Consider the following 72089-nt stretch of genomic DNA (forward strand, 5'->3'; position numbering starts at 1 on the left):
TCTGCGGGAACTACACATTCCCGCAGGCAGTCCTCACCCGGCTGCACCGCATGTAACAATGCCAGGTGTCTGGCCTGCCCCTTTATCCAAACCACCACTCTTTTTATTCCAACATTACCAAATTACAGTAGCAGATAAAAAACAATCTTACATGCACCACCAAATATGTGATTTACGTAATCTCTTGCTCTTGCCATCTCCAGTACGTGGGACGCACCACTCAACCAGCACGAAGTAGAATAGGACAGCACAAGAGGAGTATACTAAAAAAAATTCCTCTACATAGTGTGTCTAGAAACTTTGGTACTCACTATAATAGCTACCCCACTAACTTTCACATCACCCTAATAGAAACCATCAACCAACACCAACCGGATGCTTTTGAAAAATTAAAATCGAGAGAAATGTTCTGGATCCAAATGTTGAGTACCCTGGTACCTGAGGGCCTCAACAAACAGTTTGAAAAAATGTACTGACTGTAACGATCGGTGTAGCAACACAGATGTCTGATTATGTGATCTGCAGAATCACCAATAATACAGACACTATACCTGATTATATGGTAATCTGCAGAATCACCAATAATGCAATGCAATGCAATGCAATGCAATAATGCAAAGTATAGCTAACAGGATAATGCAATAGTGTATAGTGCTTGGTGCAACAGTAACAGAGTAGAATAACTAGACCTCACCAGAGGAGCTGGTGGGCACTATTAGAACACAGTATCGGATAGATAGATAGACCCTCACCAGAGGAGCTGGTGGGAACTATTAGAATACAGAAACTGGCTAGTTTGGCAGAACCTCACCAGAGGAGCTGGTGGGTACTATTAGAACACAGTTACTTGACTAGTTTGGCAGAACCTCACCAGAGGAGCTGGTGGGCACTGTTAGAACACAGTAACTGACTAGTTTGGCAGAACCTCACCAGAGGAGCCGGTGGGTACTATTAGAACACAGTTACTGACTAGTTTGGCAGAACCTCACCAGAGGAGCTGGTGGGTACTATTAGAACACAGTTACTGACTAGTTTGGCAGAACCTCACCAGAGGAGCTGGTGGGTACTGTTAGAACACAGTAACTGACTAGTTTGGCAGAACCTCACCAGAGGAGCTGGTGGGTACTATTAGAACACAGTTACTGACTAGTTTGGCAGTACCTCACCAGAGGAGCTGGTGGGAACTGTTGAAACACCTCACCAGTGGCAAGGGCCACTGGTGAGTAGAGAGGTCAGACAGGCTGGGTTCGGCAACTGAGAGACAGATACAGTACAGAATAAGTAAGCAAGCGAGTAGTAAGTATTCAGACAGTGTTTCAGCAACTAGATCAGATGGGCAGAGGTACAGAATCAATAAGCAAGAGCAGAGTCAGAGATAGCCAGAGTCATACACAGAGTATCAAATATACAGTAATAATAATGATAATCCTAGTCTTGTGTGAAATCCCTGGTTTCCTCCCAGATCAAAGCACACCGGATATTAGTCTAAGGTCTAAACGCTAACACATATGTATTCGCAACCGCAGACAAGCTGCGAGTGAAGACCAGCTGCCTAAGAATCCGCAGTGACCCAGTGGCACGCCCCCCGGAGCCCAGCCAATCCCGAGCGGCGGTCGCGTCCTATGAAGAGACCCGACCCCTGGGTCAGGTGACGCGCCTCCTCGCCGCATAAAGGCCGCTCCGCTGAGTGCGCGCACGCGCTAGGGTGACATGACGAAAAACAGAAAGACCCGTCCTCAGCGTGCTAGACGCCCGAGGCACGGGAGTGTGACTGGACCGAGAGGCAGAAGCAGCTGTGGCGGCGGCACCGTTCGCCGCAGCTGCCCTAGTGATATTTATTACACTGACCAAACATATATTGAAATATTTATTTTTACCCAGTCGCCTCTTTTATTATTCCTCGTTATTTATTGTTATATGTATCCTACTTTTGTATGTATTTTTACTGATTTTATCTATGTCCATTTCTTCACATATGTATTTTTACCAATTTTTATTATGCCTTTTTCCTATTATTATCTTACCATAATCGCATGTTCCATTTTAATTTCCGTAACCAGGAATGTTGTTATGTGAGATATGAGGAATGTCAGGGTTACTTGAACGATATGCACTTCATTTTCTGACTAATTAATTGATTGATATGAGCTTGGTATATCTCTTTCTATATCTCTTTGGGCATCATTCTTTGTAGCCGTTGTTTGATAACTTGTACTCATACCATGAGCTACATGATTCGGTAGATAATAGTGAACTATTGTGATGAACACGTTTAACAAACCGTTATGAAATTGCTGTTTCCATAAATCACTATATTGGTTTGATGACTGTTACATGTATTCACATAGAATGTTCTCTTTCCTGACATCACCAATCTTCTATTTGATCAGCAGACATACTCTAGCCATTATAATATACATACGTAACCCTTTTTATTATAGTTAACAAGTACACAAGCACAGTGCATTGCGCTCAGGGATCGCTAATAAGAAAAATGTACTCCTTTTAAATTTTAGTGTGGTATTTCTTTCTCCCCAGGCCACAATGTATAACTACGATCTCTTCACTTCCCATTGCCCATAACAAAGATGGCCGACAGACCCTCGGTGCAGGCGCACTGGATTCACATGACGCCAGAGGAAATCCCCCAGCCCGCGACCCGGAAGCTGCGCTCTCGGCCCACAGTGCGACGTAATGGGATCACTCATATGCCCACACAAGGTAAGACGTGCGACCGAAAGGTCGCACATGACGCATAATGATGAGGCACCGTTAAGATCGCATTCCCACTTAGCGGGGAAATGCCTGTCCGCCCCGCTCTCTGATTGGCGAGGGGGCGTGTCCAATCGGCTATTTAAACTGCAATAAGGGATCACTTCGGCACTGAGGCGCCAGGTGTGTCCCTGACCAATTGCTGGTAAGTGTTCCTATTATACTTGTCCACTATTTTACTATCTATGCACTGCTGTTAATATACTCTGATAAGCACCTTTTACCTAACAACTCTTTAAATACCTGCCTATAGTTCAGTAAGTTTCTCACTTGCTGTCCACATGCTAATGTCCTTTCACCCGCTGCCCACATGCTAAAAAATGTTTGGCATATACTTTTTCCAAATAAGCCCCCCCCCCTTCCGGAATAATTACATTTTTTCCATAATTAACCCCCCCCCCCTTGTTTACACCCATTTACACCCTGTAACCACGTCCCTAAAAAATCCTTTTGGCCTATGCACTAATAACCTTATGGACCACCTTAATTGTCATTCACCCCCACAATTGCTTGATATGTATATTTAAATATTTAAATAATGCCTTCCCCCATTATACACTGTGCACCAACCACAGGTTATATATCACTTTATTACCCTTTTAAAATGTATTACACTTTATTACCTTATACATCTTTATACATCTACGCAATTGGTTCTAATACACATCAATCTGTGCCTTCATCTCCACTTGTGTGCTCCTATTGTCTATTGCCTGAGGAAGTGGGTATAAACCCGTGAAACGCATTGCAATCCCCTGGATTATACCAAATAAACACTGTATGTTTTTGAATAACACAGTCTCTTGAGTCTGCTTGCAGGAGGTAAGTCCACCACTGCCTCCTAAGCCCTTTTTAAAGTTTTACAACTGTTTTTATACTTTTGGCGCCTCTGTTCGATTTTTGTCATATATATATCCACCCCTGGTGGAGGGGGATACCCCTTTCTTTCTACTATCTACAGAGAGCGGCTTCTTAATCCTAAGTAAGGACAGGACAATCTCCTCACCTACCTATACAGTGGTTGCCTGGAGGTAACCCTGGTTTGTGAGTATAAAATTGTACTCTTTCAATATAACCTATTTTAATACCAACTACACTATTTTGGGCTCTCGGTTTCTCTTTTACATAGTATGTCAATATATGTGGTGTCCAAAACTGTATCCTATACACCAGATGTGGACTCACAAGTAATACAGAAGGAGCAGCAGGGTATACTAGCATCTTGTAATTTTATTTCCCATTTTATACATTCCAACATGTTATTTGCTTTAGGCGATGCTGCTTGGCATTGAATATGGTTATTTATAGTAAACCCAAGGAGAAACCTGCAAGAAAAACTGATACTTACCTTGGTGGATCCTAGGATCCTCCTGAGGCTTCCATGTCCTTCTCACCCCTACCGCCATGGCTGCCCAGGACCTCTGCAAGTGGGCCCGTTTTTCTATTTTATGGGTGAGTGGAGGGCTAGTTAAAGTGGAATCATCACTTCACGTCATCAAATCAGAGCATGGGAGGAGCTGTGGCCACCATTTTCTCCTATAAGGCTCAATGAGCGGGATAGCACAGCCAGCGGGTGAAGAGCACAGCTCTGTAGCAAAAAGATCCTGTTGCTGTCTCCTGCTAAATAAATGTTTTTTACCTCAATTTTGATCTGTTAAAAATTATCTCACGTGAGTAGCGGGCGGGGGAAGAAGGAACTAACTTAATTTAAAAAAAGATGTACTAGGACTAACAGCAATTAACCACTTAAGGACCAGGGGCGGTTTGTCTGATCTGTGCTGCGTGGACTCTCCAGCCCGCAGCACAGATCAGGATTATGCCACGGCGATCAGACTTACCCCCTTTTTTCCCCACTAGGGGGATGTCCTGCTGGGGGGGTATGATCACCGCCGGCTTGCTGCGCTTTGCGGGGGGGCTCTTCAAAGCCCCCCTCCGCAGTGTTTTCGGCGCTCCGTCCCTCCCCCTCCCTTCCCCTCTGAGCGGAACAGGACGGATATCCGTTCTGCGCATTGTAGGATAAGCTTCAGCCTATCATATGCTGGCGATCCCCGGACAATCAGAGGCCGGGGATCGCCAATCTGCCTTACGGCGCTGCTGCGCAGCAGCGCCGTATGATGTAAACAGCGGGGATTTCTTCCCCGCGTGTTTACATTTTGTCGGCGAGCCGCGATTGGCGGCTCTCCGGCTGTTCACGGAGACACCCTCCGTGAACTGACATGGAAAGGCCGCTCGATCGATCGGCCGTTTCCATGGTAAACCACTTAAGACCTGCCGACGCCTATGGGCATTAGCTGGTCGTTAAGTGGGTTAAATCAATATCTGATAATAGGTTATGTATACCACTGATACAATTCTGAGGAATCCTTATTAGATATTCAAGAAGGGAGTTGCAGGTTGGCACTGCAGTACAATCACGAGCAGGATGAGCTGTGCACTGGTGGCATTTCAGTGTGGACTCCTCCTTTTCAGCTTTATTAGCGTGCTATAGCAACCAGCAGAATGCATGAAGTGGATAGAAGAAATGTAAATCTGCAACTGTTGTAAATGCTGATTTATTGCTACAAAAGTGTAAAATGCACAAGAGCAAACTTGCAGTTTTCAAAAGAGGAGGCACAGTGTTGGGTGCTTCGCGCAGACAGGCGTTTCGCACAGTAGCCTCCGTAGAAGCACAGCAAAGCGGCAGTCGGGCATCCTGTACCCAGCACCCAGCACTACCACCACTGTGCCTCCTCTCACGACTAGTATGTGTACCACCATTTTTTTAAAACTGCAAGTTTGCTTTTGTGCATTTTACACTTTTGTACCAATAAATCAGCATTTACAGCAGTGCCAGCTTTACATCTCTTCTAGCCACTTTATGAATCCTTATTAGTACTGAACTGAAATAAACCAGATGTGCTGCTCCCAAAATGAATGCAAACTGTACTTCTAAATGTCTTCATCCAGGAAAATAACATGCTTGTTGTTCCACGGTATCATAGCACACAGCCAAAACTTTTCCCCTGCAGCCAGAAGTAGAGGGGATGGCTGCTGGCCAGCGCTGGGCGTTTTCTATGCCTCCATGAAGTCATTAGAGTAACATGGAATGGCAAAAAAAAAAAAAAAGCATAACCTGGGCAGAGTGCTGCTGTCATGAAGAGTGTATGGATCTAACACACCCTGGATATAAAAAGTTAGCTTGCTTTCTCGTAGTGTGGGCAAACTTTCACCTCCCACTGGGTGGAGCAGAGGCTTACAAGAGAGGCTGGAATGTAGTTGCTGGCAGTGTTTTGCTACAGACTGGTGTGATACCTATTGTCCCAGCAAATAGAGAGATCGTCAGCTGCCTCTTCTATAACTGACATCCTATATACACAGGCAAGCAAGTCAAGTGAAATACTACTGCAAGTATGGAAGCCGATGCAATTCAGGTTGAGATGAACAGTGAAGAATTTCAGAAGAGTGGGGAACATGAGAGTCAGGAGTTGGTGGTGCCCAGCCACAGCCCTGCAGAATCATCCAGCTCCAGTCCTACGCCACAGCAGCATTTAGCAGACTCCATCAAAGATAGCAATCAAGTCAATGCCATCACCGTTCTGACTCTGCTGGATAAACTGGTGAATATGCTGGATTCGGTGCAAGAAAACCAGAATAAAATGGAAAAGAGACAGATTGACATAGAGAACTCAGTGAAGATTATCCAGAATGACATCACCAGGTTATCAAAGAGCCACAATTCTACCAGCAACACTGTCAGTAAACTTCTGGAAAAGTCTCGCAAAGTCAGCGCTAATATGAGGGATGTGAAGGATCGGATGGACAAGCAGACAGTGCAGGTGAAAAAGCTGGAGAGCAACCATAGCCAGTTACTGAGGAGGAACAACTTCAAAGTCCTTATCTTCCAGGTCAGTTATGTGATGGTAGCAAGGACAAGTTATGTGTTGCTACTATAGGGATATATATATATTGAACAACACTGACGTGCAGTTTTGTTTTGTTTTTTTAATCAAAAACCTGCAACTGTCACCATTAACTATTAGTGTGATATATACGGTAGATTTTATATATATATATATATATATATATATATATATATATATATATATATATATATATATATTTATATACAAAATCAGTTTTATAGATAGTTTCTGAATCAGTTTTATAGACAGTTCCTGTACAGACATTCTGTTCTATGGTGAGTGGGAGGTGTCATTTTTGAATGGGGGGTATTGTCAATGAGTAGGAGGTACAGTACAATGGCGTTTGTTTGTGTTGCTTGTTGGTCTGACATGGCAAATCGCTAAACAACTCTGTGGGAGACCTGTACTGATGCTAGACTTTCACTAGTGATGATCACTCACAAAATGTAGTGGCTGTAGGCAACTTCAGCCACCGTATATATCTACCGTATATATCACACTAATAGAAATATAAATGCAATGCAATTATATTTCAATGGTGCTTTCACACTAGCATGTTTAAGGTGCGGTACAAACATTCCACTGGGATAATGCACTGCTTGCACACACGGTTCTGGGTGCTGTGCAAGCAAAAGTCTATGGACCATATACTGCACTGTATGTGTCACATCGCATTGAAAATGTGGGACTTTACATGATTGTTGTCTTGCAATCCTATTTTTCTGGATCCGCAAAGCAACATATATTATGTGAATGTAGCCTAAAGGTGCGTACACACGCCGGACTGGAGGCAACGACGGGTCCGTCGTTACCTCCCGCTGGGTGGGCGTGCCAACGACAGTTCGGCGTGTGTACGCACTGTCGGCGGACTGATACGGCTGTTTCTGAGCGATCCGCCCGGCGGATTCTCTGCTGAGGACAGCGGCGTGGTAGCGATCTGTGTGGATGGGGCCGGAGGAAGCCCCAGGTATGTATAAGACTTTGACTTATTAGTCTCTGGTTTCCTTTAAGGTGGCCATACACTGTGGCTAACACATCAATCCCTCTCTTCTGGAGCTAATCATAGAGGGATCAATATTACCCACAGTGTTCTCCCCAGATAGTTTTGGTGAGCACCCGGCTGTCATCGGCTCACCTCCTCCTCTGGCCAGTCTGAGCATGCGCAATGCGCTCTCTTTGTCTCTCTCCGGCAGAGAATTAGTACTGCACCTGTGCAGTACTATTCTCTGCTGAGGACAGCGGCGTGGTAGCGATCTGTGTGGATGGGGCCGGAGGAAGCCCCAGGTATGTATAAGACTTTGACTTATTAGTCTCTGGTTTCCTTTAAGGTGGCCATACACTGTGGCTAACACATCAATCCCTCTCTTCTGGAGCTAATCATAGAGGGATCAATATTACCCACAGTGTTCTCCCCAGATAGTTTTGGTGAGCACCCGGCTGTCATCGGCTCACCTCCTCCTATGCTGTAAGCAGACTTGTGTAGAGAAGCGCTGGCCCTGCATTCTTTCATCTCTCCCCACCTGGCCACTTTTTAATGCCACCCGGCTACTTTTTCATGCCACCCTGCTGGAAAACATTTCTGGAGATAAGAACACTGCCCCATACACTGCACACAGATTTTCTATAGATTTCACCATGAAATCTATTGAAAATCGATTAAACTGCATGGTTGCTTTCTATTATACATTGCAATGCTATAGGCTGTCAATCTACCCCCCCCCCCCCCCAATCCAATTAAAATTTACTGACTTACCGTCCAGTCATAATTTTGATCGATTTTTGCTGAAATTAATCCAAATGATGATCACAGCAGCTCATTGCGTTGCAGACTACTGGGAGATCAGTGTGATTGAATCTGCTGGTTAAAATCGTTAACATCTTTATGCAAAGATCACTATGTTACTTCACATGTATCCCCCACATCTAGTATAATATCACTGTAAACCCTGCATGAACATTTACTGCTGTCATTGAATCTGTATGTAATACGTTGTTTGCCTTGAAAAGGATAACTTTCAAAGAATTATACTGGTCACACCCTGGTACATTTTTGTGAAATAAGACAGTCTGCGTTACGGAAAAAATTGTGTAGTGAGGCTTCAGTGTACTGTATTAGTTAAAAACATTTATCAAGTGCTAAGAGAAAATACAGAATGGTTTGTGCACTTTACAGCCTGTTTACAGATGTCGTAGTAAATTTCATTGGTTTTCACTGCACTTCAATAATCACCTGCATCATAAATTTATACACATACAAATGATACATATTGCCCAAAACCAACTTTCCTGGCTGCTGCAGGATAGATTTTTTTCCATGGGTTTTGTACAGATGAGCTACTTGGATTTTTGCCCAAAAACAGTCTGCCCCATGGAAAACTTGGGGAGGAGAAGCAGGAGATGTTCCCTGCAGCTCCCAGTGGAAATAATACTAGTTGTTTGCAGAGTGTAATCCAACCTGACAGATCACTGGATTGGAGGCTGCCAATGTCAATGGATATCTGTGCTATCACTAGATTTTCACCTGAAACCAGGGGCGTTGCTAGCCCCAAAGATCAGTGGCACATGCTCCGGATCTGTTCTGGGGTCCCCCGGATGTCTCCCAGGCAGAGTTAGCTGTGCTGTCTCAATGGTGGGCATGCTGGGAGCTGTGGTGCATCAATATGGGTATGCTGGGTGCTGTGGTGCCTCTATAGGGGCATGCAGGGAGCTGTGGCTCTTTTATAGGGGCACGCTGGGAGTTGTGGTGTCTCAATGGTAGGCCCGTGGAAGCATGGGAGGGGGATCCACTAGAAGGTCAGGGAAAGCTATGGGGGGACTGCCAGACAACCTGGCAGCAGGGTAGCTCGCCCAGCAGAAAGCCAGACCTGCCAGCACGGAAGCCAGGTAACTCTGCCTAGTTATATTTAAGTGACACTGCCTATTTATGTGATATGCTGCAATTTTTTATGTTTATTAATGGAGAGGGGGCTTTATCCAACATTTTGCTGGGCAGGCCTACTTAGACCACTGTTAAATTTATGTAAATTTGGCTCCAGCTACAGCAGCACGCATATTCTGTTGCGTGGCCACACCTTTTTTTTGGGGGGGGGGGGCTGGAGTGCCCAAAAATGCCCCGGATCTCCTAGGATCCTAGCAACGCCCCTGCCTGAAACCATTATAATACAATACAATGGAACAATAACATTTGTAAAGCTCTTTTCTCCCATAGGGTTTAAAGCACATACGGCAGATATGTCTCAGGACAATATAAAGTTGCAGGGTGGTCTGTGTTACAGAGGAAATAGTCAGGTGTTCATAATTGCCAGATTAAACAGGTTAGCTTTTCAGTTTGGGTTTAAATGCTTCCAGGATTGGAGATTGGGTGCTGCAAGGAGTTCCATAGTGTAGGGGCAGCATGACAGAAGGCTCTCTCTCCAAAGGTTTTGAGATCAACACTGGGTGTGGCCAAGTTATCAGATCCTTTTGATCTAAGATTGTGGCAGGTGTGATCCAATTGCAAAAAAAATCCATTAAAAACAAGTGTTTTGGTCGATAAAAATCTAGTGCATGCACGCAGCAATAGTAATCGATTACGTCATTATCACGTGAAGGAGTAGATTTTAACTTTATTTCGATTTTCCTAAAAATTCTAGCAGGAATCAAAATATAATGGTGTAATGTAGTAAAAATTCTGGTGAATACCTGAAATTAGCTGCAGATGACAGTGGTCTTAATTTCCACACAGCCGGTCGACTGAGTCAAACAATGAGTCGGCTAAGAACTGTGAAAAAAAGTGCCCCAAGAACGGTAACCGGCTGATTATAGTCCATATAGACTGATCCATTCTAGCATATCAATTTGGATGATGATCTGTTTTGAATGATAACAAACGATCATTTAAACTACTCACATGTGGCGAATTTCTCACTTCCGAGTCCTCATTTTTGTACTTCCACTAACGAGCTGATCGGCGGCTCATCATTGAATTCAACTGCACTCAGATGTTTCAATATATGTGAACAGACCAAGCGCAAAGGTGGACCAAAGTGCAGTAGATAACCACTGCTCAGCTGCGTGTTATAAAAGGGACTCCCTCAACCCCTCCAAATCAAAAAACACAGTTTAAACACAAATAACACGCGCTAGAGAATCTCCAAAGAACGTTTATTGATAATAGTCTGAAACACACCATTCAGGCGCAAATCTTCAGCAGCAACACTCTATAGACCAATCATTCCTGCACTCCTCATACACTTAGAAGGGCCCTTCTTAAAATTAATAAAAAGCAAAAACAAAAATATAAAAATATAAAAAAATATATAGAAACTATAAAAAAAGTATCAGGCTATACAGGAGATAATGAGTTGTTAATCTCTCTATAGAATCATATATGTCCTTTCAACTTTTCTGATAGCGCTAATACAAGTTTCCTTGTCAAAAAATAGGTGTTAGTCCGGCAAATTGTACCAGCAATATGTGATCCAATGTACAAACAGTGGTGCACAAACAGTTCCTTGTCAGAAAATTAATACACACACCTCGTGTGCTAGAATACTGGTGCTGGAGCGGACTGTATAGAACTCACGTGTTCCCCCATGTGTGTCCTCACAGATCTGAGGTTTGGATGATACTCCTCCGTTTTTCTCACACAGAATGATAGCGGTGACGGTGGCTCCAAGTTCCGGCTTCTTGCCTCACATCAGCCTCGCACCCGCAGGCTCATCCAGAGCGCGTCACTTCCGCCAGAAGATACAGCGGGCTGCTCTCTCAGTACTTCCGCCAGGTTAGGCTTCGCTGGGCTTTGCTTACAAGCGGTGACGTCACCTCGAGGTCTCTGAACTTTAGCTCTCAGGCAGCAGCTGCGTGCAAGCTGCCAACCTAGTTCAGACCTTATGCCCACAATAGATCAGCAGTAAATTGTGTTGCCCACAAACAGCAACAGTAGCTCTCCACCTCTACGCGTTTCAACCACTAAAACGGTGGCCTTCTTCAGGAGGGTTTTTTAGCTTATGAAGCCATCCGCCATCTTCATTCATATATATACCTTATATAATGCAAAAAGCTCCATTTCACTATTTAATCCCTTTGGGATCAAGGTATCTAATTGAAAAATCCACTTGGATTCATTTCTGGACATTTTATGAATATAGTTGCCCCCTCTCTGATCAGGTTCCACTACTTCTACCCCAAAGAATATAGTTCCCCTTAAACTCCCATTATGTTGTTCCTTATAATGTTTGGATAGTGGGTGCCCCTCATTCTTCTTTTCAATATTATTAAAATGTTCCCCCACCCGTCTCTGAAGTGATCTCTTGGTTCTCCCAATGTACCTCTTGCGGCATTTTTTTAAAATAAAGCACCAGTGAATATATGGGAATGTTGCTCTGTGTAGAAAGTGGGGGATGATTTGTAATTTGGACTGGATATTATCAGTACTTGATATGAGGGAGGTGCTAATGGATCATGTATGCACTTGAAATGGATCATGTATGCATCTGAAATGTGTGTAGGAGGAGGAATGATGTATTTGTATTCAGGCACAGGATGATAATGGATTATTATTAAGAAATTTATATTATAACACACTTTTAAAAATATTTGGGGACTCTCCATGTGTACCTCATGTTTTAAATAAATGAAACTGATTAGGATGAACTTTGCCCTTAATGACAAATGGAGGGGCGGACTTATATAAGGTATATATATGAATGAAGATGGCGGATGGCTTCATAAGCTAAAAACCCTCCTGAAGAAGGCCACCGTTTTAGTGGTTGAAACGCGTAGAGGTGGAGAGCTACTGTTGCTGTTTGTGGGCAACACAATTTACTGCTGATCTATTGTGGGCATAAGGTCTGAACTAGGTTGGCAGCTTGCGCGCAGCTGCTGCCTGAGAGCTAAAGTTCAGAGACCTCGAGGTGACGTCACCGCTTGTAAGCAAAGCCCAGCGAAGCCTAACCTGGCGGAAGTACTGAGAGAGCAGCCCGCTGTATCTTCTGGCGGAAGTGACGCGCTCTGGATGAGCCTGCGGGTGCGAGGCTGATGTGAGGCAAGAAGCCGGAACTTGGAGCCACCGTCACCGCTATCATTCTGTGTGAGAAAAACGGAGGAGTATCATCCAAACCTCAGATCTGTGAGGACACACATGGGGGAACACGTGAGTTCTATACAGTCCGCTCCAGCACCAGTATTCTAGCACACGAGGTGTGTGTATTAATTTTCTGACAAGGAACTGTTTGTGCACCACTGTGTGTACATTGGATCACATATTGCTGGTACAATTTCCCGGACTAACACCTATTTTTTGACAAGGAAACTTGTATTAGCGCTATCAGAAAAGTTGAAAGGACATATATGATTCTATAGAGAGATTAACAACTCATTATCTCCTGTATAGCCTGATACTTTTTTTATATTTTCTATATATTTTTTTATATTTTTGTTTTTGCTTTTTATTAATTTTAAGAAGGGCCCTTCTAAGTGTATGAGGAGTGCAGGAATGATTGGTCTATAGAGTGTTGCTGCTGAAGATTTGTGCCTGAATGGTGTGTTTCAGACTATTATCAATAAACGTTCTTTGGAGATTCTCTAGCGCGTGTTATTTGTGTTTAAATTGCACTCAGATGTTGTTCATTCGCCGCAAACCGCCAAGGATCGCTCTTTTTTAAGCTACTGTGAAGCATGAAGCTTCACAGTAGCTGCTGAACTCTAGGACTTGGAAATATTCAAGTCCTCTGGACCACATAGCCTTCTGGGAGGTCATCCCATCCCAATCAGGATGTGGGATGAGGGGTTTGGTTGAGCTGTCAATTTAACCTTCAAAGGAAGGCAGCCAGTTATGGGAGTGGCATTTGGGTGGGGTAGCATTCCCAAGCTACCAAGGGGAGCTACTTAATCATTTGTAAATTCTACTAACTTTAGGTATTTATCATTGTTTTTACATTTCACTTTTGTTCTAGTGTACAGAGAGGGAGAGAAGACCATAAAATGAATTATAAATCTTTCTTTTTAAGGAGTTTCTATGCTTGATCTGCACTGTCATACATAAATATTTGTGAGAGATTCAAGTACTTCTGTAAGTGCCGGGTAATCTGTATCTGAACTTATCATGTATTTACATAGTGCATCATCATAGCACCTAGTCAAGTCATGTCCTTCAAAGGAGCTCACAATTTAATCTCTACCACAGAGTCATAATATAATGTCAATTCTGCGGTATACCAATCTACTGACAAGTATGTTTTTGGAAGGAACCTAGAACTCTAGGAGAAACCTCACACAAAACAGGGAGAACTTTTATAGCAACCAGGCAGAAATTTAACCCAGGACTCTAGTGCTGGTAAGCGAGTGTGCTGTACAATATGTCATGTTTTTTCCCAAAGTCAAAGAATTGCAGTAGGTCACATTGAGTAAAACCATGTTTGTTGATTTTCCTAGTGAGCCTAAAACTCACAATGGATCTGTTTTAACGTCGTGGGGTTGGATGTGTTGCACCATAGATGGCTATGGGCAATGTATCCGCTTGTCCGAAAAATGCTTCTGGACGGAACTCTGTATTGCATAAAATGGATCAGTTTCTCTTTTCTTTTCTTCTTTTTTTAAATAAGTCTGAAGCAAAGTAATAATTAAAAAAAAAATGCTCACCTACTACTGACCTAAGGAGAGGGTGAGGGTATATAGGGTTATAGAGCCTTCCCATTCCTCCGATGGGTCAGGGACTGCTCTCTTCTGCTGCGGGAGGCTTCGAATCTTTAGGAGCCTGAGTGCTTCCGAAGATGGGCCAGCAACTCCTTGTTTAGCGCAGTTAGCCAAGGCGGATGAATCAGGGGGGGGGGCACACTCTAGCAACATTGACACTGAAACATGACTGCTATGTTGGCGTTGCTTGTTTCTGTATCAGGTAGTCTCGGCTCTTGACTGTTTTCATTAGGTGAGTATTTTGGCTTCTGTTTGAGGAGGGTGGTTTAAAGTTAGGTGCGGGTGTTGGTATTGATAGATGACGGAGCAGGGGTGGGGGGGGGGTATAGTTTTCGACATAGGAAGGATTTGTTTGTACCATAAGTAAGTGGGTGTGGTGAGTTTGTTGCAAGGGCATAGATGGCATCGTTGACTGTTAACTGAAAATTATGGTTCTGAGCTGTCAGAGACAAATGTACAAATGCTGGTGTTTTCATTATGTGGTACTGTCCAGAGATGCCAGGGCATATCAGGTGGATCCTGTGCTCAGAGATGATATGCAGGCCTTTGCTAAATGCTGCCTAGCACTCCAATCATTACAGCGGGCTATGACATCCAATCTGCTAATCACACTGCTGCATATATGTAAATATTTGTTCAGTGTTATTATACTGTGTCTATTTGGGCTTTGTTATCCTAAAGCAGTGCTCAGGCTGAATGCTGCAAGTACATTTCACTGATCTATCGCTGCTCTGTTTCAACACTGCTAAAGATTATGATGCGAAGAGCAGACCAAAAATGGCAAAGCTGTTCCATTTTCAATGTTGCCTTGTGTATATTTCTAGTCTTGCACAGAGTAACTATGAGCATTACAGAGAATCACATGATTTTAGTTACTGGGCAACATTACACCAGATTTCATGGAAGTATAGCACTGTCTTCATAAAGTGAAATACCTCTCGGTGCTGAAAAGGCATTCCACCCAGCAAAGATACTGTATATAATTCACAAGGGATTTTTCATACATTATTTAAAATTTAGTAGAAGCAGTAGAGTATTGTACCGTGTTAGCCATAAGAAAAAGCAAGACGTTTTGAATCAAGATGATACCATTTATTAAGTTAGCCAATAAATGGAATCATCCTGATTCAATACTTTTGTTATTTCAAATTTGTTACATATCGCTGTCTCTGCTAAGAATCGAGTGTGTGTACAGCTGCCCCTGACGCCTCAGGCAGAGATATGCTAGGCAAATTGAGTTGGCTGATCGCTGGCCAAGAGTATTGTTTTCTCTATTCCCCGTCTCCACATGATGTTACATTCTCGCTCCACCGCCCTCCCTTCTCACATAGCAACAGAACATGTCTCTAGCCTGCAGGCTAGTGACTCACCTGTACAGTGTCGGCCCGTACTTTCATTCGCGGGATCGGGTAGCTAATTCTTGCTAGCGACACAGGGCTTTAGATGAAGTATTTCTGACTGAAGTATTGTATAAAAGAAAAACAGTATGGCAGCCTTTATATCCCTCTCACTTCAGGTGTGCTTTAATGCTGAAAATATAGTAGCAATGTCCTTATTACACTTATACGGTAAACTTGGTAGCTGTTTTAAATATAAATGGTACGTAGATCCCTTTCAAACTAAATCTGAAGTGAAAATAAAAATAAATGGTATGTAGATGCCTTTCAAACGAAATCGGAAATTGAAAATAGCCTGATGAGACGCACATTGGTATCTATAGAAATAATCCTAAATAAGACTTTCGTAGAAAATCTAGGTTTGAAGATTAAAAAGCCTCACTGTCATCTTCTGTTGCTCTGTATGTTTATTCTGCTCTATTCCTGTGAAGGTTCTCAGTTTCTAGGTTATGGTACATCCAAATAAAAGATAAGGTAGCTTGATTTGGGCTTTTTTTGTTTTTCTTTACCGTAGTTGTTCTCGATGATACGGTAATTTATCCCCTTACAGAGTAAAGGGATAAGTTATACCGGAGACTAAGGGAATAGGTTGAGGCTTATACATACTTCCAACATGCACACAGCCACATGACCAACACGACGACCACACAACCTGACGAACCACATGACCTGTACATGCACACGCCTAGACGGCTGAACAACTAACATACTGCGCACGCAAGAGGACTGACTAACTACACATTCAAAGCAAGTACAAGTCTTTCAAACAACTTGTACACACGCACCAACTTCGTGATATCAGACCAACATAGATCCAACAGTTGGATTTATCAAACCGCCTGTTATCATTTGCTCGTCAAGTTGTTTGCACAAGTACACATGCCTAATATCATCCAACAGACTACAGTCAGATGTTAATTAGGCTGCAGGTTGGTCCTTGTGTACTTAGCTTTAGCTTACAGCTGGGAAACTTGATGGTAGAATCAAAGTACTGAGACAGACCAAGGTCGAACAGCAATAATTTTATGGCCACTCATGATACTGATACTGCCACTGTCTGATTTCATACAGTTGCACCAACTCTTAAGGTCGATTACTCTTAAGATCGAATACACTGGGCGATTTGCCATCAGATTCGACCAACAGATAGATCCCTCTCTGATCGAATCTGATCAGAGAGGGATCGTATGGCTACCTTTACTGCAAACAGATTGTGAACTGATTTCAGCCTAAAACCCTTCACAATCTGTTGTGGTGGTGGTGCTGCCGCCGCTTCCCCCCCCCCCCCCCGCATACATTACCTGCTCCTCTGGCGCGACTGCCCCCGGTCACCGCTGCTCCGTCTCCGCTCTGGTCTCCAGGTCCGGCATGCTTTACTTCTTCCTGCCCGGCAGGAAGTTTAAACAGTAGAGCGCCCTCTACTGTTTAAACTTCCTGTCGGGCAGGAGGAAGTGAAGCATGCCGGACCCGGAGACCACACAAGAGCGGAGACGGTGCAGCGGTGACCGAGGGCAGTCGCGCCGGCGGAGCAGGTAATGTATTGCCGCTCTATTGCGTCGGTCGTTGGGCACTCGAACGCCGCTAGCGACGCGCTCCCTGCCGCGGGCGATCGACGGTAATTTTCCGCACGGAGCGATCGACGGGATCGGACGAAATGGATCGAAATTCGGCGTGTAGCGGGAATGATGTGACAGCAGATTCGATCCCAGTGGCGCAAGATTAAAGAATGAAGGCTCTGGACTCTCAGAGTAACCCCACAGCCTCAAAGATTGATATAAATCCACCCCCCCCCCCCATAGAGAGACGTATTAAAAGTCGTGAAAGGCATAAAAACACATGAAAGGCATTAGCAGTAGGAGAACAGAGGCGCCAGCAGGATAAAAGTGGATAAAAACTTTAAAATTTGCTGGGAGGAAGTGGTGGACTTACCTCCATAAAGCAGACACGAAAGACTGTCTGAATAGTAGTCACATTTATTAATTAGTACCCCAAAACAGTGCAACGCGTTTCGCAGGCCCAGCCCGCTTCATCAGGCAATAAAAATGGGGACAAGACTGTAGACAAGAGACAGTACATTATGCTATAGTAAATTCTGCAAATTTGCATATTAATATATTGCATATCATAAAGCATACCATATGAAATAAATAGCTTTGTGGAGATGGCATAAAAGAGTTGGGTGTGCAAGTAGACAATAGGGGGTAGAGGCTATGGTGCTCGTGATAGTAATGGGCTATGGGGTGTTTTTTTACACAGATTTGCAATGAGTGGTATTGGTAATGGAAAAGGGTATATGTCAGCAAGAGTAATGGGTAATAGAGCATTGAGAAGAGAACAGGGGGCCAGAAATACAGGGTAAAGTGTGCAAATAAAATAACATAAAGAACTCACCAGAATTTCAGCAATAGCAGGTGTAACGCCTCAGTGAAGTGGTGAGGACGCTCAGCTCCTTATATATACAGGTTCTTGCTAAAAGGGCCAATTAGATGTATGGGAGGTATTTGGTGGGCGGGGTTAGGGTGAGTGTGCGAGCAGCCAATGGGCTCTCGCCACCTGTGTTCAGTGAATTGGGTTTTTGGGAAGGGTGGGTGGGGTTAGGGCGGGCTTGTGAGTAGCCAATGGGCTCTCGCCACCTGTGTTCGGTGTATTGGGTAGTTGGGGGGCGGATACAGGTATCATGGTTACCAAATGTGCAGCTGAATAGTGTACTAGCTGAATAGAGTACTGGTTAAGGGCACTGCCTTTGACATGGGAGACCAGGGTTCAAATCCCGGCCGGGGCATTATCTACTCATTGGTGTTTGGATGCTGTAAATGGGCAAAAGAATAAATTAAGTAAAAAAGAATATGCAAAGGTCTTTTTCAAGATTTAAATAAATATAATGATTCGATCCAGTGGGAATAAAATTAGTATATTTGACAGAGGGATTGATGTGTAAAAGTATTTAGCTGCCATCTAGTGGACCAAAAAGTTATGGCCCGGTCCTAAGACACAAGCATCAATAGACATGTAAGAGCAACATAAAAATTAATAGAATAAATAGACATGTAAAAGCACCATAAAAATTAATAGAAACATAAATATAATATAAAAAATAACCAAATATGGATCAACTTAGTAGTCCTGGACAATTGTAGCAACTGGTAAAAAAGCACATAACAATCAAACCAAATTACACTTTTTGACATAAAAATATGTAGAATAATAATCAAGCCAGAGGTGTAGTTGTAAAAATGGACGGTTACACTAAAACTTATTGGGACAAATAAAATAAAATACAATAAATAAAAAGTCATGAAACAAGACAAAAAAAGGGTAAAAGAGAGCGGCCAAGATAAAAGAAAAACGGTACAGGAGGTATTTTAGTAAATTTTTTCCAGAACTTCATTTAGACCCTCAGGGCTGAGGGTTCTTATAGTTTGTATCCAGAACATTTCAAATTTTTTTAGTTTTTCGAATGCGTTTGACGAACTTGCATCAATTGAGTCAATTAGTGTAATGTTGAAGAATTGTGGGTTATTGGCGTGGTGAGTGCAGAAGTGCCGTGATACGCTGTGAAGGGGGAATTTTTTAGTGATGTTTCTTTTGTGTTGTCCGATTCTGCTGCGGGCCAACTGTGTAGTCCTCCCCACGTACTGGAGTCGACAGGGACATGAAATGAGGTAGATGACAAATTTAGATTCGCAGGTGAGGTGTTTTTTTATGGGATATTGAATACCGGTACTGGAGGACACAAAGAATGTGCAGGTGTTGATGAATTGACAGGCTGTGCAACGGTTTTTGTTGCAAGGGAAACAACCAGGCTCCTGTGTTTGAAGGGTGGTGGGTTGGTTTGGTATACGTAATTTGCTTGGCGCTAAGAGATTGCGGAGATTTGGTGCTCTCCTATATGTAATTGATGGTGTTGTGGGTAGTATAGGTCGTAGATAGGGGTCTTGCATAAGGATGTCCCATCGTTTTTTTAGGATATTGCGGATGGACAGATGTTGGGCATTGTAACGAGTGATGAATCTGGGGGGGCATGTTTTATCCTGCTGGCGCCTCTGTTCTCCTACTGCTATACCGTGTCCACCCCTGGTGGAGGGGTGATCTACCCCCTTTCGCATCTACAGAGAGCGACTTCTTATCCCTGAGTGAGGACAGGTCTAATCTCCTCACCTGCCTATACAGTGGTTGCCTGTGTGGTAACCCATGTTTGTGAGTATAATTTTCTCACGATAACCTTTACTTCATTTATGCTTAACATACTACACTATATTGGGCTCTCGGTTTCTCTACTCTTTATACATGAAAGGCATTGGTGATCATATGATAAGCAACATATGGGATTAAGGCCGGCCGGAGTAACAGTCCCAGAAATCCAGGGGTATGCGGAGCAATTGTCATGAGGTGATAGCATGCGGACACTGGAGGAGGTGTTCCTGTCTGTGCATATTCCTCAATGCTCAGTTCTAAATATTTAAAAAAAAAAAAAAAAAAGTACCTTATTTGACACATGTGATGGGGAAAAAATATTTTCTTTTCCTCCCTTCATGTAAATAAATTCCAGAAAGCCCTGTCACCTAAACACTATGCCTGAATAGAGATGTCCCGAACGGTTCGCTCGCGAACTTCGGTGAACCGCAAACTATATGCAAGTTTGACCTGCCCCCTATACTACATCACTAGGGTCAACTTTTAACCTTTACATCACAGTCAGCAGACACAGGGTAGCCAATCAGGCTACACTCCCTCCTGGAGCCCCCCCCCCCTTATAAAACGCAGGCAGCGTCAGCCTTTTCACTCACTCATGTGGCTGCAGTAATTAGAGAAGGGAGAGAACCTGCTGACATAGGGAAAGCTTAGTTAGGATCTTGTGTTAGGCTTGTTAGGTTGCTCCCTCTTGCTGATACTTGTTGCTAAAAAGCACTCCTCATTCTCAACAGCTCTTTTGAGAGCTATTGTTGTTCTTGTGATCTATATTTTGTGTGTGTGTGTGTGTGTGTGTGTCCTACAGACACTTGTGTTGCATATACAGCCCTGTCAGTCAGTCGCAGCTGCTGGACCTTGGCCCCTTGGTAGTTCCTACTGTGCCACTGCCAGGCCCAGCACATTTAGTGACTACCTGTGTGTGTGACAGCTGCACATTTGTAATACCAATCACTGCATACCCACCTGTTCAGTGCACCTAGCTACCTAGGTGAGAGCACGCATTGTTATATACAGGGATGCTCGGGTAGTACTTTTTAAAACCCGAATGTATTCGGATCCGGGTACCCAGATACCCGGATCCAATTCGGGTATCCGGATCCGACCTTGCGGATATCCGCAAGAACTCGGATATCCGACCAAATTACCCGCGAGTACCCGGCCTATTCGGGTATCCGGATAGAAAAACCTGAAGTGCCCTTTAAATAGCTTTAAAAAAGGTTTTTAGGGTAAATGATGCATGTTGCATCATGTTTTTTTTTTAAAGTGAAACACTAATTTATTATTTGGTTAACATAAATTGAAAAAAAAAAAAAGGCCTGTAAATTATTAACATCAGGATAGGTTCCAGACAGCGGTCGACGGTCGTGCAGCCCACATTGTGTCCAAAGTCCAACCGCACAACTGGGACATGACAGTTTTCAGCCCAGACACCTCCAAAAAATAACACTGCAATTGTGTTTTGGGTTGTTTATAGGTGGTGGTATAAGCAGAAGTGGCCAGTGGCACCGTGGCGGTGGGAGCCAGCGCCAGCTTGCTTCAGTCTCTTGAACTCCTCATGCTCAACAACATGTTTTTTGGCCAGATGGGTGATGAAGCTGGAGGTGCCATACTTGTAGGGGTCACAACCTCTGCTCATCTGTAGTTTGCACACATTGCATATGGCAAACTTGCTGTCCAATGAGGGCAGAGTGAAAAACCGCCAGATTGGGAAGGTGAAGATTCCCCTGCGGCCTGAATGGGATGCTGATGACCCCCCCCCCCTCCCCTCAAAACCCAGAACATCCTCCTCAAACTCCTTGTGGCTAACAGCCCTGAGTTCATTTGTGGCGCCTGGATTGAAAAGCTCGCTGACTGATGGTAGGCTCCCGCTGGGGTCGACACTGACATGGCAGACCTTCTGAGGGTGGCCGTAATGTTGCTCTCTGTCCTCTTGCCCTTGCTGCCCCTCCCCCGGCTGCCGGTGCCAGTAGACATAGTACAACTTATACGTGATGATGTCACCAGATGATGTGGGGTACTTTTACTTTAATAAAATCGGGGTTGGACTTTAAATCAAATCAGCACGGAGTGACAGACCGCAGAGTAGAGGACAGACAGTGCACACTATCTGTCTAACTGTCACACTGACAATGCTCAGCACAGCAGCACTGCAGTAATCTGTAGTAAGATAACACAGTACTACTCTCTAACAAATAACTGCAGTACTAACTACTATACATCAACACAGTAATCCTATTCCCTACCTATACTGTCCTGCTGGCCTGCACAGCACACACAGACACAGACAGGACCTAACTGAGTGAATGAAATCAAACAATTACAACAATAGAACAGTAGTGTAGTGAAGGTGTTTAGCACGCAAAGCTTTAGGTTTATCACTGTATACAGCACTTGCTAAGCCAACAGCACTGGAGCAAGTCTGTCAGTGAGCAGCCAGCCACACAAGCAAGGACTATCTGTCTCATCATGCTAGCCCTCCTTACTATACCGGGGGGCTGGCCAGGGTTCCCCTCTGTGATTGGTTGCTAGGGCTTCTGCTGGGAGCCCTCTGATTGGCTCAATTACATCATCTCCTTACTTTCAGTTGCCGGATCCGGATATCCGCGGGTACCCGGGTGATGCGGCCAGATACCCGCAGATAGCTATCCAGATCTGGGCCCAGGTATCCGGAATCCGGATTCAACCCGGATAGCGGAAAAATGGTCGGATATCCGGGTTCCCGGGTACCCGGGATCCGGATGAGCATCCCTGGTTATATACCACCAGTCACTGCACCTGTTCACGGTACCTGTGTGTGTAACAGCTGCATATTTGTAATACCAATCACTGCATACCCACCTGTTCAGTGCACCTACCTACCTACGTGAGCACACGCATTGTTATATACCACCAGTCACGGGCACCTGTTCACGGTACTTGTGTGTGTGACAGCTGCACATTTGTAATACCAATCACTGCATACCCACCTGTTCAGTGCACCTACCTACCTATGTGAAGGCATGCAGTGTTATATACCAGTCAGTCGCTGTACCTGTTCACCGTACCTGTGTGTGTGACAGCTGCACATTGTATTGATACCAGTTACTGCATACCTGTTCACTGCACCTGTGTGACTGCACATTGTATTAGTCAAGTCAGTGCATACCTTTCACTTCATCCCCCCCAATATGGGCAAAACAGGCAGAGGCAGGCCACCTGGCAGGTCTGTTCGAGGTCGTGCTGTCGTGATTTTGTGCGGCCCTGGACCAAAGTACGGTGTTCAGAAGGCACGTGCCATCAACCCCCAAGATTGTTAGGACGTAGTTGACTATTTAACACAGAACAGCTCATCTTCTTCAGCTTCCGCACAGAAGCGTGACACTCAGTCGCCTGCCACCACCAAAGTGCTATCACCCCATGGCTCAGCGGTGTGGAAATTTTTTTGTGTGTCTGCCTCAGATGAGAGCAATGCCATCTCTCTGCCACCAAACATTGAGCCGTGGAAAGTCCAAGACCCACGTAGGGACAACTTCCCCACAAACTGCAATGGGATTACCACCTGAGGAAAAGCAGCACACAAAAACAAAGCCACACACCGCAGTGGAAGATACCAGGCCGCAATTATTTCTCAAAGAAGGTGATACCCAAACTGTACTGTGATGTTGAAAGGCAAGTGGTGTCATCTCTGGCACACAGTTTTGGGTCAAGGGTCCATCTGACCACGTGGTCTGCAAAGCACGGTTAGGCCTGCCCGAAGACTAAGTCAGTCCTCACACACAGCATCTCTGCCTGCACGCCGTGTGACTGCCTGCCCCAAGACTAAGTCGCTCCCCGCACAGCATCTCAGCCTGCGGGCCGCTTGACTGCCTTCTCTGCCAACACCAACAGGGTCCAGGACTCCAGGCAGTTTCCTGAATTTTTAAGGCTGCTGCTAGCAGCGGCCGCTATAATATTTTTTCTGGTGCGTGTACATGCCTGCCTAATTTTTCTGGCTGCAACAACAAAACAAAAGGCATGTGCATGTGTCAATTCCCCTTTGTGATTGTTACCTTCCCGCGGTGAAGGGGCTTGCGTATCACAATGAAGCAATGACCGACAGCTATATGAGTGTGTCGGGGGGGGGCACACCCAAGATAGTAAGGTCATTGCTTCATTGTGGACAGACCAAATTCGATCAGCTGGACAGTCACTGTTCTGTCATTGAGCTACCTCAGCTTGGCGACCATATGGGCTGGAAAGCCGCCATCACCTGCATCGTCATGATGCGCACCAGTCCAGCACGGTCGTCACTACACAAACTGCTGTGTGCAGTGCGTTACACAGTGAGTTTGGTCTGTCAGTGTGAAGCAGTACACTAATTACACTCCCTGATTGATGTATACACATGCAAGATGTTTTAAAGCACTTTAGGCCTCCAATTTAGCATGCAATGTGATTTCTGCCCTCAAAACACTTCTGTGCGTCAAATCCAGATTTTTCCCTGGGACTTTTGGCGTCTATCCCACTCATCCATGCAAAAACTCAGATGTTAGACCCCTTGAAACATCTTTTCCATCACTTTTGTGGCCAGCATAAATGTCTCTAATTTTCGAAGTTCGCCTCCCCATTGAAGTCTATTGCGGTTCGAAAAGTTCACACAAACCAAACTTTTTGTGGAGGTTCGAGGTTCGCGAACCGAAAATTGGAGGTTCGAGCCATCTCTATACAATGCATTAACAGGTAGGGAGGTGGGGGGAAGAATGAAATAATGTTAGAAGAAGAACTGCAACACTAGAAGCACACAGGGGAAAGGCACGCAGCTAAAATTTGTGGACTGTGAAATACAAAATGTGTTTCTCTCTTCATGGCCTGTGTCATGTACCCTGTAAACACACACAGGTTGTGCTCTGGATTTTGGTATCAATTGACAATAAACTCATGGCTAAACCCATGTTTAAAAAATATTTACTGGTATGCTGTAAATTAATAAGTTTCATAATTACATATTATCTGGGTAGGCCTGAAAATAAATTGTTAGTTTGTTCTAAAAAATGAATGAAATAAATGAGAAGATAAACTGTGACAGGATTGAAATGTAAAAAACATTTAGTACTGAAGTGGTTAAATGGAAGTTGTCTTCGTTGCGTGTTATACTGCTTCCCTGAAGCATGGAAAGATGGAGAGAAAGATAAAACAAATATGCTATAGCTGTGTTGAATGTGTGGAGCAGATATGGAAAACTTTGGGAAACTGAGAAGTCTGCACTATAGTATTTGCCAAGCATTTTTCCCCAGGAAGTCCTTAATATAACAGACTTCTAAAATACTCTCCTACCTTGTTGAATTCTTGAGGTTCCAGATGAGATTACAGAGCTGTCTATGTACCGAGAATTAACGTAAAATCCCATCTCCAGGAGTAAAATGGAGGATAACGTGGAGAGGGTATAGAAACCTTTTTGGTTTCTGTCTGCTGTCTTTATCCCTATTGTGGAGATTTTCCCTCACTTCCTGACACTTGAATCTCTTTTGATCACCATATAAATCCTGGTGTTTTTTTCTGCACAGGGAATAAGGGAGATTGCATGAGTCCTGCTTCTCCCCACAGTCTTGCTCTTGCTACTTCTGTCCCCATTTAAACAATTTGTCATATTTCAGACAGTACATAGCATGATCTCTAATGAGGCTATAGATATAAAAATCCAAAAAGAGGGTCAAATGCATCATGAAATTACCGGCATTCAAATCTAAATATGAAACTGACAAGTTTGGGATTAGTTAGATTCCCATAACACTCCCCTTGTCTCTCTGCCAGATGCTAGGCAAAGCTTGCATTAGGACATTGGGCAGTGCTGTCAGCATTGATGCATGTATCCAACTTGCATACAGCTGTGCATCCCCCATCACACTCGCATGCTTCTGTGCATCCCATCACATCAGCATAACCACTGCTGCAACCTGTCACACTTGTATATCACTGTGCATTTTCTCACCACTCTCACATGCTACTGTGCTGTCTTCACCATGCTCACATGCCACTCTGAAATTTGCCCCGCTTCACACTCCCATGCTCACACTTAAATACCACTGTGTGTATACCCCATTACTTTCACATGCTGTTCTGCAGTTCCCATCAAACTGAGCAATACAAAGCTTGCGACTGTAATGGTGTGAATGATATTAAATCAGATCTCTGGTGATGTCTGATTCAGTATTGAGGCAAACAAGGTGACAAGCAAGCAGATGATCGATGTCTGGTAGATACTGTTTCTGCTGTAATGTAACGTGTAACCATACTGTTTCATTTTTCATAACTGCACTTGAGTTCCACTTTAGGCAGCCTGTAGTAGACTAGTAAGCAGCCATTTTGGCATCATAGGATGTGTAAATGTAATATTGATTAATTATTTGTGTGCTCTTCTTAACCACAGTAGGAAAAACTTGAGCTTGTGTCACATTTCAGCATGTGGTGTAAACTCAGCTGTAAATATTTTACATTCCGTTTGTGCACACAGACCCAGCCTCAGATAAGACTGAGCCTTGTTGTTGTGGCACTGTGAGCCGGTAACCAGTGTTCAGGCCGTTTTCCATGGAAGCAATGCTCTTTACACCAGTATTTATTTGTAATATTTGCATACTTAATGTGTTCGCTTTAAAGGTGTTTAGGTGTCTTTTTAATTTTGTACAAGATTAACATAAAGAGAACCCAAGGCAGAGTAGAATAAGCAAATAAGATACTTACAGAAGAGTTAAGCCTCTGGATCTACCGCCCCTGTCTGGAACCTGAAAATAAAATACATACAGAAGAGGGAAGGCTCTGGATCTACTGTCCCTGCCTGGAGTTCACATCTGCACTGTCGGTGAGTAGTGGCTCCGGCCTACTGCACAGGCACAGCCATTCTCATGCAGGCACGGCCATGCTCAGGCATAAAGAGGTATCACTTAGGTAAGTATCACTTTTTTTTTTTTTTTTTTACTTTGCCTCGGACTGCTACGGCTGTTTTTGAGTGATCCACCTGACGAATCGCTCAGAAACAGCCGTATCAGTCCGCCGACAAACTATACACACGCCGGACTGTCTGCTGAAAACCCGCCCAAAGGGAGATGACGACGAACCCGTCGTTGCCTGCAGTCAGGTGTGTGTACGGGCCTATATTGTGGAAAAAAAAGCTATATAACTGAAAATTAAAAGATGTCATTCAACTGGAGAAGCGCACGCATAGGCGCGCGCAACCTCCTGCCGAACCCTGACCCAGGACTTGACGCTGGCATTAGGTGGTCCTGGAGCTGCTACCCTCTCAACGCCGATCGGCGTTAGGCGGTCGGGAGGGGTTAAAGGAGCATTATGGTGAAAATGTAAAATGTATATTTACTCATACAAATGTTTGTTACAGAGTGAATACGTGATAAAAGGTTTCCTATATAGCTGTCACTTGCAGTAGATATTATTAAATTGACCGACAGGTGTTGGACTAGTCCATCTACTGCTCAAGGTTTTCTTTAGTCTTTCAAAAACACTCCCTGGCAAGTACAAAGTTAACGGCTGGCATTCTACTTGCGTGACTCTATTTTGGCAGGTGGACTTGGAAACTGCTGTTCAGGAAATGCTTTTGAAAATAAAGGAAACTTTTAGCATCCCCATGAGGAGATGGAGTTGTGCAAAATATTAAAGGTGCCATTAAATGGAACAATTTTAGGTGAACGGTTGTATTTACAATTAAGTCATTCAGATCAGAAGGAAAGATTGTATTTAGTCAATTCACAGCATTAAATTATCCACACTATTTCCATTATTGAAACCTGTTGCAATCTCATATGTTTGAAAAAAAATCCATCTGTCCGAATATACATGTATACTGAGTAATCAAGGTTTTTAAAAATTGTAAAATATAACTAGCAAATCTGATTTTAAACCCATAAATTTACAGCTCAAAAGTAAACTAACGTGCACAAAAATGAATAAATGCACACATCACTTAAAACTTATCTTTAAATCTCACTTCAGAGCAAGCAAATAAGACCTGTTATAACCTGAAACTTGAAAGTGATCTAGATGAGAAGTGCTGGAAGGAGCTATGGTGTATGATGTAGATAAGCAGGGAATAGGTTTGTTTTCAGTCAATGCATTTTTTGCTTTTGCTTTTTTCTTGTTTTCTCACAGGAACTTGTTTTGACGGAATGAGGTATTTATTTCAGCCTCTCTCTCTTGTGTTGTTGATTGTAAAGGGGGTTGGGTTTAATGAGGGGATTGTCTGGATGATGAGCTTTTGGCTTCGCTGGTTCTGTCTTTATAAGGTGCTGTAATTTGACCCCAGTGAGCACTGCAGAGGTCAGCACAGGTCAGGATAAAATTACAGTAGAGGGAGTTACACAGTGAATATTTTAGGTAAAATGAATAGTGAGAAGAGGCAGTAGAATGGAGTGTAGGTGGAAGTACACAGTGGTGATGGGTATGAAGGGAAGGGGTTGGATCAGACAATGCTTAAAGGTATGAGATACATGCAAAATACTGGAGAATAGTGGAGGGGGAAGAACTAAATTAGGTTGGACGGGTTAGGGGGATGGGGTGGGTGAAAATGCAAGAAGTGGTTGCAGTAGCTAATGCTATATGGGAGAGAATGTTTCCTGCAAGCAAGCAAGTGCATTGGAGAAGGTCAGTGACATATTTGTATTGGGGCTGCCAATCAATCAAAGCTACACAGCAAACAAAAAACATTTGTGGTTTGGTTATCATTGAAAATACTGCTGCCCTTATACAACACAAGACTATGTTTTCAGGTCATGGGTGTGTTATTGAAAACCTGTACAACGGAAGCTAGGAAATTCTGAAGATTTTTTGGATTGTCTGGCAGGTTCGTTATGTCCGGATTTTGAATACAGGAAGTATGAGTAGCCAAATTACAGGGAGATAATCTCTTTTATGTCAGTAACTACCTTTAACAAAACACTGTAGACTTATGCATGCCAGAGCAGAGCCTGTCTGTCTTGCACTGATTCCACCAAACCTCTGTGTGACCTTTCTGTGTTCCTTTAGATCCTGTGCCCACCTATCTCTCTGAGTTTGTTTTTTACAAAATAAATGCTGCCCACATTTTTCCTTATATGCAAGTGTTTCACTGTTATCAGATATGGGGACAAATGCAAACTAACATGACAAATTAAGGCAAGGGGACCTGTGTTTATGCAATTACATCTATATTTGATGGTGTGAAAGGGCCCTAATGCTAGGCATACATTATGCAGTTTGTGATAGATAAGGTAAGTTTAATATTTTTCAGACATTGATTGTTTGTTTTGTCTTTCACATTGTACCAACAGTTATAGATGATGATTTCGGCACATCGATTGTATATCAGTATTTTGATCTGGATATCCTAAGTGCCCTGGTTTTAGTAGATTTCCATTAGATTTGATCTGTGTCTGAGGTGCTGAGAGCATGCATGTACATCTCACATGGGAACAGCCAGGCTCCACAATGGAAACAGCTTAATTATCAGTCAGAAAGTCAACAGAATAAAGCCACGTACAAACATGCAGCTTCTGCTGCCCAGAACGATTGTGATGATTTCAGGTATTGGACTGCTATCAGGCAATGACAGTTCATGCAGGGGCGGACATACGGCCGTGCAGGCCGTGCCGCCGCACGAGGGCCCCTGAAGTTCCGTTTTCTTCAGGGGCCCATGGCATTAAGTACTTTTTTTTTTTTTTTAAATATTTTTTTTTTTTATTATTATTTTATTCCCGGGGGCCCCCCGACTCCTATCCTCCCTCCCTCCCTCACCTCGGGGGCCCCCTCCCGATATGCGCGGCGGGAGAGCGAGCGAGCGGCAAATGCAGGAAGGGCTCTCCAGGCATCCGCTAGAGGCCCAGCCGCTTGGTCTCCAATATGTCTCCAGTTGGAGACATATTGGAGACTCAGCGGCTGGGCCTCTAGCGGATGCCTGGAGAGCCCTGAAGACTTCCTGCATTTGCCGCTCACTCTCCCGCCGCGCATATCGGGAGGGGGCCCCCCGAGGTGAGGAAGGAAGGGAGGGAGGGAGGATAGGAGTCGGGCCCCCCACCCGGCTACCTACCCACCCGGCTACCTACCCACCCGACTACCTAACCACCCACCCGACTACCTAACCACCCACCCGGCTACCTACCCACCCACCAGGCTTCCTACCTAACCACCCACCCAACTACCTAACCACCCACCCGGCTACCTACCCACCCACCAGGCTTCCTACCTAACCACCCACTCAACTACCTAACCACCCACCCGGCTACCTACCCACCCGGCTACCTACCCACCCGGCTACCTACCTACCTACCCGGCTACCTACCTAACCACCCACCCGGCTACCTACCTAACCACCCACCCGGCTACCTACCGGGCTAGTTACCAACCCACCCACCAGGCTACCTACCCACCCACCCGGCTACCCGGCTACCTACCTAACCACCCACCCGGCTACCTACCTAACCACCCACCTGGCTACCTACCTAACCACCCACCCGGCTACCTACCGGGCTAGTTACCAACCCACCCACCAGGTTACCTACCCACCCACCAGGCTACCTACCTACCCACCCACCAGGCTACCTACCCACCCACCAGGCTTCCTACCTACCCACCCGGCTACCTACCTACCCACCAGGCTACCTACCCACCCACCAGGCTACCTACCTACCCACCCACCAGGCTACCTACCCACCCACCAGGCTTCCTACCTACCCACCCGGCTACCTACCTACCCACCCGGCTACCTACCCACCCACCAGGCTTCCTACCTACCCACCCGGCTACCTACCTAACCACCCACCCGGCTACCTACCTACCCACCCACCCGGCTACCCACCCACCAGGCTTCCTACCTAACCACCCACCCGGCTACCTACCTAACCACCCACCCGGCTACCTACCGGGCTAGTTACCAGCCCACCCACCAGGCTACCTACCCACCCACCCACCCGGCTACCCACGCACCCACCAGGCTACCTACCTACCCACCCACCGGGCTACCTACCTACCTACCGGGCTAGTTACCCACCCACCCACCAGGCTACCTACCCACCCGGCTACCTACCCACCCACCCACCAGGCTACCTACCCACCCACCCACCAGGCTACCAACCCACCCACTCAACCAGGCTACCAACCCACCCACCCACTCACCCACCCACTAGGCTACCTATCCACCCAACCACCCATGGGAGCTGCGCGCCGGATGGAGGCTGGGACAGGAGGTCTGCTGCTGCAGGTGAGTAAATGTTTTTGTTTTATTTATATTAGCAGGTGTATGTTCTGGGCAGGTCTGCCACATGATTGCATGTATTTTCTTCGCAAATCTGCCGACATGATTGCATGTATTTTCTGGGCATATCTGCCGACATGATTGCACGTATTTTCTGGGCATATCTGCCGACTTGTTTGCACGTATTTTCTGGGCATATCTGCCGACTTGATTGCATGTATTTTCTGGGCATATCTGCCGACTTGTTTGCACGTATTTTCTGGGCATATCTGCCGACTTGTTTGCACGTATTTTCTGGGCATATCTGCCGACTTGATTGCACGTATTTTCTGGGCATATCTGCCGACTTGATTGCACGTATTTTCTGGGCATATCTGCCGACTTGATTGCACATATTTTCTGGGCATATCTGCCGACATGATTGCACGTATTTTCTGGGCATATCTGCCGACATGATTGCACGTATTTTCTGGGCATATATGTGTATTTTCTTGAGAAAACCTGCACAATTATGTGAATTTTCTGGGGAAAGGGTCACCAAAACTTGGGCCCACTGTCTTTGCGTTGCACTTTTCAAGGGAACCTGAGGTGAGAATAATATTGAGGCTGCCATATTTCTCTCCTTTTAAGCAATACCAGTTGCCTGGCTGCCGTGCTGGTCCTCTGCCTCTTATTCTTTCAACCATAGACCCTGAACAAGCATGCAGCAGGTCAGGGGTTTCTGACAATATTGTCAGAACTGAGAAGATTAGCTGCATGCTTGTTGCTGGTGTAATTCAGTTTATTACTGCAGCCAAATAGATCAGCAGGGCCGCCAGGCAACTAGTATTGTTTAAAAGGAAATAAACCCTCACCCCGGGTTCGCTTTAAGTTACAGTTAGCTCCGCCCTCATCCGGTCATTGCCACGCCCATTTTTTTGCCGCGGCGCTACGCGCCGCAGGTTCTGTCCACTAATTTTTGCCGCGGCGCGCTTCGCGCGCCGCAGGTTGTAGCCACGCCCATACGCGCGCCGCAGGTCATAGGGGGCCCACAATTACAATTTTGCACAGGGGCCCACTGCTGGCTGTGTCCGCCACTGAGTTCATGTATGTTCCACTTGGGCAAGCTGCATCTACTTTGCATAGAGGGTGGAGAGCTAGAAAACACTGGTGTACCCCACAATCAGCTAATAATGTCTACTTATTGCCTTTATTAGCGTATCAACTGTTACCAAGATTTCTTTTTCACCCCTGCTTCTCCCAGTCACTGCATAGTGCACAGAGTATATCTGAGAGAAAATCAATGTGTAAATTCTATTATGGGGTTTTAAAACCTGCCTCTAAATCACAACTGCCTTAAAGAGAACCTGAACTGAAAATAAAGGCCCATACACACGTCGGACTTTTACGAACGACGGGTCGTTGGAACGTTCCGTCGTTCAGTTGTCCGCACGCGAAATCGGGCATGTGTACAGACTGACGTTCGGGTGATAAGACTGATTTTGAGCGATCCGCAGTCTTATCACCAGAAGGACAGTCTGTACACACGCCCGATTTCGCGTGCGGACGACTGAACGACGGGACGTTCAAACAACCGTCGTTCGCAAAAGTCCGACGTATGTATGGGCCTTAAAAAGCCAAAATAGCCATACACGGGTCATACTTACCTCCCATGTAGTCTACTCCTCAATCTCTTTCTCCTCTACTGCGTCCCATTTGTCCACTGTTATCAATGGAATTCTCTGTCCTCCATGTTAAATATGGCCATTACCCCATAACAGCTTTCTGGTCAGCACACTGTTAAACTGTAATATCACCCACATGAGCCAAAGGGAAACATTGACATTACCTTGCACATTCAGTTATAACTGACAGCTGCTGATATCTAACTGACAGCAACTGGTATATTTCAGTTCTGACAAAATATTGTCAGAACTGGAAGGGATCAATGTAAGAAGAAAATGGTGAGCCTCTGAGTGGAACTGATGGCGAGGTAAGTATGTAATATTCATTTGCAGCTACATCATGTGTTTATTTTAAATAATTTTACTCGCTTCAGGTTCCCTTTAACTTACAGAGTCCACCAGACAGCAGTTAACAGGCGAAGAATCAGGGCTGTGGAGTCGGTACAAAACTCATCCGACTCTGACTCTTCAGTTTATGAAACCACCGACTTGACTCCAGGTACCCAAAATGACTCCGACTCCTCCTCCAGCTCTGACTCCTCAGTTTATGAAACCACCAACTCCAGGTACCCAAAATGATTCCGACTCCTCAACTCCGACTCCTTACCAGGGCTCTGGATTTGGTACAAAAATCATCTGACTCCTGACTCCAAATCCTCAGTTTATAAAACCACCGACTCCAACTCAAACTCCAACTCCAGGTACCCAACTCCAGGTACCCAAATTGCTCCGACTCCACAGCCCTGCGAAGAATACACTCCCTTAAACTGCATACAGATGCACAATTAGTATGCAATTTGTGTCACCTGCCATGATTGAGGAGATACTGCAGGGAACTCTCTGGAGCCCAGTGCTGTACAGACTGGTCGCTAGGCAACAGAGTAAGTATGTGAATAATGGATTTGGCTGACAATTGTCACTTAAAGATTTGGCATTTTGGAGACTTCAGCAGACCTTGGGGGACACCTGAAATAAAGCTAGATTAGCATCCAAGATGACCTCTGCTAAGAACTGTTTAGTGTTAGTACTGGCATGAAGCTAGCAGTTAATTGCACTGACCAGGCAAAGGCAACAACTGGCGTCAGGCTGCAGGACACAGAACACTAATTTAGTCTTCTCAGGATTTGCATTTTAAAATAGAATCAAATAAACTTGTTAGCCCTTGATTCCACTGCAGGCCTGCTTTTTTAAATGTGAGAATTTGCAAAAATAAATAAGTTCAGGGTTTTACTTTTAGGGCTCTTTCACACTAAAACGTTGCGTTAGATGCGACATTAAGGTCGCATAACGTGCCCCTAACGCAACGCATGTTAGCTTTGAAGTTGGACGTTATATAGAGCCGCGTTATGCATCTCTTGATGCGTCCGTGATGCGTACTTTTTGACGCATACTATCGAATGAAACGGCGCATGCTGCAAAATAAAAAAAAAAACAGTACTGAGCATGTGCAAACTTTCAACGCAGCCACATACGAGTATAAATGCACAGCACGCTGCACTTTCATTTACCATGCTGCGTTATACTCCAACGCAACGTGGGCACTGTGAACAGCCCATTGATTTTTCATTGCTGTGAGTTGGGCTGCGTTACAGCCTGCTCTAACGTGTGCCTGTAACGTCCCACTGTGAAAGCAGCCTAATAGAGTGCTTTCACAGTATGCACATTGCATTGCATTGTACTGTGTTACCGCATGTGAACGCACTGCCCGTGCACTTGTATGTGCATTGTCACAGATCACGTTATTCTAACATGCTGTCTACGTGTGCGAAAAAGCATGTGTCCCATAGCAGTTGACCAGGCTGTGAAATAACATGCTCCTTCTTTCCATGCACAGTGGAATTTACAAAGTGTAGCTCTGCAGCATAAAGGCAGAAAAAAGTGCAACATTGTAACATTGAGCAGCTTTGAAAGTGACAAGAAAAAGGAAGAGTGAGGCAGGAGTCTTCTACACTTTTCAGAAAACTGAAAGACCCCTGCCTTACAGCAGCTATTGTAATTTATAGAGAAAACTGGCAGGTTGCACAAGATGTCAGTTTTTCTGCACATTAAATCTGCATTCAAGTGTGACCTAGCCCATTGATTAACATGAGTTCTCAGTTGAAATCAGTTTTTCTGTGCAGAAAACGTGCACAAAAGCTGACAAGTGTGACCCCTACCTGAGAGAAAAACATTTTTACACCATAAAGTGGATCTTAGTGAACAGAAAGCCTGAACATGGTTCTCAAGACAACAAATAGTTAATTTTGTTTTAATTCTACATATATCAGCTAGCCACTTAAAAGCAACAATCCTTTTGGATGAGCAAGCACTCTTGGAATTTGGAATTCAGTTTTTTTTTCCCTGGTTCATAGGAGTCATCCAAAAATTCCTTTGACTCACACTGGGCATAGTGCTGCATCTGGTTACACACCCTAAACGTTACACACAGGTCTTCTCTGTTAAATCAAGCAGTATAAAATATTACAAAATTCAGCACAGTGAATGTGGTAAAAATAACTTCTTGTGTTTCTGTGCATTGTAAACACTGCTCTACCTAGAATCAAAATTTGAACTTACCTGGGGCTTTCTCCAGCCCACCGTAGGTCAGGAGGTTCCTTGGGCCAGAAGTATGCCGACGGACCTCCCGACCTACAGTAGGCTTAGGAAAGCCCCAGGTAGGTTCAAATTTTGATTCTAGGTAGAGCTTGGAGTCCCTTTAAAGTGAACCCGAGGTGGGGTTCTGACAATGAAATCCGCATACAGAGGCTGGGTCTGCCTATACAGCCCAGCCTCTGTTGCTATCCAGATCCCCCCTAAGCCCCCCTGCGCTTTGCGATCACCCATAAATCACAACCGCGCTGCCGACACACAGAGTGTCACAGCGGGCTGTGTTTACCTCTGTACTGTCAGTCTGCTGCTCCCCCCGCCTCCTGCACAACTCCGGTCCCCACCCGCATCCCTTCATTCCCCGCTGATTGGAGGGAAGGGACGTGGGCAGGGACCGGAGCTATGCAGGAGGCGGGGGGAGAGCCGAGACTGACAATACAGAGGTAAACACAGCCTGCACAGTGTGGCTGTGATTTATGGGTGATCGCAGAGCGCCGGGGGGGGGGGGGGCTTAGGGGGATCTGGATAGCAACAGAGGCTGGGCTGTATAGGCAGACCCAGCCTCTGTATTCGGATTTCATTGTCAGAACCCCACCTCGGGATCTCTTTTAAATCATCTTAACAGTAGTAACTTTTTCTTTATAAATTTGTGCTTTACCCCACATATAATCCTTAAAGTAAACCTAAGACAATGAAATTAAAATTATGTATACCTAGCTGGTGCTTCCTGCAGCCCCTGCGGTCCATTAGCTCCCTCTGTGTTAGTCCGGTTCCCTCCATTGCGCCGATGCAGAGTCCAGAATCCAGACTACACAACCAGGAAACACTATTAATGTCTGGTTATTATTAACCTGAAGAATTTGCATACTTAATTTTTTTTTAAAGAATAATTTCCTTTGATATACAGTATGTTCATATAAATACAATAGGTGGAATATCCATCTGTGAAGGCGAGTGTTACTGTTTTTGCTTTTACAACATGAGAAACGGGAGAGCTACCAAATTTGTAGCGTTCAGAAGGTTGTAGTGGCAGACTGCTCTGTGGCATGATCAGTTTTTATCTGTCAATGGAGCTTTGTGCTGGCAGACAAGGGAGAGATTTGGTTAGTGCCATGGAGGCAAACATTGCTGCCACTACAAATTTCAACCACTGTTGAACATTGGCTGTTGATGCATCAGGGAGCTTGCCTGGATTTATGATTATATGCATTGCTGAACTGAAAATAAACTCAAGAAATAAGTAATTGTACCTAAAGTAGAAAAGGTATATACAGGTAGTCCCCATTTAACAAACAAGATAGGGTCTGTAGGTTTGTTCGTAACCTGAATTTGTATGCAAGATAGAACTCTGTTCCACCTCTGTCCTCTGTGCTTCCATGTGCCTTCAGTGTCCCACTCTGTGCCACCTCTGTTCCCCAATGCCTCATTTTTGCTTCCACTGTGCCTATCAGTGGCACCTCTCCGTGCCACCTCTGTCACCCTGTGCCTCCAGTATTGCCTTCCTCTGTACCCATGTGCCTCCACTGTCTCCCTCTGTGCCAGGTCTGACCCATGTGCCTCCACTGTGTCCCTCTGTTCCCCTGTGCATCTAGTGCCCCCTCTGCCTCCCATTGCCTCTGATATGTCCCTCTGTGCCACCTCTGTCTCCTTATGCCCCCCTTATGCCGCCTTCCGTCCCCCAGTGACTCTACCTTTTTCTCTTTGTTCCTCCTTCCCTGTACAGTGGAATATGTAAGGCACCAATACCCAGTATCTACACCTTTATCAACATGAATTTCCTGAAGTGACAGGTCTTTCAAGGAAAAATGCCCTACTACACTTCTCACTTGGTTTTTCTCTGTCCATTTGTAACCCGCTTCATTTCATTAAAAATAGTAACTTATAAAATACAAACGGAATTATTTTATTAAGCTTTTTTTTATTCCATGTCATATGGCATACAATCAGAATCAATTTTATTTGACCAAATAAATTTGCACTTACAGGAATTTGACTTGGCAGTTGCTTAATGGACAGGGACAATACAGTACAAGGTTACAGTTTGAGTGGCAGCAAACAGTGAGAAGCGTTAATTTTCAGTTCTGTGCTGTAATGCTTTAAAGTCCTAGCAGTTCTAGCATGGTTATTATTATTATTAATATTAATTTGGTGACTAAATACAAAATCGATACAAAATACAGAATTGGTAATGACAGTGATAAAAGTAACATGATGAATAAAATGTATAATGAATTCCAAGACACAAAAGGGGAGAGAGCCCTGCCCTTGCGAGCTTACAATCTAAATGATTCTGCATTAAGCATAGCTACTGCCTGAGGAAAGAAGCTGTTCCTGTGCCTGGAAGTTTTTCTTGCAACTGACCAGTATGTTACCCTTGAAGGCTAAAGCTGGAAGATTGAGTGAGAGGGTTCAGAGGCAATCTTGGTTGCTCTCTTTCTGCACTTGTTAGCATAAAGATCTAGATACAACATACTTAGTGTAAAGTTATTTCAATGTAGGTCAGAATATGAACTTTTGAGCGCCGCTGGTAGAATATGAACTTTGTTATGTATGAGATGGATTTACTTTATAGAGCATTCTGAACTGACAAACTAGCGTTGAAGAAACATCAAATCACCCTTTACCTGACGTGTGTCAATGATTATCTGTTGCATCTTTCCATGAAATATACTTTGCAGATTACTATCTTGCAGTGGCCTGGGGTAGTAAATGTACATATAAGAGTTCTCACATAAAAATGCATCTTCATCTTTTTAAGCTATAGTGATGTATTATTAATCTTGACTTGAATGAATAATACAATACTACTTATGCTTTAAAATAAATTAAAAACAAAAAATGCATAGTGAGTTGAGGGGAAAAAAAGGTTTTGTTTCTAAATTGATCTAACATATATCTTTAATGCACAAGGAATTTTGTGAAGGTAACCAAATACTTATAGATTGCCACTAATGTGGCAAAACAATAGATTTGTCTCTGCTTGGATTCGAATCAGTGAGGAAACGATTCCTACCACACACCTACCGCAGCATTGCACTGCAGTGCTGCCGAATGATCACGGTTCCTACCCTGCCTCCAATCAAGCCTAATCTTCCATCCAGTCCCAGCTATACGTTTAAACAATCATAGGTTAAAATTCAATCAAAATTCCATTGAAAATGATTTTTTGGGGAAATCGATTCCTTGCATATTCAATAACTTTGATCAAATTTGCTGGGAAAATTGATGTGTATGGACACCTACAGTTAGCTTTACATTTTAGTCTGCAGCCTGCTATGATTTTCAAACATGACACAAGTTTCAGAATATGCTTCTTTCAAACTAATGGGGTTCAGATTGAATTCAAAGATCAAATGGCATTGAAGTTCACACTACAAATTGCAAAGCAAGTTTCAGAGCAATTTTTTTTAAAGGAATGTGCATTTTTGCATGTTCCTTTAAGAAAAATCGGTCTAATTTTTTGAAATGCTGCAGTGAGAACACCCTCATAGGGTGACACTGCTTTAGCGCTTTGCTAATCGCTTGCAGTCAGCAAACTGAGCACAATTGCTCACAATGTGAACCAGCCCAAATACTGACAATTTTTATCAGGGTGGAGTTGGAGTCGGAACAATTTTTGGGTACTTGGAGTCTGGAAAAAATACACTGACTCAGACTCCTAATACATTTAAACTGTAATTAAAAGAGAAAATATGATAACATCATGTTCTATTTTTCAGATAATGGTCATCATAAATAACAGATATATTCTGGAATAACGGTGCTTAGTCCACACATATGAAATAAACCAGTCAAACAGTTACTTGTGCTGCTGCAATAAAGCAGTCACTGTATATTTAAAGCCAGATATACTAGTACATATCTAATTGTGACTGTATATCTGATGTGTATGCAGGAAACTTTTATACAGTATATAATAAATAACATCTCTTCTGGAAGAATAAAGCCTGATACGTATCTGTGTAGGGCATAGGGATGGTCAATGAGAGGCAAATAATTCTGCGTTGATGCAGGTTTATGCAAGTTTTTTATGCACATGTATGCACTCCATTTGCTCATGAAACCAATTAGATATGTTGTTAAAATTGGGGTTTGGTGACTACAAATTAAGTTACACAGTAGTACAAATGCACTCCTCACAGATCTGTTGTGAATCCACTGCAGTGTTCCCCCCTGAATTTTTTTTCGGCTGGGTGGCATGAAAAAGTAGCTGGGTGGGGTGTGACAGAGGAATGCAGAGCCATCGCTTCTCTGCGCAACTCTGCTTACAGCATAGGTGGAGGATTAAGAGGCAAACTGGTGACAGCCGGGTTCTCACCAAAATTAGCCGGGTGGAGCACCCGGCTAAAAGAGCCTGGGGAGAGCACTGCACTGAGAATGCTGTGCACATTGAATGCAGTGGTATTGTCTATCAACCATAAACCAGGTTCAGATCGTGCAAAAAGAATGTGTAATAGAGGAAGAATCCCATCATTCTCCTGTAGAGTACCTGCACATCACTGTACCCATTGATTGGTGTACTTTTTTCCTGTCTGAACCCTCTACAAGTACTCTTACCAAGGACTAGTTTTGATTTCTATTTAACAGCTACTCTACAGCTATATTCTAAGTTCAGTTAAAATGCATCTCTGGTGTACATAAAAAAACACAGAGGTATGCTAATGCTTAAAAGTTAGTATCCCAACGCATTGTCTGTTTAATAAGATTCACTGGAACCCCATATCAGCTGGGTTCTGGTGCAAAGATATGCCCCCTTGCAGAAAATGGCCCTATCCTTTTCTATATGAGATATAGAAAAACTAGAAACCTTTTGTGCAAGGTATCAGGGCTACACACTGGAACCCTGCTAATATGGGGTTCCGGTGAACGTTATTATACAACATACTTAGGCATTCATGTTAACAATAATATCAGCTTCCTGGCTTTTTGTTCCCAAAATCAGATGCGATCTTAATATAGCTTTAGGATTCCTAAACTTTGGCAGTGATGAAATGCCTTGTATGTTACATACTTTCAATCAACAAGATTGTTGCATGCAAATCTGAGGAGTTCTAGGATTTTTGTACCTACTCCACAGCCCTGATTTTTATTTGGTTGAGCCAGACTTAAAGAATGCTGGCATTCAAGTCAAATTTGCAGTGTTTCAGAATCAATCAATTTATTTTATCAGAATCAATTTATTTATTTATTTATTTATTTATTTTTTTCCGCCAAGTAAGTTTGCACCTACAAGGAATTTGTCTTGGCAGTTTCTTAACAAACACAAACAAAAAACAATACAAGGACAGACAGTGTGAATATTACAAGTTAAGGACATTATAAGTATAGTGGCAGTAAGCAATGTGAGAATTGTTCATGTTTAGTTCTGTGCTGATTACTTTCAGTCCTAGCAGCTCTAACGTGGTTCAGCATTAAGTATGGCTACCGCTTGAGGAAAAAAACTTTTCCTGTGTCTGGAGGTTTTGGTAGCGATTGACCGGAATCTTACTCCTGAAGGCATGCGCTGGAAGATGGAGTGAGCTGGGTGAGAGGGGTCAGAGGCAATTTTGGTCGCTCTCTTTCTGCACCTGCTAGTGTAAAGATCCTGCAGGGAAGGTAAGCTACAGCCAATTATCCTTTCCGCTGATCGGATGATGCGCTGCAGCCTCCCCTTTTCTAATGCTGAGCAGGAGCTGAACCATACAGTCATGGATGATGTTATGGTGGATTCGATGATTGCAGTGTAGAACTGCACCATTAGCTTTTGAGGTAGGCCAAACTTTTTCAGCTGCCGCAGATGGTACATTCTCTGTTGTGCTTTCTTGACAATAGTGGCAGTGTTGTTGTCCCATTTTAAGTCGTTTGAGATCGTGGACCCAAGAAACTTGAATGACTCTACTTGGGTTATTGTGGATCCATTTATGGTTAAGGGGAGGTGCTGGGGGGGAGATCTCCTAAAGTCTATTATCATCTCCATGGTTTTGAGAGCATTTAGTTCTAAGTTGTTGCTGCTGCACCAGCAAGCTAGACTAGTGGCCAGGAAGGAGCAGGAAAAAGAAAACGCACATCCTCTTGGATATCTGCAGCACCTGGTATATGCCCCCACCCTTATTATTATTCATAGTTATACACTGTGTATAACTGTTAATAATCTTCTCACTAACTGTCCCTCAAATGGGCTCACAATCTAATCCATATAATAATGTAAAGGTACATACATATGCTGGATTAAACTCAGCCATGGTGGCCAATAAAGACCACCTCAGTTAAGACTTTAAATTCAATCCAGCATGTGTACTGCAGCCACCAGACGTCTCCTAAACATCCAGCATGCCAGATCCAGTGTCCTCTCTATAATTATTTTCCAGCCAGTTGGCATGAAAAACTAGCCGGGTAGTGCAGAACAAGGTAGTTTTAAAGCAGACCTGAACTCAGAACGTCCACTCTGCTCTAAAAGATACACAACAGCATAATAACCTTTAAACAAAAACATTTCTTTGTTACAGCTGATACAAATTCTAACATTAATCTGCTCAGTTTCTACTTCCTGATTCATGGAAGCAGACATATTAACAGCCTATGCTTTTAAATGAACTTATCTACCATCTATGCCGTGGCAGTCATGTTACATAGAGAGGTCAAATTACAATTTGTGATTAGACTCAAATTAAACAGGCTAAACTCTTACAACCATACATTATTGCTGGGACAACCATGGCTTTGACTTTACGAATCTTTGTTGACAAGGTGACATCTCTGTTTTTTATTATATTGTCCCAAGTTTGTCACTGTTTTCTTTCTAAGGAATAAACGTACAGTATTTTAATTTCATGGCTGCATTCTGTGTTTGCTGTGATCTTTGAGTCCAAGAACAGAGTCCGATACTGCTTACGTTTCTTTACCCTCTATATGCCAGGAGGTAATGGGTCCTGATGCCATGATCTTTGTTTTTTTGTTTGTTTTTTTATGTTGTGCCTCAGGTCAACTTTTGCACTCTCCTCTTTCACCCTCATCAAGAGGTTTCTTAATTCTTCTTCATCTTCTGCCATAAAGGCCTGTACAGACGCCAGATAACACTCGGCCAAGGCAACAGATAATGTACGTCAGCCCCCAGTGCCTCTGACCGCTCAATCAGGCATTCGTCCTGGCGGATCACTTCAGCTGAGCAATGGAAGATAGCGTTGTTCTCCCGACTTAACATTGTTCTCCCAACTTACCCTGCGTGTCGAGCGACATCACAGACTGAGCAATAAATCACTTAATTGACAGACCGTCCATACATTTACTCCTGACGCTCTGTCTAAATTTGCATATCCTTAGTGGTCCCTGATGTTCGAGTGACGCCGAAGTTGCATTGTTCTCTCCACACACCCCACCCATGGGTAGTCGTTTCATCATGCAACGATTATTGTCCCTCCTTCCCCTTTCAGGCTAGCGATGGGTCTGCACAGCAGATTCCTGCTGGGCGACAGAAATCCATGGTGTGTACGTAGCTTAAGGCCAATTTGGAGGGGAGCCAGTTAACTGCATGCTTTTAGACCAGTTGAACATCCATGGTATAAATGAAGAAGCCATATTGTGGAGCATTAATGTCAGTCTTGTGTGCTAAGCTACTTATATATCTACTCTGCAGCAGAGATGTCTAGTTAATTTTCAAAGGTAAAAGAAGTCCTGGTCTGCGAGGCTTCAGCCCAGCATTTTAAGAAACTACTTAGTGCTGGGAGGGTGTCTGTCAGCAAGGCTGGCAATTAGGGGCTAGTGCTTGTATAGTGGGGACCTGTTTCGACAGTACATACATATAATTCCATAAATAAAACAGAACAATGTCATAAAGCTGTAAATGCCAGATACTCATGAGTTTCTATGGGTTTCCACAATATTTTACTGCCTAGCCCCCCCCAACCCCTCTTACTTAAGAACAAGATAAAGGTCATGGGACAGGTACCTTACACACTTTCATATTAAGACAGTATGTTCAAAATGGGCTGTTTGAAAAACTGGAGCCTTAAACATTATTACTACTGTGACTTTGTGACTGTGCTGTATGCCAGTGTGCTTTTCGTTCTGCTGTAGTTTCATTTTATAGGCCTGATTTATTTTGGGTACTCTGAGCTGGGAATTATAAGTGACCCTGCAATGCCTTGGCCATTTCAGAACATAGCAAGGACTACAGAGAATCAGCAGTTATTGGACTTCGGTGTCATGTACACACCTACAGCAGGAACTCCTAATAGAGGCAGGCCACATTTGCATGAACCCTTTTATGTTCTCTAGTGAATGTTTATGGTCTTCTTGAAATGTCTAGTAAATAGATTACATTTACATTGGTATTCCTAAAATTGCAGAATCGAATTTGATTATTGTGTGGTTTTAAATGAAAAGTAATTTGTGCTTAAATGTGTATGGTAGCCTAACTTTGCCAATATTTTTTTTTCTACCTAGGAAGAAAATGAAATCCCTTCAAATGTCTTTGTGAAAGAACCAACACCTGTTCCTAGCATAACAGAAGGTCCAGAAGAACCTGTTGACCTAAACAAGTCTCAAGAAGAGGCCATGCATACTATTGACCTATCGTCAGATGATGATGGTATTCATGAAGATGACAATGATAGCATAGATGAAAAGTTAGAGCCAAGTAGGGCTGAGAAAATGAAAAGATCCAGTCTAAAGAAAGTAGATAGCCTGAAGAAAGCATTTTCTCGTCAAAACATAGAAAAGAAAATGAACAAAATTGGCACTAAAATTGTGTCTCCAGAAAGAAGAGAGAAAATTAAAAAGTCTTTTACACCATCTTCCAAGAGCTCATCTTTCAAAGTTCCAATTGGCTTTAGTATAAAGAAATCCCATGATGGGGATAAACATGTGGAAAGCGAAGGCCAAGATGTAAAGGAAACTGTAGAAGAAGTAGCAGAGAATGATCAAAATAGCAATCCAGAGAATGAAAAATCACCTGACGTGTCTCCCCAAGTTGAGGATGTAAAGGTGCCTGAGGAAGTTAAAACCACAAATGACTCAGCAGATAAAGAAGCTAAACCAGAAGTACAGGTGGAGAAAAAAAATATTCAACTGCATCTGGATGAAGATGAAGACGAGAGTGAAGTGGACCTTGAAAGTGAAAACCCTTTTAGCCCTGAGTACAAGCCTCAGCCAGAGGAAGAAGAAGAATCCTGCAATGTACCTACTCAGTCACCTCTACTCCAAATTGACCAAAGTCTCTAAAAGACGGCATCATGCAAATATGTGATTTTAAAAGATGATGTATGTGGATAAGTGTATTAGTTAAATACGTTCATATGGTTATATAGCCGATTTGCATAGAAAAGTACAATTAAAATCAGAGCAAAAGTGGAGAGGTTGCTCAGCGCCACTAATTATAGTCCTTTCTTTTAACATATGATCTGATTAGTTGCTCTGCTTTAAATTGGTGCCAGTTTTTTTTGCGCCCGTTTTTGTAAATTGGACCCTATATTTGTTTTCATGAAAAGCAACAAGTTTTGAATCATGATGATACCATTTATTGGCTTACTGTAATGAATAAGCGTAAGATTTCGGCTAAAGTTTTCATAAAAGCGAAACATAATTTTAGATGGAAACACTATATTTATCTCTGTTTCTACATTTACTTCCAAGAAAGTCTTGTAAGCAACTACCCATTTTGTTCATTTAAGTCTGTTATTGTATTTACCATGCATTATGGTTTATGTGATCGACTACAAAAATATTACGTACCTATTCATAATATAATGTACCAATAGAAATACTATGTGAGATTATTGTAAACAAAGAGTGAAAGTCGTGTAAGTAAATGTTACTATGATAACCACAGTTAATATTTTGTAAGCACTGGATGAACTGTTCCACTCTGAAGTGAAAATCAGTGGAGTGAGGAGGTGGCTGTGATGCCTAATTTACATGTAGCTAAGGCCAAATATTCTGCCACCTGAAGATCTTCAAGTGATTTACATGATCTGCAACCTGTGTTTCAGACTCCAACCCCTTATCATTTTGTCAACATGAAAAAAAAACAACATACTGAGTATGAAGGTGTTATTTATGCCTAATGCTCGGATGTTAGGACAATCAGACAAGCTGTTATGACACTTGTGTAGCTCATATGTCTGTGCTTCTGGTGCAATGTGCGGAAAGGAGCTGGTAAACAGAGATGAGCTGCAGCGATTAGGGTAATCTTACATTATCAGAGTTTAAGAAGTAATCTGTATTTGGAAAAAATTGTGTCTTTGAAACTTTCAATGGAGTTAGCCAGTTTCACACTGATGAGCTGTACACTTGTTTTGCAGAAATGTAGATATGGTTATTTTTATCCCCGGGCAATAAAGTAACGGCATCCAAACTTTTATGTAGGCCATAAGTCTGAGAACTACAACTTTCATCAGTGCCACAGTTTTCTTACATATTTCCTTTTAGGAAGTGTAAACCTTTAAAATAGATTTATTAATAACATTTGCTGTTCTAATCACTGCAGCTCATAAACCACATTACTAAACTGCATGCATCTACTGATGGGATCCATGCGAAGTTGAATTTTTAGTGATATTGTGTGCCTGCTTTGCATATTTACACATGTAGAATACAAAAAAAAATCGGATGTCCAAGAATTCTGAAAAGTTCTTAGTAGCTCTAGCAGTTCTTGAAAACGCCTTGATTTTCCAGAATAACCGTAATCGTGTGGTCACTGCCCACTCCTGCAGCCAGCCTCTTCCCAGGACTGGAGGGGTGCCACTTGATAAGTTAATGATGCAGCGTTTCTCCTTTATCTGCATTGCCTTTTGCAAGGAACAAACTGCAATGGTTACTGAGCCAGCTGGAGGATTTAGCAGAATCCCAACATACAAACAAAGTCCACGGGCCTCAGACTGTATGCAATGTATCACTGGGAGTCACAAATTAAGGTAGGAGGTCCATCAAGACTCCAATGCAATAAAGTCCCTACACATACAATCCAATCTGGACTCGACCCTTCTGGACCAATTTTTTACGTTTTTATTTGTATTCCAAAAAGCGGTGATACAGCAACAAGAAAGCTTTCTTGTTGCTGTATCACCGCTTTTTGGAAGTGATCCAGAAGGGTCGAGTCCAGATTGGATTGTATGTGTATGGATTGAGCAGAATCACATGTATCTGTGGTAAAATTATGGGGAAGAACTTTGTGAATTGAAGCATTACTAAATTTAGGCCACTTTCTTTAATATGTGTGTGCTTTTCTAAACCAGTCTGCAAAAAAAAAAAAAAAAAAAGAATATATATATATATATATATATATATATATATATATATATATATATATACTATACTAGAATGTATTATTAGGATTTGAAAATGTCTGTTTATAAATGTGAATAATGCTAATATGTCTTTAGTTGAGTTTATGCATTTAGGCTTCTTGCACACCAAGACGTTGTGTTAGGTGCCACGTTAAGGTCGCATAACGTGCACCTAACACAACGTATGGTGCTGCAAAAGCCGACGGTAGAGTGAGCCGCGTTCGGCGGCTCGATTCCTATAATGTCTCCCAGAGTGGTGCTGATTGGCCAGCGGGACCACGTGATGCGGAGCGAGACACTCCGCATCACGTGGTCCCGCCGGCCAATTAGCTGCCGCCAGTGCAGTGAATATTAAGTAGCCATGTGCGCGGCTACTGTAGCTGTCTCTCCCCGCCTCCTCTCCGCCCCCCACTGCGCATGTGCAAACAGTCTAACGCGGCTATAGCCGCTCCAACGCCGTAGCATGCTGCACTTTGCACCGAACGTGCAGCATTACATGTAACGCAACGTGGGCTGTGTGAACAGCCCACTTGTGTTACATTGCTGTGCGTTGGGGGAGCGTTACAGGCGCACTAACGTGCGCCTGTAACGTCTTGGTGTGTAAGCAGCCTTAGGGCTTGAGCACATTTGCTTGTTTCTGTGTGGACTGGTGTGTTGCAGAAATCAGTGCAGGCGTGTGCTCAGGCCCTTACAGCTAAAATAAACTTGATATCTGATTTAAAAAAAATGTAACACTTCCCACGTTAGGTCTAAGGCAGGGCTCACACTTGTATGCACAGAAAACGCATACATACAGTATATTCATATGCATTTTTCCAAACACCGCACACGTTTGTAATTTGAAAATCATTTGCATTTTTCTACTGCAGCTGATGTACAAAATAAAGAAAATATGCGTGGTGTCTGGAAAAAAAGCAACAGGCTGTTCTAATGTGGTTGCTTATTGGGGGGGGAGTGTGACCCTTTTTTATCCTTCCCAATCCTTGTTCACTATTTATAATAGTACTCAGAGAGGACATCCCATAACGGCATAGTGGTGGCGCTCAGTGCCTGAGTGACCAGTCGTGTCATATAGAAATAACAAAACCCAGAGGTATATGCAACATGGGGGGGGGGGGGGGGGGGGCACACTGAGAGAAAAAAAAAGAACCTCTGTTTGTTTTAGAGCATAAGCAGACAGATGCCATATTTATGTATATATTGTAAATATGTGATGTAAATAAAGTGGAATTTGTTCCACTGACATAGTGCCTGCTGTCCACTGGATCAGTTTAGTTGCCATTCACTGGCTCCATTGGAAACTGGTAAAGCAGCTCTTCATATGGTATATTGTTTCCTTCCAGACAGTTGGTACCATCTAATACTCCCTTAGTATGTTAGATGCTCAATCCAATCTCACTGTGGTTTGGGTTGCCCCCCAAAAACTTACACACAAAGCTTGGGGCTTCACATTTCCATGTCCAAAAGTCCATTAGACTATATATTGGAAAGAGTCCTTAGATCCCCTGGGTAGAAGATCCTTTGCCACTGCAGATTTAGAAATTGTAAACTCTCTCTGTTTAGCATTTGACACTTTTTACCAAGTTGCCTTTTATGTCTTATTATACAATTTTCATTATTATTATTATATTTTTTCACTGTTTTACCTGCTTTATTTCACTAGTTTAAGATAACTGAGAAAATAAACACCTTTAACCCCCTCCAATTGGAGTTTCAGATCACCCACACCCTTCCCAACCCCCCAGAACTTACTTTTACACCACTGTGCAGGAGGGACATGGGTGATCTGCCTGAGCTTTGGCAGGGCGTGCTGGTGGGGTCTCTGTCTCCTTGCACATGTGACTTAATCCAACACTTTGATCCACATAGTCTGATGCTGTACCGACCTAGATCGGGCGGCGCAAGCAGCCCAAATACACTGAGGTAATATTGATATTATGCCTCTAGCGGCAGCCATATCTCTTCTTGTCGCTTTATGTCTGGCATCGGAGGTAGAGGGTAATCATCCACTGTCGGAACCAAGTCCAACAGTGGATTGAAAAGGGTCAAAGGCAATTTCATAATTACTCAGGTATAAATACAGCAAAAAATGAATGAAAAGAAGTGTTTTGAAAGTAGTGAAGGCGGGCTAATTGTCATAATGGGGATGATTCACAAAACTATGAATTACCTGTCCATATTTATTTAACTTTATGAGATAAGTTTATCAGCACTTTCCAAGCAAAAAGATCACTCTGAAGTTTTTCCTGATTAATTAACTTACTTAATATTACTTTTATCTGCCAATTTTTAGAGTTGTTTTTTTTTTTGTTACTTGTTGGGTACCTAAAGATGAGCTGTCAGCTATACTATCTCAAAAAAAAACAAAAACACATATATAAGTAGATAAATACTTGCTCTATGTACATAACATATGTATTGCACTGTGCACGTTTTGATTTCAGTGAGTTTTATATCGTAAATAAAGCGAAAACTGTTTTAGGCATCTCTGTGTCTGAAGCCAATCCTGATGTCATGTCCTCCCTTAAACTGGGAGGAAGGCAGCCAGTGCAAACATAGACAGTCGTTAGACACTCCCACCCAGCTCTGCAATAGAAAGTGCATTGTCATTGTGTGGCAGTAGCTTGAGAAGCATGAGAGATATTGGCCAATCAGAGAGTAACAGAGGTGTGGGAGAGGCTTCAGCCAATCAGGCTGTGTTAGTTAAGTCTGAGGGGATAGTAAAGAAGCAAAAAAAGACTACCCAGCAATATGCCATGCAACTTCCTTTGTGCGGCAATGCACCAAATAAGAGCCAGGTAAACTGGGGAATGATCTTTTATCAACAAAAGTAAGAGTGATTTTTAACTTTTGGATTGCCTGGTTAGCATCTTTATTACTTGTTTACCAGATAAAAAAAAAGAATTGATTCTATGCCTGACAGTTGCGCTTTAGGCCTCTTGCACGCTGCAAGTGATTCCGATTCCGCTTTTTAATCGGTTTTTACATCCGATTCCGATTTGCAGTTTGCTCCCTGCACACTGCAAATCGGAATCTGAATCGGATGTAAAAACTGATTAAAAAGCAGAATCGGAATCGCTTGCAGTGTGCAAGAGGCCTTAAAAGGTTTTATATAGATAAAATGAAAAACATAAGGTAACTCATGAGTCTCCACCCCAATATTTCATGTTATTGATTGGCCGCAATGCTTTCATGTAAAATGATATATGTGTTTGTATTAAGGTGGATTCACGGTGGTCTGTTTAATAATGCACGTGTCCTAATGTGTGTGAACTGCAATAGGGACTGGACATAGACTTTTAAAGAGAGGTGAGTACCCTACCGCCAACCCCATCGCCCCCTCCGCCCCGGGCATTTTTTTCATACAGATTGTCTTTAATGAAAAGCCCGCATGCAGCGATTAGTTACAACGCAGTACTGTGAATAGCCCCATGGAATTGTATGGGCATTGAATTGACATGTACAATTATTCTGCATTGCAACTGAGCACTGTGAACTAGGCCTTCGAGTACTAGGAAGATATACTAGCTGTTAGAAGGGACGAATCATGAGATGCAAATAATTCCAGGTTGAGGCAAATTATACAGCTTGAAAATTGGCTAATCAAAGCAATAGCGTCTGATTGGTGCATTTTCAAACTGTATACATTGAATTAAAATGAAATGCTCCATTAACTCAGAGTTATTTGTATATCATTGATATCCATAGCTGTCAGTTTATTTGAAGTGAAACCTGTGTATGAGATTTTTCTTTTACCAGCAATTTAAATAAACATCAATTCACACTCCTGTGCTGATATTCTGTTAATAAGGTAGATTATTGTTTCAGAGATGTATGCAGGTCAGCTATGCATTGCTGCACATGAATGCAGTGCCAATATAATTGTATGTCAATGTTCTTATCCCTGCATTGTAACAGATCATGATATCCTACCGCACTTTCTACTATGTGTTTCTGAAAAAACCTACGCGATAACGGGCCTTCCATAGAAATACTTAAAGAGAATCTGTACTCTAAAATTCTTACAATAAAAAGCATACCATTCTATTCATTATGTTCTCCTGGGCCCCTCTGTGCTGTTTCTGCCACTCCCTGCTGCAATTCTGGCTTGTAATTGCCAGTTTTAGTCAGTATTTACAAACAAAAGACATGGCTGCTAACAGCATGTGATAGGCTGAGAGTAGCTCAGTGTGTGAGTCATACAGAGCTTGGAGGGGGCCTGGAGAGGGTGTGTATAGCTTCTATCCTATCACAAGCAGACCAGCACATTCCTGCCTGAGTGTCTGAGCCCAACAGAGCCGACAGAGGAAAGAAGATTAGAGTATATCACAGAAATATCACAGCCACTGTGCAACTAGGAAAGGCTGCAGTAAGACAGACCACATTAGAACAGGTATAGGAACTTATAGGATACAAGAAATAAGGCTGAAAATTTTGTTACAGAGTCTCTTTAATGCTACGAAAATAACGCCCAGAATGTGTGTTGTGGTGCAGGCGTTACGCAGAGCATATAATATAAACATAGCCAGTTATGTAATTTAATTTCTTTGTATTCATTTGAAAATCCTGTTGTGAGATAGGTATGATATGATATATAGTATAATCCCTTTATTGTTCACTCCAAGGGACCAGGAAAAGTAATTTGCTATATCATAATATCAGAAGTTTACTATATCGGAATTGGCATTACATTGTATTATACAGACGCATTTGCAATTTGCTGGGACCCGAGGACTGAGTTCACTATATCGAGATTCTACTGTATATACAGTATGTGTGTGTGTGTATAATATATACTGAATAGTCTCCAATATTAGCATGAAATATAACACAATAAGTTAAGAAAAGATTATATAAATAAAGGCGTATACCGCAGTTCCCCACCTGCTTTCATAGATACTGAAATTGGCAAGTCAATGCGGCCCTACATGGTAAAACCAAATCATGTCATTTTTTTACATTTATTCAATAAACCGATAGGGTACAGTATATAGACAATGCATTTTTTTTAATTGACTGATCATTTGTTGATTTTGTAAAGAATTCAATAAGTGCTTGATCGGTCATGGTAAAAAATGTATTTCAATAAAAAAATAATTTTTAAAAAATTTGAATAAATCCAAAATCACATTTGTGTATAGCCTTCCTTACACTAAAGTTAAAAATAATTAGAACTACTGGACCTCTCCAGTATCACTTTGGCTTTGTAACACTTATTGCAGTTACCCTAGTGAGAAGAGATGGGCATGGATAAAGATGAGCCTATCATTTGACCTTAGTATTTGTTTGTACAGACTTCATGGAAAGCTGGTAGGGTAACTCGTATTATGCTAAAATTGTTTCCAAGTCAGAAAAATTAGACTTTTGTCACGTGAATTAAATATTGGTTGGATGCAATGCTTAATAACTTTTTATCCTAGAATGGTTTATGTATCGATGTTGTAAATTATCGTGCATTTTTTGTTTTGCAACACTGGAGTTTTCCTTTAAATATAAGTGCATTTTGTGTTCAGGTATTTGAGACTAAGTGGATTTTTTACTTAACATTCCCCTTCTTACTATTTGCTTATACTGAGAGCTAACCCTTAGTATTGCCATCTGATATATTAACCCTTCACTAAAAGGTCCACAAGGCAGCTCTATTAATTACAGTGGTAAGAAGAATGAATGATTTAATAAAATCGGTGCTTATAAAGTAGTAAATGTCTGTAGAGATATTCACCATCACATGTGCAAATACTACATAACTCCTATAAAGACTTTTTTCAGAAGTTTTTTACTGGTCTATTTTAAAAGCAGTGATTTTCAGATTTTTTTTTTCACCCATATGCATATTTACGTCTGTTTCAGTTGTGCTGTGCAACAGCAAGATCATATACAACGCAGCCTAGGTGGGTGCCCAGGGTTTTGTGGATTTTAAAGGGTTCAGATATCACCTCCGCTAACCTCATTCTCCCACTTCACCTTAACAAAAAGGTTAAGTGACAAGCAAGGAGAGCCAAAGCTGCTACCTTGCCTAGGGCTTTAGCTTGCCTAAACCATCGCTACTATGCAGTATTCATATTCAACAGAAGCCTTTATAATTTGTCTTGTTTGATTTTGATTATGATTAACCCAATTATTTGAAAGTTACCAGAGCCGAAAGGTAAATGGTAAAAAGTGAAGGGGCAGTGGGTAAGCAAATACTTTGCCTTTTGTTTTCCTCCGTCACTCGCTGTTAGTCCCGTTATCCTCAGTCAGTCCCGTTATCCTCTGCGACTTAAGTGTCTCCAAACCCGGACATACTGCGGGCCTGGACGCAGGAGCGGGGGAACGAGTGCGCTCCTGTCCTGTGACATCACTACACGGCCAAAGGGGCGCAGATTGGCCATACTGCGCATGCACGGCACAGTATGTCCAGGTTTGGAGTCACCGAGGATAACGGGAGTGACGGAGGGGAACGGGAGATGCAGTAAGTATTTACTTATGCCCTTCACCCACTGATCCTTCACTTTTTACCACAGCCTTTCAGCTCTGGTATCCTTTAAGAATTAGGCTGCATGTAGATAGGATGAAATAGTTAACAATGATGTAGAGATACTGTATTGCTAAGAAAATTAAGATGCTCATTATAGGTGCCTGCGCCATCTACATATATACCTGAGCACTAACTGGTTAACAATATTTGAACATTCACAGTTAAATATGAACATGATAGGGACTTTGTCAATACCTGAAAATCAAGAAATGCAGTATATATGGTTGCTGTAATATCCGCAATGAATTTATATATATCTTATTCATATTTTCACTTGCTATTGCTAGAATTTTCTATATACTTTTATCTGTGTCACGTACTGATTTCTTTTAGACGGGACCAATGTCGTAGGCATGACTGTCTAGTGCATTGCAACACACATTACTGTGCTTAAACCTGCAATTGTGGCTTTTAGATGTACGTACTTAAAGAATAAATACATCTATGACATAATTAATTGTATTTGTAGTATGGATAATAAATAGAGCATAAGAAGCAGAAAAGAGTAATATTTTTATTTTCAGTGCTATAGCTTTCAATTTTATTACATCATACTGTCAAAGTTGCAAATCCACTCTCTGGCCTATATGACATTCACTTTTCTCTTAAAGAGAACCCGAGGTGTTTTTAAGAATGTTATCTGCATACAGAGGCTGGATCTGCCTATACAGTCCAGCCTCTGTTGCTATCCCAAACCCCACTAAGGTCCCCCTGCACTCTGCAATCCCTCATAAATCACAGCCGTGCTGTGAGGCTGTGTTTACATCTGTAGTGTCAGTCTCAGCTGCTCCCCCGCCTCCTGCATAGCTCCGGTCCCTGCCCCCGTCCCTTCCCTCCAATCAGCAGGGAGGGAAGGGATGCAGGCGGGGACTGGAGTTCTGCAGGAGGCGGGGAGAGCAGCAGACTAACACTATAGAGATAAACACAGCCAGCTCTGACAAGCGGTTTGTCAGCAGCGTGGCTGTGATTTATGAGGGATTGCAGAGTGCAGGGGGACCTTAGTGGGGTTTGGGATAGCAACAGAGGCTGGGCTGTATAGGCAGATCCAGCCTCTGTATGCAGATAATATTCTTCAAACCCACCTCGGGTTCTCTTTAAGTTTTCTCAGAGGTGATACATTTTCTCTTTAAAATAACCTTTCAGCATTTTGTAATTCAAGTAAAAAGTACTAACAAAATTATTTTTTGTATTTTCTTGCTTGCTGGGGTTTGAAAGGCATTTATTGACAAGTTGTAAAAATATCAACTTGGAGAAAACTAAGGAGAAAAAGTTAATTGGAAATGGGTCTCTGTCTTTTAAAGGGACTCCGAGGAGTGCCCAAATTTAAAAGCATACACTTACCTGGGGCTTCTTCCAGCTCACTGTAGGCGGCGAGGTCCCCCGGCGTCCTCCTGGCTCCTTTCCTTCAACCTCCGCCGGCCCCCCTTACCGGCGTCACCTGGCAACACCTTGGCCCGGTGTCGGGCCGGCTCTTCCTGGGTAATGACGCTATGCGTCATCACCCTGGCCGCTTCATGTCTTCACGGCAGCCAGCGTGACAGGTCTGCACCACGTGCGCAGACCTGGCACTCCTCTGAGTCCCTTTAAGATGTAAAACAGAGCAGAGCTAATGACCATTTGAAATTTCCAGCAGTAAAACCTTATCTCAAGCTGTCTCTCACTGTTTTTTAGCTGTTTAAGCTCTTCAGAAAACAGGACTGAGTTTCACCTAGTTAGAATAGCTCAGAGAAGCACTTTTGCATAGATAACTCAAGTTTTTTAACTTTTCCTGAAAACAATATGAGACTCTTTTCTTTGCTACTAATGTTTTATTTATTATCCATACTACCCATACAATTCACTTTCTAGAAGTTTATTTTTGCTTCAGATTTGCTATAAATGTATTTTATTTTATAATGTTCTTGTTTTTCCATTGGGTTTTTCTCCAGTTGAATTGGAGCTCCACTTTTGTTGAAGAGGAAAAATATTTTCCAGCTCTATAAATTACAAGTATTTTAATAAATATTATTTCACCTGCTTTTTGTTCTTGTCTATATTATCAGAAACTGCTGCTGTGTCTTTATTATGGGCCATGCTAAGTTAATACATCAGTATAAAATATCTTGAATAGCGCAAGCTGTGCAGATAGAGCAATAATATATGTTTGTCCCCTTTAGACATTTCAGATCTCCAACCTATTATCAATAAAATGTAGGGTAGAGTCAAGGGATGCTTAGAATTTACATTTTGTTCTGCAACCTACCTAGGGAAGGAAATGGTAAGACGGGAACAACCTGTAATCCAAACAAAAATATTCAAGCCATGATTGAATGCAGTTATATTAATACTTCCTGGTAATTTTAAAAATTAATAGCTGGCTACAAGTTTAAATGGTAATGCATTATAAAAGGGACAACACTGTTTTATATTTAACAAAAGCTAAGTTTAACTTTACAAAATTTTTTTTTATATTATTTGTTAAATCACACACAAATACAGTTCATTCCTAGGAGCCTTGTGCAGCAATGCACAAAAAATGCAGCAGAACCAAAAGACATGGGGTTTAAAACAACTGTTGTTTTATTGCTAAATAAATATAATATTGTTTTTTTTGTTTGTTTGTTTTTTGTATAGCTAAAGTTCTTTGCAACATAAACAGAAAATGACATTTTTTACATGGAATGCTGTAAAAATGTTCATAGTTAAAATATGTTAGACATTTGATGCAGTTTATTAGACTAAGGAATGTAAATGAATAATCGTTTATAAAATATTTGTATTGCAGGTAAGGGAAAGACTAGTTATTTTAAGAATGAAGATGTTTGCCTCAACAGTATAAACATTTTTTTTTTCAGGTTTGCCTTTTGAAATCTAACCCCACCCCAACTTAAGCCTCTTTAAGACAGACAGCTGAACCGCATGCTTCTTGCCAACAAGCGCTATTTGGAAGCAAGTAAAATTTAGCCAAATGGCAACATTTGTAACCAGGGCTGTGGAGTCGGTACAAAAATCCACCAACTCCGACTCCTCAGTTTAGGATTCCTCTGACTCCGACTCCGACTCCTCTAATTTGCATATTACAATCTTGTTTATTAAAAGTATGTAACATGAAATGCGTCTCTTAACTGCCAACGCTTAGGAATTTTAAAAGGCAACTGAGAAGGATATGGAGACTGCCATATTTATTCCCTTTAGTCATAGACTAAAACTAGTCCTTGGTAAGAGTACTTGTAAAAGGTACAGACCAGAACAAAGAACATCTATCAGGCCCTAGGCAATGTAACTGTGGGTACATGTAAGAGTGATGTGCAGGTACTCTGCAGGAGAATGAGGGGATTCTTCCTCTATTACACATTCTTCATGTACAATCTGAACCAGGTTTATGGGTGATAGACAACACCTCTGTGTTCAATGTGCACAACATTCTCAGTGGATTCCCTGCAGCTCTGTGGAGAGTGCATATGTAGAGTATAGTACTACTGTGTAACAAAGTAAACCTGAGACAGATGAAATTAAAGTTTTATACATACCTGGGGCTTCCTTCAGCCCCCTTCAGGCTAATCAGTCTCTTGCTGTACTCCTCCGCCACCTGGATCTTCTGCTATGAGTCCAGGTACATGAGCCAGTCTGGCGTAGTGCGCATGCACACACTCCGCCGTCGGGACCGTACTACACCTGTGCAGCACTATTGCGCAGGTGCAGAACGCTCCTGGCTGTGGAAGCGGCATGCGGCCGGACTGCGCTGACTGGCTGAATTACCAGGACTCATAGCAGAAGATCCGGTTGGTGGAGGAGGACAGCGAGTGACTGATTAGCCTGAAGGGGACTGGAAGAAGCCCCAGGTATGTATAACACTTTTCTTTTCATCCTTCTCAGGTACCATTTAATTTGTAGTCACCAAACCAAATTTTAACAATGTATCAAATCATTTGATTTCATGAGCAAAGTACATTTGCATAAATCAGAATCAACGCAGAATTATTTCCATCTCATTGACTATCTATTAGTGACAAGGCTACACATCAGGCTTTATTTTTACAGCATAGATGTTATTTAGTATATATAAGAGATTCCTGTGTACACATCATATATACTGTACAGTCACAATCAGATGTGTATATCTGACTTTAAAAATACGGGGACTGCTTTATTGAAGCATCACAAGTAACTAATTTTGATTGGTTTATTTCATTTTTGTGGACTAAGCACAGCTATTACTGTATGTAGAAATTATTTATGATGACTATTATCTGAGAAATAGAACATTATCATATTTTCTATTTTAATTACAGTTTAAATTCATTAGGAGTCGGAGTCGGTGCATTTTTTCCCGACTCCAACTCCGACTCCTGGCACCCAAAATTGCCCCGACTCCGACTCCACGACTCCAACTCCACAGCCCTGTTTGTAACACCATCCATGTCAGTGTTATCTAGAGGAGAGAACCGCAACATATCCTTTTTAAACACGACTATGGCCATGCTCAGATGGGACGCCATGGCGGGGCCACCTATCCAGCACGGGTAACAAGGGCCTAGCCAGTGCAGGAGAGCAGCTGACAGGTGGTGAAATAACTGCCTGTCAGATTCCCGTCTGAAAGAGGCCCTTGGAGTATGGAAGGGTTAAAACCTTTGTGGGGTTTTATTGTCTGGGTCTACATTGGGGAGAATTTTTCTCAGTTCCTGTTGCTTTAATGGGTATAACAAACAGAATTGGAGGAGAAATCTCTTCAACAAGGGTACAGAGTATGAGCATTTTACTTTTGTTTCTGTTGTTCCCCAAAGTTAGCTTTGGAAAAATATGTTAGGTGTCTGTTGATGCTGATGTTTCTTCTGAGATATTCTTACTTCCAGTACTTCACACAGGTGCCTCAAAGAATAAAAAGGGACAGGAACTTTGCCCAGTTGGGACTCACAGAACAATAATTAATAGACAGTGGTTCTAACATCTTCCTCTACATCTATAAAAAAAACAAAAAAACTTTTGGGAAATGTTTTAATTCATCTTCTGTTCTTTCATTGTTTAATAATTATAAGCCATAGCACATTGATAGAGAAAAGTTTAATGTCCACAAACCATTAGAATCTTTCAAGTATTGGTCTTAAAATGCTGGCACAAAAAGTAGATGGTGATTAACCACTTAAGGACCACGGGGTTTTTTAACGATCGGTGCTGCGCGTGCTCTCCAGCCCACAGCACCGATCAGGTAAAAGGCAGACTAGGGGGATGTCCTGCAGGGGGGGTCTGATCGCCGCCGGCTGCCTGTGATTTGCGGGGGGGCTCCTCAAAGCCCCTCTCCACAGCGATATTGTGCGCTCCCTCCCCTTACCTCTCTCTCCCTTCCCCTATGTGAGGCTTCAGCCTATCAAATGACGGCGATCCCCGGTCAATCAGAGGCCGGGGATCGCTGATCTCCTTCACTTTCTTCCCTGCATGTTTACATTAGGTGTGCGAGCCGCGATTAGCGGCTCGCACACTGTTCACGGAGACACCCTTTGTGAACTGGCATGGAAAGGCCGCTCCATGCAAAACCACTAACGACCCGCCGACGCCTATTGGCGTTAGCTGGTCGTTATTATATACTCTACTCTGGCAGTGTGAGACTTTGGACTGATTAACTTCTTATTTCTAAAGGCTTTGATGGATGTCGCCCGTTGGGTATCAGGACCTGATCCCTTGGGCCACATCGCTGGGCCCGGCTGCTAACGCTGTGTTGCTATGTGAAGGAGTGAGACAACGACAAACGCGACCGGTAAATGCGTGACGTCATGTGACAAGCGGGGGAGTGGCACGAACTGTGGGATCTGTGGAGAATCGGTGTTGCTGGGGGTGAGTAGATCCGCCGGGTGGATCTTTGGGATCGAGTGCTGCTGTACACGCCTGATTATCAGCTGAGGCTGTCGTTACCGGCTATTAAGAGATGAGTGAGGTCCATCTAATCAAAGTTGTAATGCTGTGTTCAAAGTTAGAGCAGTGCAGCTGTTTTTTGTTTAGTTTTTTAATATTTGGCTTCCAGCTTTGTTTATAAAGTAAAATCCTGTCTTATTGATATAATAATTCAGTAGAATTCTTTTATAAGCTGGCCACTAATGGTCCAATTTTTAGCGAAAATTCTGATCGGACGAAAAATCGTTCACTACACCATCAACTAACCAATCATTGATTCCTATCTATCACGACCACCAAGAAAATCCAAATTTCCGTTCGACGAAAGATCATTCGGGCGACATTTTTTTCACTCGTTCATAATCGATTGTGTCCACCAATGGAGTTTATTTACAACCAATCCGATCAGAATTTCTGATCGCTCGAACGATTTTTCACTAGAAATTGGACCGTTAGTGGCCAGCTATAGTATCTTCAAGGGACCAGGTAAAGTAGGTTAATATATAAGAAGTTTACTCTATCAGAATTGGTCTTGCATTGTATACTGTATTTATACAGATGCATTTGCTGGGACCTGAAGAATTAGTTTACTATATCCAAAGGTTTACTATATTAGAGTTTAGTGTAACGAGATTCTACTGTAGGGTTCACAAGTGTTTTTCAATGTTATCTTTCAAATGATCTTTTTATTTTAGTATGCATCCAACTATGATTTTCCAAAACTGACTATAAGTAGATTTTTTTTTTGCACATATTTTTAAGCATGGAATCTGTATGCTCTCTGGAGCATGTGTTATCTATAAATTGTCAAGATGCCATGTAGATGGAAAAAAAGAAAAATGCTGGCACTGCACTAGCCGTATGCTGTCCAGGGAGGAGGAGGGGGGGGGAAATGGCGACACAGTCCAATGTTGACACAAATGCGCTGTATGTTGTATATCTTCAGCGTGCTCAGGTCAGAGTAGTATCTAAATGCCAAAGGAAAAGGAGGAAACCGGCACTGCTGTCATATACTTTAATCCAAATACTTAAAAAAGCGGAGTAACATTATCCATTTCAAGAATCAAAATCCAAAGACACATACCATTGGTGACTGTGGGTGGTGCGGTGGGTGCAGAGCCAGAGCCACAGTCACCAATGGTATGTGTCTTTGGATTTTGATTTTTGAAATGGATAATGTTACTCCGCTTTTTTAAGTATTTGGATTAAAGTATATGACAGCAGTGCCGGTTTCCTCCTTTTCCTTTGTTATCTATAAATTCCCTCATTGATGCATGATTAATTAGCTCCACAGTACAGGAGCCCAAGCTATTCATTTTATACAGATTTATAGATTAATTGAGTGATTGGAAGCAGGCTTAGAAACTCCATCTAGTAGTCAGAGTGGTACAGGATGGAACAGTTATGTTTTCTATTGACCAAGAATATTAGCAAACCGTAATAATTGTTGCATTTAATGCTAGCAGAGCTGACTTGAGGTAAAAGAAGTGTTTGCTCCTTAACAATTGTGGAGTTTAAACTTAACAATATCTGATTTAAGAAAAATATAAATATTCTTATTTCATGCATATTTGTGTTAATATACCTACTTCTGAGCAATATTAACACTTAGACTCAGTGGCCAAAAAAGAAACCAGTGATCAGTACTGTTGGACCTGCCTGGTGGAAACAAATTACCATGATCTCATAGGGCTTATTAATGTTCAACAATACTGGGGAATATAATGAATCGGCAACCCAAAACAACTAGATTAATATCAGAATATAATGGGGTTGATTAGAAGTTAGTAAATTAGAGGTTGTGTGCTTGCTCCTGCAGTAGGGACTGTGGTGTGTATGCACACTGTGTCTTATGCATGAGTAGAGCGTAAGGGCCCATTTCCACGAGAGATATGATGTGATGATCCCAATGCACCGTGGGTACTTCCAGTTGTCTTCCAAAAGTCCGGATGTGGCAGTCAGTTATTGCCTACAGTAACGGATGCATGCTGTGAGAATCTACAGTATGCGTCCGATTCTTTTCCTGGGTCGCATCTCAAAACTCGCAAGCAATGGAAACTGCACTATTGATTGCATTGGTTCCGTTCAATCATCGTATCGTTTCGCAGCTTGTGGAAACGGGCCCTAGTGCATTGCAAGAAATGTAGACTTTATGCATGTTACTCTGCTTAACATAGTTTAGAGCATACACTCCTTTATTTTTAATAATTACATACAAATTGTCCTGGATTTGTTGACATTCAATTAATACTGTTGGTGCTGGCGTGTGACTGCAAATCTGCAATAGCACAAATTCTAATCTACAACTTTTTTTAGCTACCCTATTGTGTTCTGTCATAAGCCAGGCAAGGGTTGAAAACTTTTGTGAACTTATTATATCTTATTGGATCCTCTAAAAAATAAAAAAAATCCAGTCTAGGTTTACAATATAACTTTTGTTCTCTGCGGTTCTCTAACCTTAGTAATTCAACCCCATGTAACTGGCAGTTTCTCAGAATTGTGTCTCTACTTCTCCAGACAGGGGCATAACTAGATACAAATGGACCTCCCTGTGTTAAACAACCCTCCATTCCCCCCCCCCCCCCCCCAGACTCCAGCACCAGCAGGATTCCCCGTTCCAAAATAGCAATTGCAGGGCGTGCTGCAGCAGAAGCGAATAATACCTGTTCCTCCACCGGGCGCTAGGACCGCTCATCTCCTCTATACTGATGTGGTGAGCGCTAGCGTCCCTCTAGCTCCTAGTGTCACATGACCCACGCTGGGAGCCTATAGAGGTATGCTAATGATATGCTCACCATGTGAGTGAAGAGGAGATTAGTGGTCCTAGCACCCAGGGAAGAACAGGTAATATTTGCACCTGCTGCAGCCCGCTCTGCAATTGCCATTATAGAATGTAGAAGGGGATAAGGGAGGCACAAGGGGATAGAGAAGGCCCCCCCGCACGTCAACATGGACAGGCCCCTTTGAGCTTCTCCCCCCCTCCCAGCAGGGGCTATAATTACACCAGTGTCTACAGATTCTGCTGTTGAGTTTTATGCCAGGCCCCTAATAGCCAACATTGTGATACATTTGTAGTAAGTAGTCAACTGACCTGAGAGAATTTTTTTTTGTTTGGTGCTATTCTTTTTCAGTTTACTCGTCAATTTCCTCTGGGATTGTCTTGATAATTTATATCCCATACTGTGCTTTTATATGTTGTCGTTGTACCTACCAGTCATACTGTGAAGTTGTTCTTTGGACTGGAAAATTGTTGTTATGGTTAAAATGATTTGATATCTGCAACGGTCATCAAGCAAAGATAGTCTTTGACATCTTGTATTCTTTTCCATACTTAGTATATTTTTTTCTAGTTTCTGAATCATGGTAGATCTATAGTTTCAGCATTTCTTTCCTAGCAAAGACAATCTGTCATGTTTAATGACCTTTTAGATTGTGTCTAAACTTATTTTTAACTCTTCTCACAAGTTTTGTCTAGTTACATCCTGTTACAAGGTGGGTCCTCTCTGCTGCAGATACAGGGGCCCATGTGCAATTCATTTTTTCTCCTAAGTTTTCTCCTGGGTGATATTTTTACATTTGCCAATAAAATGCATTTTAAGCCATCAGAAAGCAAGAAAATGCTCAAAATAATTGTGATAGTCCCTTTTCCTTTACTTGTTGGCACTTTTTTTAGTTGCAAAGTGCTGGGAAGTTATTTTAATTTGAAAATTAAAAATTATCTCCTAGGAGAAAACTCAGGTGAAAAAGTGAATTGTATATGGCCCAGGGTTTCTTTTTGCCACTGTGTGTGTGTATATTTTTACTTTTTATTTAAATTAAATGCACTATTATAGATTTTATACTGTATGTATGTTAAGTCCAGAAATGTTATGTTTGAAGTGGAACATGAGTAGTATTAGAAATGTTGCATTGCCTACTGTGAAAAAAAAGAATTATTTTGATCTCCCACCTTTTAAAGAGGCCTATCGCAGGTAATTTAATCAATGCTGGAATGCATATTTTCTGTTTTTCATGACCTAGAACAAGTATGTTGCTTGTGTGTTCTGACTTTACTCTGACTTCACTGGTTCCATGTTGGTTCAAGGTCTATTACTCAGAAAATACGGCATTCAAGGAATTAACAAGAAAGGCAGTTGTCATCATTTAAAGAAAAAAAGTTGATCAGCACTGACATTCTAATTGCCTAATTTTTTTTAACACAAGTTTGGTATAAACTGCATCTCATAATGAGGTAACTGAGGTGATTTGAGCTAAGGTTTAAAAAAAACGCTTTCTACCAACAATAGGGGCTTTCCTTTCATGTGTTGGCTGTAATGATGCAGGGGTGGTGGTGAATAGAAACAGGATAGGTTATACTAATACACAATAAAATTAAAGTCCCGCTTCACTTCTCTGACTGCCCCATCCCCTTTGAGTTGCTCTTTTATGGAAACATGAGAAGATAGGAAAGTCTACAGACTGATGCAGTATAGGTTTTGTATTGTCAGGTGAATGGAGTAGAGAAAAGTGTCTCTGTTGTGATCATAGTATAATGTCAGCAAGTCGCTCTCAATCATTTGACAGCAGGAAAACTTTCGTGTTTAGAGATTGTTGAATGTATAAGTGAGTTTAATAATGGATTGTTATTGAGGTGTATTAACTAAACTGCGGTAAGCCGAATAAAGAGTGTTATTCTCACTGCACAATGAGTAGCGTTTAATACAGTTTATTACATGCAATTCATTATGTTCTACTCATCATGTGCAAGACTTAATGTACGTTATTCTACTTAACGCAGTTTAGTAAATATACCTGTAGGTAAAAGTATATACTGTACGTAGTATATACATAGTAGAAGTAGTAGTAGTAGTAGTAGTAGTAGTAGTGTGGTAATATGTGTTAAGAGAAAGACCTAATCAGCTACTGCAGCGGTGCCATGTGAAAAAAAGTCTTCTGCTGTCTTCTACATCTCCTTACAGGAGCAAAATTGGTAATGCAGCAGAGTTACATTGTTAATTGACTAGAGACTAGAGAAAATCAATGAGATGCTTGTGTTACATGTTATATGCACATTGCATGCAGGGAGGAATTGCATCTGATTGACCCAATTCTAAGCTCCATGCATTTTGTTATAACTCTGGATGCAAGTTGGAAGTATTTGCATCTCACTGACTATCTCTTTTTAAGGACTTTCTTTGCAAAAACAAAAAAGTAAAATGCAGTCTTCCTTTAGATCAGTTTACTTAAAGAGAGTCTGAAGTGAGAATAAATCTCGCTTCAGACCTCATAGATAGCAGGGGCATGTGTGCCTCTGCTAAAACGCCGCTATCCCGCAGCTTAACGGGGGTCCCTTATCCCACAAATCCCCTCGGTGCAGCGGGGGAACTCTTCCTGGTTGGGGCAGGGCTAACCTCCGCAGCCCTGCCCCACGCGCGTCTGTCAGCGCGTATCTCCACCTCTCCCCCGCCCCTCTCAGTCTTCCTTCACTGAGAGGGGCGGGGGAGAGGCGGCGATGCGCCGCTGATAGACGCGACTGGAGGCAGGGCTGCAGCCGTTAGCCCTGCCTCCAGGAGCGACCAAGTCTGCGACTAAGTGTTGCAGTGGGGGGTTTGGGGGTGAAGGGACCCCCGTTTAGCGGCGCGATAGCGGCGGTTTAGCAGGGGCACACGTGCCGCTGCTAACTATGAGCTCTGAAGCGAGATTTATTCTCGCTTCAGAGTCTCTTTAATTCTGAATGCTTGACATTGGAAATGGACTACCTTGCATACATGCACCCACTCCAAATTCAAAGATCTAACAGCTTTTCTATTAGGGACTCTAACTAAAGCTAATTTAGACCTGAGATCTTCTTTAATCTGATGTTACTAGCTAGACTGTTCAGTATTCTGATAAAGTAAAGGCTAATAGTGTACAAAGTATGATAGCAGGAAGTTAAACTGGGCTTTGACTCGTAATTATATCAATTATGTATATTAGAGATATTTGTTTTAAAAGCTGGACACAATGCTTGCATAGACACATGTTACGTTAAATCACACTATATGGTTTTGTTTCATTTGTTTTTTCATAGTGAATTTAGTTACAGTATGTATCTGTATCAAATATATAAAAATAAATCACATAAAAATAACATTATTCCATTTTGTTTTTACTTAAATTTTTGTTTGTAAAAGTATATTTATGTACCACCACTTCTGAATGCAGAATGAAAATTAGAGTTTCACTTATGGAATTGGAGATGAGAAAAATCATTTTTATACCCTTGGGCCCATATGCAATTTACTTTTTCACCTGAGTTTTCTCCTAGGTGATATTTTTATACTTGTCAGTAAAATGCCTTTTAAGCCTCCAGAAAGCAAGCAAATACTTAAAATAATTTTGATTGTATTTTTTAACCACTTTTTGGTACTTTTTAAATTGAAAAATGCTGGAAAGTTATCTTAAATTGAAGATAAAAAAATTATCTCCTAGGAGAAAACTCAGGTGAAAAAGTGAATTGCATATGGGCTTTGCTGTCACCATTATATCCAAAGCGAGTGACCATAAAAGATTCAGTCATGCTGTACAGGCATTTTACTAGTATACTTATGGCTAGCTGCATCCATGTGTTTCAGTTTGAATTACAATTCTTAGATTAGAGATTAATGAGTACCGTATTTTTCGGACTATAAGACGCTCCGGACTATAAGACGCACCTAGGTTTTGAGGACAAAAACCAAGGGAAAAAAAATATATACTAAACCTAGTGTGTCCATGGTTCAGGGCATCTTATGGTCCTTCTCCCCTATGTCCCCCTTGTGTCCCCCTGTGTCCAGCGACCTCTGTCCCCATGTCCAGTGCCCCCGTGTCCAGTGTCCCCTGTCCAGTGCCCCTCTGTGTCCAGTGTCCCCAGCCCCATGTCTATTGCCCCTCTGTGTCCAGTGTCCCCTGGTTTAATGCCCCTCTGTGTCCAATATCCCTGTGTCAAATGTCCCTCTGGTCCAGTGCCCCTCTGTCCATCATCCCTGTGTCCAATGTCCCCCTGGTCCAGTGCCCCTCTGTGTCCAACATCCCTGTGTCCAGTGTCCCCTGGTCCAGTGCCCCCTCTGTGTCCAGTGTTCCCTGGTCCAGTGCCCCCTGTGTCCAGTGTCCCTCTGTGTCCAGCATCCCTGTGTCCAGTGCCCCTCTGTGTCCAGCATCCCTGTGTCCAGTGTCCCCTGGTCCAGTGCCCCTCTGTGTCCAGCATCCCTGTGTCCAGTGCCCCTGGTCCAGTGCCCCCTGTGTCCAACATCCCTGTGTCCAGTGTCCCCTGGTCCAGTGCCCCTCTGTGTCCAACATCCCTGTGTCCAGTGTTCCCTGGTCCAGTGCCCCTCTGTGTCCAGCATCCCTGTGTCCAGTGTCCCCTGGTCCAGTGCCCCCTGTGTCCAACATCCCTGTGTCCAATGTCCCCTGGTCCAGTGCCCCTCTGTGTCCAGCATCCCTGTGTCCAGTGTCCCCAAGTCCATTGCCCACCTGTGTCCAGTGAACACCCCCCCTCTTTCCGTGTCCTCCGATGTTCCCCTTCCTCTGGCCTGTCTCTGTCAGTGACGTTTGATGTGTAAGTGGGCTAGGCAGGACTGTGACAATATTATAGTAGCCGGAGACGCTGGGTGCATGGAGAGGGCGAGATCTGTTTGAGGCAGTACAGCTGACACCCCGCCTGGACCCACCGCAATGCCACTTACCACATGTCCGCTGGCTGCCGATTCCGCTCAAAGTACCCCCTTCTCCGTCCCGTCCTGCCTCGGAAATGAAGAAGGGTCAGCACGAATCTGCGCAGACAGTCCACACAGCACAACTACCAATCAGACGTGGGCGCTACCCCAGACCACCTATCGCACCGCTCCCTGCTCGTTTTCTTACAAGCGCCGATGCTGTGCACTGATTGGCCCCAATGGTCCCGCCCGCGAGACCATCGCGGCCAGTTATAAAACAGGCAGAGAACAGTGAGCGCTGCGATAGGCGGTATGGGGCAGCGCCCCATGCCTGATTGGTAGTTGTGCAGTTGACTGACTGCAGATACGTGCTGACCCCTCTTCATTTCCGAGAAAGGACGGGGCAGTGAAGGGGGTACTTTGAGCTGAATGGACATGTGGTAAGAGGCATTGCGGTGGGTCCAGGCGGATTGTCAACTTGTCAGCTGTACTGCCTCAAACAGATCTCGCCGATGCTGTGCACTGATTGGCCCCAATGGTCCCGCCCGCGAGACCATCGCGGCCAGTTATAAAACAAGCAGGGAACAGTGAGCGCTGCGATAGGCGGTATGGGGCAGCACCCCCTGCCTGATTGGTAGTTGTGCTGTTGACTGACTGCAGATTCGTGCTGACCCCTCTTCATTTCCGAGAAAGGACGGGACGGTATAGGGGGTAATTTGAGCTGAATCGACATGTGGTAAGTGGCATTGCGGCGGGTCCAGGCGGGTTGTCAGCTGTACTGCCTCAAACAGATCTCGCCCGCTGTGCTTTGTATGTATAGGCAGTGTGGCGGGTAGCCTTTTCAGACAAAGGACGATTAGGAGGGTCGGGGCACAGCGTAACACGGACACAGGCTGCAGACAGAAGAGAGTAGGAGGGCACAAAAATTGGCACATTCGGACTATAAGACGCAAGGACTTTTTCTCCCCACTTTTGGGGGAGAAAAAGTGCGTCTTATAGTCCGAAAAATACGGTAATTTGCAAATGATTTGTATTCAAGATGTGTATTTAAGTCCCTGGGGGGATTTGCACACCTCTGTTGGTTTCATTTCATTTGCATCCTGAGAGTGCTGTCAATTGTCAATGCTGTCCTTTGGAAAAGAAAAAACAGATAACTACTTCTTAGGATGAATGTTGTGCAAAAAAAAAAAAAAACCTACAAAGAGAAAGTGGGGACAGATGGGTCTAATATGGTGTAGTACAGCAGACGTTGAAATTAAAAGATGTATGCTAGAATGCTATCGACTCATTTTAGGGATGCCCTGGAAGAGAGTGTAATATTGTTTTATTTCTTGGAGTGTGATTCAATTACACTAAGCGCTAGCAATAGGCTAATGCTTGTAAATGCACACTGCTCAAAAAAATTAAAGAACACTCTGAAAACACATCACATCTCAATTGTAAAAAAAAATTAAAAATGCCAGATATCTGGCATATATTGATATTGACTGGGTAGTTTTATGAATGAAAGGATGCCACATCATTTGATGGAATTGAAAATTATAAATCTACAAGAAGCTGAATTCAAAAGATATGGCAGGTAAAGTTCATTGCATCAAATCACAATCATGCTCAGTAGTTTACATTCCCCTATCCCACCCCCCCACCCCCCTGCTCTCTCTCCTTCATGTATACATGCTTGACAACAAGCTCCTAATGTGATAATGGATGGTGTCCTGGGGAATTTCCTCCCAAATCTGGACCAGGGCATCACTGAGTTCCGAGACAGTTGGAGGTACAACCTTGTGATAGCCTGAGACATAATGTCCCGTAAGTGTTCTGTTGGATTTAGGGCAGGCGAGCATGTTGGTGAGTCAGTGGTATCAATTCCTTCATCCTCCAGGAGTGGGAACAAATACAAAAAAAAAATTCAATATCAAAGTTTTATGTTTAAAAAAAAGAAAAAGAAAATGGTTTTAAATGTGGTTGAATGACATATGCTTACACCCCTCGGCTCTACATAGATCCTAGCTAAAGTTAATTTTACACTAAGGTTTCCCGTTAATCAGTACAGACAGTCCCCTACTTACAAACAAGTCGAGTTACATTTTCACAGAAACAAAGTTGTCTCCATGTATAAAATATGCATTACTGTTTTGTTATTACATATTTTTGTTGTTAAATGTTAAAGTACAGTATAAACTGTTATAAGTAGTTTAACCTCTTCCCGCAAGTTTGTAAGTAGTGGACCACTTGTACACTGACGAGTGTAATTACCAGCAGGAAACCCCATTTCCATGTTTTTGCAAAGGACTGCTGAACAGTACTGTATAGAGATCATTGGCAAATGTATAAGTTATATATTGTCAAAATAAAAAACTAGTCTTCGCAAGTCTCTTTAAACCCTTATCACTCATGCAGGCTGGTATAGCCAGAATTCAGACTGCAGACAGTGTGGGTCTCCATGTCCTGATCTTAACCAGCCCAAATTGTCCATGACAGGGAGGTTTCGGAGGAGAGGAGTGGCAAGCCTTCCCCTCTCCCCCAAAGCCCTTGTTCATACCAAGAAGCTCATTCCCACCTTTGCCCAGTGGGATGTAAAAACCCCTACTGCTGTTTATGGAGGGGGTGGGGCAGCTTGTAGTGGAATGTGGGAGCCCCCTTTAAGATAATAGGCTCCCTATGCTGTTATTGCATAGGGTGCTGTTATTGGCCTGAGGAAGCGGGACTGTGCTAAATAAAATATTTTTTACCACAAAGATTTCGGCATTGAGGTAAGCTACTTTGTTTCCTTTTTGATTTTAAACTGCTTTTAAAAGCTTTTATCTACCAGGATGCCTTTTTCCCCAAATTGTCCTTTAAGGTAAAGGGGATCTGCAAATGTGTGCGCCTGAACCATTTTCACAGAGGGTTAACTAAAAGCACAGTTTAAACAAATATTAAATCTTACCTGAAATACTAACCATTAATGATCCCATGCACATATCCTCTAGACCAGCTCCCCAACCCTCAAGGCCCAGGAAACCACAAACATTTACAGGTGGGGTAATTAGTGTCCCAGCAGAGCTGATTAACTACCTGCGTGAATTTCCACAAAACATGCACTGTTGGTGGGCCTTGACGACAGGGTTGGGGAACACTGCTTTAGGCCTTGAATGAAGAGTTCCCCACTGTTTTGCCTCACGGGAAGGGTTTTTAAACCCTCTAACTTCGCTCACCACCGTAGTGGGTAAAATGGGCTGCAAAACATGAGGAAAGGTTCAATATTAATATTTATTGGGCTACAATCCTGTTATAATAATTATCTAGGCTTGCAGAATCATAGTTACATTGTATTTGAGTAATTAGTGAGCACCAATATTCTTACCAAGTATTGTAACATCACCCAGAGAAGATCGGGGGACCTCAGCGACCTCGGAGGGGAAAATACCTGGCAACACAAACGGACTGCTTGTTCTTCAAGAGTCCCCCAACTCGAAAGCATTTTTCCCTCCTTTATATAGACAGAATTCAATGTCTGCGCAGGCGCAGAACATGTTTCATCCATGCACCTGTGCAGATTTTGACTAGTGTTAGATAGCAAAAATTCTCATGGTCCGTCTTCCATGAAAATATTATGGTTCTCATTGTAGATAGCACGACTCTCATGGTCAATCCTCCATGAGAGTGTTATGATTAGAAATATCTCATAGCCAGTTTTTGATGAGCATGAACAAATGTGTTATTTTGAATTATAACTGCCAGTGTTGTAATGAACCATCATAGAACATCCAATATTAAAAGAACCGTGAACAGTAATCTCTTATCAATCAATCAATCAGACATTCATGTCACTTTTGTATCTCACCCACCTCACTCAATGAACTTCCTTGCCCTTCACACTACTATTGCTAACAGCCGATAAGCTCCCGACATCAGGAGACAGCCTATGCTGATATATGAGCAGTGATGTCATCAACATAGCTAGGGTTAGGTTTAGAAAATATAGCCTTTTTAGTTACATAAATGAAGTGTCCAGGGGACCAGGGCAGGGATGTTCTGACATTGTTTTCTCCTAATACAATTAGGAAGGGTTCACAATAGGTGTTTAGAAAATGACCACGTTTTTATGGACATGACCTGTCATTTCTGGTACCATTCTACTGTACATGTGGAGAAATACTATGCAATCCTCTCGAGTGTGAACCCTGCCTTAGTGATTTCAGATGTGGGAAGCATTCTTTAAAATAGAAAATGAGGACAGATGAGTAAAAAAAAACCTTTGACCTCCTCTACCCAGGTGAGAACACATATTCGGCAGCACAGGATGGTGCTTTATTGTGTTAAATTTGAAAAACTTCCCATGGCTTTTTTTTTCTTTTCACGCTGGGAATCGTAATCACATCCGCCAATCACACCCAGAGCAGGGACAAGGTCCTCCAGCACCCAAGGCTGAGACACCAAAGTGCGCCCCTCCATCCCACCCACCCCAGCCGTCACACACTGATTGCTATTAGACTAAGAGGGCCACAGGGCCCACAACCTCCCCAACACCTTAATATCTAGTTATCTGGCTTGCAGTCACTGCTATGTATCCCCTTTTTTAATATATTTCTGCTTCATACACAATTTAGGAATGACAGCTGAATGAATTGTGCGCCCCCTCCTACACTGCGCCCTGAGGCTGGAGCCTCTCCAGCCTATGCCTCGGCCCGGCCCTGATCACACCCATAATAACAGCAAAATCTGCTCTGAAAAACAAGTGAAAGGCACTTAAAGAGAACCAGAGATGATTGAAAAAAAACTTTTATACATACCTGGGGCTTCCTCCAGCCCCATACGCACGGATTGCTCCCACACCGCCGTCCTCTGCTGCCTGGATCCGCCTGTACCGGGTCCCGTCATTGCCACGAGTCGGACGCGGCAGCGGACGATTCTCCGCATCACACGACGCTCCCTCTATACAAGTACGCATGAGGCTGCCTACTGCACAGCCGCATGCGTACGGGTATGGAGGGAGCCCCTGTGATGCAGACAATTGACCGCGTCCGCCGAAAGTGACGGGCCCGGTACCGGCGGTTCCAGGAAGCGGAGGATGGCGGCGTGGGAGCGATCCAGGCTTATGGGGCTGGAAGAAGCCCCAGGTATGTATAAAAGCCTTTTTCTATTTTTAACCAGTGTTTCTCTCTGGTTCCCTTTAAGGATGCTTTTGTCGGGATTCCCTTTATAACAGTAATATGGCATCAAGGTTGATGGTTATTAGGGGAAGGGAGGGATAGCTTTTCGTGAAGAATTTAAAAAGACAACATTTGGAGCATGCATTTAGAAGAAGAATGTGGTATTGAAAATACAGTATCTCACAAGATGAGTACACCTCTCACATTTTTGTAATTTTTTTATTTATTTTTTATAATACAGGGTGGGCCATTTATATGGATACATCTTAATAAAATGGGAAT

At 42.9% G+C, this 72089-nt stretch overlaps 1 protein-coding gene across 1 annotated transcript; it reads left to right on the top strand.

Moving 5' to 3' along the window:
• Positions 1-5912: 5912 nt before the first annotated feature.
• On the top strand, positions 5913-45384 carry CAVIN2 (caveolae associated protein 2). The gene is made up of 2 exons (XM_068244857.1): positions 5913-6656; positions 43799-45384. The coding sequence occupies exons 1-2, from the start codon at positions 6162-6164 to the stop codon at positions 44573-44575; spliced, it is 1272 nt and encodes a 423-aa protein (XP_068100958.1). The 5' UTR covers positions 5913-6161; the 3' UTR covers positions 44576-45384.
• Positions 45385-72089: the final 26705 nt, after the last annotated feature.

The sequence above is a fragment of the Hyperolius riggenbachi genome, chromosome 7, assembly GCF_040937935.1.
Source record: "Hyperolius riggenbachi isolate aHypRig1 chromosome 7, aHypRig1.pri, whole genome shotgun sequence".
NCBI lineage: Eukaryota > Metazoa > Chordata > Amphibia > Anura > Hyperoliidae > Hyperolius > Hyperolius riggenbachi.

What these genes read in the sequence shown, in the direction of transcription:
- CAVIN2 (XM_068244857.1), top strand. Translation starts at nt 6,162, where the DNA reads ATGGAAGCCGATGCAATTCAGGTTGAGATGAACAGTGAAGAATTTCAG. An exon ending in TCAAAGTCCTTATCTTCCAG is followed by an intron (nt 6,657 to 43,798) that starts GTCAGTTATGTG and finishes TTTTCTACCTAG; the next exon opens with GAAGAAAATGAAATCCCTTC.